This window comes from Trifolium pratense, linkage group LG6 (assembly GCF_020283565.1).
Source record: "Trifolium pratense cultivar HEN17-A07 linkage group LG6, ARS_RC_1.1, whole genome shotgun sequence".
Lineage (NCBI taxonomy): Eukaryota > Viridiplantae > Streptophyta > Magnoliopsida > Fabales > Fabaceae > Trifolium > Trifolium pratense.
Window position 1 is genome coordinate 20,858,856 of NC_060064.1, and position 72,089 is coordinate 20,930,944.

A 72,089-nucleotide genomic window follows, 5' to 3' on the forward strand; every position below is an offset into this window, starting at 1 on the left:
CTTAAAATGTCTAGCTAACATTAGGATTATGCATTAGCCTATTTTCCATCCCACTCACCAACATAAAAGGAATTAAACATGAACCCATACATATTGTTGATGTTTAGCCAATCAGATCTGAAGCAGTCAAAAGTTCTATACGCATCAGACCTGAAACAGAACGCAGTCTCTGCGCTAAATTCCAACCTTCAAGTAACTGACAAGCACAGTGTTTTACCGTAAAGGTTGAGTCTAGCACTTGTTTCCATACATTTCATAAACTCCATAGTAGACAACAAACCAGAGCAAAATTATGAACATCTAATAGTCCTAACAGTTCAAATATTATACTGTACTACCTTTGCAGTGGAACTGGAAGCAGTGCATGCAGCTGCTGTAAATACATCAAAATTGAAGCTATGTCTGTATCAAAGTGTAGTACTACTTGCACAACAAATGAATTCATATTGTAATCCACATTTTTTGTATAAAAATTCATCTCATCAGGGTCATCCAAACACAACATGCAAAGACTTGTCTTAGAATTCTTTTAGCAAATACACAATTTCTCGGGGCCCAAAAAATTAGCCTTCTTAGGCATGAAAAATCAAGATTCACCGATTTAGCACACTCCTGGATAATCAAACTTCATACAAGCGGCATTGCTAAACCTGAAAGGATTTGCAAAGTCATTGAAGGTCCAATCAAGAAGCTTAAAATTAAAGTCATTGAATTTAGGCCAATAGTTTAGGGTCATCAAGGGACATATATTCAATTTTCAAATCTAAGGTCACACAGGCACAAAACCATCATCCCAATTTACAAATATGAAAAAGCATGTATAGTCATCGCGACAAGGGTCATCTCCGCGTACATTTCAAGTTATAACTAAGCATTCACATTGAAGTTGAATTCATCTAGACCATCAACTTAGAAACATCAAGGGACATATATTCAAGTTAGGGATATCGAGGGACATATATTCAATTTAGGGACATATTTAGGGACATATTCAATTTAGGGACATCGATGGACATATAAACTATTTCGCATCTATTGCGCAAAGGGCCATCTCCACTTACATTTGAAGTTTATGAATAAGCACTCATATTGAGTCAAAAAAAATATCATGGAGACTCTGTGTTACTTCATGAAAGACAAAATTGGGTCAAATAAGTTAGAAAAAAAAAATCCAAAAGATAAAGGATAAAAACTGAAAACAAAGATATAGAAGTGATAAACTTGAAAGGATTTGCAGAAGGATGCTCTGCTCGCATGTGCTTCTTTAACTCATTATAGTTCCCGACAAGTGAGCAGCCATCCAGCATGCAGCTTCTTTTCATTTCATTGAGATAGTCTCGCACAGGTTCCACAACGGTCCAACCTTTATCCTGACCCCTACCTAGGGGGCAAGCAAGTTCAGTAACTTCATTCTTCTCATGAACCTTGCATGGGCTGTCCATTACATACGGAAATTACTTTGGTGTAAGCTTTCTTGTAATGATCAAGACAATGGGAATGACGAAGGCTAGTTCCACACATGTAGGGACGGCAACACTTGTCATGAGAAGAACAAAGAAGAACAGCATTGTGTGGATATTCCATGCACACAGAACATGTTACATCTTCGCACTCTTTCTTATCCAGGGCCTTAGAGCCTTTATTTTGACACATTCTCACAAATGTCCCTTTTGCATCGAGCCAGAGGGTATGAAGTCAGTCGGTACTGACGAGAAGCAATCCTGCATCGCCCTCTACTTCCTTTTGCCATTTTCAAAATAGCAACAGAAACTGGAATTTAAACCACAACAATGTTTAAAAGAATACTATGATTTCAGTGATCTAACTATCATGTTGTGCAACTACCATTGCATTTACATATTTGTTTTGTGTAAACTGGAATAATTCAGACACCAGACGTACAAATCAAAACTAAATTTGCAAATGTTGCACGAATGTTTTTTTAAAATATCATGATAAGAAACTTAATTTACTTAAGAACCTGGAGGTTAAATGTTGACCAATTAAAAATCCATCCTCCACAAAAAAGAAAAGATGCAGACAAAACAGGAACTTATGTTCATACAAAAGAAAAACAAGAATGAACAGAAAAACACAATTTTTTATGCACTTCAAAAAGGGAACTTCTGCGGAAATAATCGGTTCCAAAACATGTACCTTGTTCCCTTACTCAAAAAAGTGAACTGACCCTCAATCACAATCTCAGATCAATTGTCCAAACTAATCAAACAATTTAACTTCAGAAGTTTATTTATATTTCTATGAATCTACCAACAGACCAATTTAATCAGTGACAATGAACTATTGAGGCTCGATGCAAACATTCAATCAAATAGCAACTATAGCCGGAATATGAACAAAATGCAATTGTTGCACTTCAGCAATATGCAATTTAGTACAAAGTGTTAGACAATAATTTCCCCAATCCGTAATCAACAACTGCTGGTGCATTAAACGTAGGTCCCTTCTTTAGCAATAGTAGACCACTAAAAGAGTCAATGTTCTAGCAATCACATATGTAACATTGAATCTATCGTCAAAATAATCAATGTTTAAATTGTCCGGTTCTTCATATCGACAAAGTATTACACTTGTCTGAATGGCTCCCCATCACGGAAAGGATAAACATATTTTGTCCTTTGAAACTAATGCTTCCTTTCCCATATTCTTGCCAAAATTAAAACCATTGGATGGGTGATCAGTCCACAGAGTAGTAACAGAAAATGCGTGTTTGGCTTAAATGGATGAAAGCAAGTTGTTTGGTATGTAAGAGATACTGAACATCGAACAAATAAATAGTAAGAATAAAGATTTTTCAAGTATCTTCCCATAATTAATTATGCCTAAGAGGTGGTAGACATTACAAAATTTGTGATTCTCTAATGACCGCAGATCAGTTTACTCATTAACTAACACGGCATACACCTCAATTCTTAACAGAGATCGAGTTAAAAGAACTTGGACATGGAATAATACAGCAACATGAAGCTGTAAATGAATAGTATGATTTAATTCATATAGAATAAAGAAATAGCAGATGAGGAATCATATTAGAAGACAGGGAGGATACACATGTCTAATCACTTTAAATCACAGATGCAGGCATAATAGTAAACCACATTCATTTGCCTGTTTTAGAAGTATTGTTACACTTTGAAAACAAATCAAAAGTCCATGAGTGCAGAGTCATGCTAAACTTCAAAGGAAGCTTAAAATTTTCTATTTCTACATTTATAATGAAATTTCACTAAGGCCAACAATTTAGAGTCATTAAGGAACATATTTTCAATTTTCGTATCTAAGGTCACACAGACACAAAACTATCATCCCAATTTCCACTATGAAAAAGCATGTATAGTGTCAAGGGTCATCTCTAGTTACATTTCAAGTTATGACTAAGCATTCTCATCGAATTGGATTCATTCAGACCATCAATTTAGGGACATCGAATTGCATTCATTTATACCATAAATTTAGGGTATCGAGCCATCAATTTAGGGACATCGAATTGCATTCATTCGGACCATCAATTTAGGGACATCGAATTGCATTCATTCAAACCATCAATTTAGGGACATCAAATTGCATTCATTCAAACCATCAATTTAGGGACATCGAGAGACATATATTCAATTTAGGGACATCGAGGAACATATATTCAATTTAGGGACATCAAGGAACATATAATCAATTTAGGGACATCGAGGAACATATATTCAATTTAGGGACATATATACTATTTCGCATCAATGGCACCAAGGGTCGTCTCCATTGAAATTCCATTCAGCCCATCAATATAGGGACATCAAGGGACAAATATTCAATTTAGGGACATCAAGGAACATATATTCAATTTAGGGACATCGAGGGACATATATCTCATTTAATTGACATCGAGGGACATATATACTATTTCGCATCAATGACACAAAAGGTCATCTCCACTTACATTTGAAGTTATGAATAAGCATTCATATTGAAATTCCATTCAAACCATCAATTTAGGGACATTGAGGGACGTCTACTCAATTAGGCATTAGGGCACACAAACATCTACCCAATTTACCTTGATAAGAAAATCATTATCAAGTCTGGACCTGCATTTCCAATAAACATTCATATTTCAAATTGCATTTAGAGCATCAAAATTTCCATGTATACCATCCTGATTCCATATGAATAAAGAATTCATATTGGTAAAAAACATATTAAGAGCATTCAAGCATTAACTTCAACAATTTTGTATGCTTTTCAAAGAAATTATCCAAATGATTATTTTTTTTATTCTATAATGTGACCGAGAAGAACAGACATCAATTAGGCAGAGCTGTTAGTTCAGATCGTAGAAGTCACTCACTCACACAGAAGTACTAAGGGCAATAAGCTTGATTGTGTTACTTGATGCAAGCATATATAAAATTTCCTTTAACATCCTAGACCTTAGCTACATGTCTTGTCTTGTGAAAAATATAAAGATAAAAACAGATGAAGTAAAATGTAAATGACAAGCAGCATGTAATACAATTAATCCAGTTGTCATGGTAAGAAGCTTACGCCTAAAAAATCACATAAACTCTCCCTTTGTTTTTGGTCAGCCATAATTATACCTCTCGGATCTAAATCAAGAAACTTCATCTCATTGTAAAAATAACAAATTAAAAACCATAGTAAGATCTCATACCTGAGTCAAACCAAACAGGGTCATCTCCACCACCAAAAACATAAATCTGACCATTGAACTCTACAACTGAAGCATATGGTCGGAGACAGTTCATAGGCTTGAGAGATTTGATCACATTCTGATAAGTACAAAACATATCCATGTCTGCAATAGAAGATTCTCCATATGAGCCGCATATTAAAAAAATGAATCTTTGGCATCTAAATGCAGCTCAGCAGTTGGACTGATTACTTTCTGCTCAACATTTATCGGAGGAATATCACGTGTAGAGCAGGGTCATCTCCAATTATATTTCAAGTTATGACTAAGCATTCTCATCGAATTGGATTCTTTCAGACCAAACCATCAATATAGGGACATCGAATTGCATTCATTTATTTATACCATAAATTTAGGGGAATCGAGCCATCAATTTAGGGTCATCGAATTGCATTCATTAAAAAACCTTCAATTTAGGGACATCGAATTGCATTCATTTATACCATATAATTAGGGGCATCGAGCCATCAATTTAGGGACATCAAATTGCACTCATTAAGACAATCAATTTAGGGACATCGAATTGCATTCATTCAAACCATCAATTTATGGACATCGAATTGCATTCATTCAAGCGTCAATTTATTCAATTTAAAAGACATCGAGGGACATATACATATGTACTATTTCGCATCAATGGCACAAAGGGTCATCTCCACTTACATTTGAAGTTATGAATTAAGCATTCATGTTGAAATTACATTCAAACCATCAATTTAGGGACATTGAGGGACGTATACTCAATTAGGCATTAGGGCACATAAACATCTCCCCCAATTTACCTTGATAAGAAAATCATTATCATGTCTGGACTTGCATTTCCAATAAAGAATTCATATTGGTAAAAAAAAATACATCTCACTGGGTCATTAACACATTATCCCAATACTTGTATTAAGAATTCTTAGACTTGAATAATCAAGACTTACCGATTTAGCATCTTCTAAGATAAACAAGATTAACATGTTAATATTGCAAACAAAAACAAACTTCAAAACAACATTCCACTCAAACCAATTATAGAAAGATTCAAAAAGATAATAAAGAATCAAGAATTGAAAGAGTGATGAAAATTACATTGATAGCAGCGACATTGACAAACTTGAAAGGATTTGCAGAGTCATTGAAGATCCAATCAAGAAGCTTAGAATTCTTTTCCATTTCTACTCATCTCTTTCAAATCGAATCAAGAAAGGGCTACAGAAATACGAAACCCTAAAATTGCGACACCGTTCAAATTAGGGTTCGAGTAATCAAGATTCGCGGAGAACGAATCAGTTTCGTAAACAGAGAAGAAATTGCGACATTGTGGGTTTGTTACTAGGGTTGAATCGATGATCAATTAGAATGAAATTGAAATTGAATTTGGTGTTAGAAAGATCTAAAACGGTAACAAAGAAACCTTATCACAAAGCCTTATACATGATCATGAATAATGACAGCGTGTGTTTGTTCTACGATCGAGTCGTATTTATAATGTCAAATGAAAAATAAAATTGAGTTGAAGTATTTTTTTGGTACAAGCGAGTTGTCTATATAAGAGTGAAAAATATAATAACTAATCCGCATAAAATCTAATTAGTCCATAATATTTTTATATATTAATGACCAATTAGTACTTCTTTTTTTTTTTTTTTGTAAAAAATGACCAATTAGTACTCCTATTAATAAGTTTAGGACAACTTTTTATTTTTATTTAAAGAATGACCAATCAGTAGTACTTCTATTATAATAAATTTAGCACTAGTTAATTTTTGGTATGAGAATAGTTAGATACTCAATTAACTTGTTAGAAATTTGTGAAGTTTAAAATGACTCTTTACGTTTTTTTTGTTACATAGTTTAGTGGCTAAAAATTTCACTTTTAAAGTGGATAATTGGGGTATCTGGGGTTCAAATCTCAGCCCCTGCATATAAAATATGATGTCCCTTACCAACTGAATTAAGTTCATGGGGACAAATGAGTCTCTAACATCCACTCATATTTATTTCATATCAATTAATTAAATGTTTAATTAATTATCTAATTAGAAGTCTAATTAGCCGTATTACTTAATCCGGCCACTAACTTATGTCACAATATAATTTTTGTTGTCTTTCAAAATCTTTTACTTTATGTAAGTCATTTCTTGAGTTAGATGTCCATTATACACATACATCTAAAAGGACCAGAGTTGAACATGTTGGTGATCTCTAAATTACGAGATCTCCGATATCCAAGCACAAGTTCTTTTGTTCTGTATAATAATCCTTATGGTTGTCTCATTTCAACAATTCAAATTTTGAATTACTTAAGTATATGTCAAATGATCTTATTCTATATAAGCTATTTCTGAATGCCTATAAATAAGATTATACATAAGTTTCTCAAAGTTGAAGCATGTAAGAAAATATTTTATTTTCTAAATTTCCATATTTTCTTTTGGACAACGATTGAGACTAAACATTCTCTCTTTATGGTTAAGGCAATCCCCTAATTTATTGACTTTCATGTCAAATTTACTATTAACTTTATTGATATAACTCTTTTGTGATAACCTTAAGGGTGAAATTTCTAGCTATTACGCTATCTGACCACAAGTGAGATGCATTTTTATTATTGTTGTTGGAATATTATGTGCTTTTCAATAATAAATTTACTTTTAACTTTAAGGGTGAAATTTATAACCAATAATTTCTAGCCTAGTGGCTACGTGACCACTTTTAAAGTGAGATGCATTTTTAAAGTGTTTGCGGAGAATAGATTCCTCCAAAAAAAACTTCCTCATATTCCTCAATTTTTTCAATTCCCACATTTCATTTCACCTTTTTCTTCTTTTCCTCTTCTCTCTCCACCTACATCAATGGTTAAAAACAAAATTTACCTAAATTTAACATGAAAGAATCCCTTCTCTACGTAATGTGCTTCCTAATCTTATATTTATTTTATTATATTCCCTTAAAGTGAGATGAAATTTCACCCCTAAACATATTCCAACGAATATAAGATTGGGAATCACATTACAAACACTTTTAAAGTGAAATGTATTTTGGTTATTGTTGTTGAGAGTTGAGAGAAGTAGATAGAAATTAGAGATTTCTTCTTATGAACTCTTGAGTAATATTTTTGGACTCCCTCCGGCCTCATATGTAAGCAAAAGTAATATTTTTAAATTCATTGAAAAATAAATATATTTAGTCTAAAATATAGACCAAATACATCATTTTTTTAATGAATCTAAAAAAGTTACGTTTACTTACATATGATGCCGGAGGGAGTAATTCATTTAAATCTCTCTTGTAAACATTGTTCTACTGTGAAAGAAGAGTTATTCCCTAAATAGTTCATATTGACTTAACTATTATTAATTAGTTTGTTTAATATTAGTTACTTTTTTAATGACAAATTAAATTATTAGTTGTCAGTACATTACTTTTTTTTTTTATATCTGTCGGTATATTACTTTTTCTTTGCTAAAATTTGAACCTTAAATTTTAAACTTTTTAATTCTTAGTTCAACCGGCTTAAAATAACACAGACATTGAATTCAAAAAGAGAAACAGAGGGGAACAAGCAAAGAACAGACTTTCTGCATAGTGTCACACAGATAACTAATTTTGTGTAAGCCTTGGAGTAACAAAGTCTATTCATTATTTTCATGTGTCACCACCAACAAAGTACTATCTAGAAACATTGATTAAAAAATACTCCTATTTATAACATGAACTCCTTACAAGATTCTAGATTGATCGAGCACATGCACATTACATCATATGTAAATAGTATTATTTATATCCAAATTATATAACCAAACTAATATTGGTCTGAAATCATTATAGATATCTTCAAAATTTGACCAGGAGATATTTCAAAAAGTAATAAGAAAATTGTATGAAATTCTAGTTATTAGAGTATTGATTAAAAAAACATAAAGTCACTTTATGGTAATTAATATCTAAAATCTAATAGAATGATTGTGCAAGAGTATTGATTAAAAAAACAAAAAGTCACTTTATGGTAATATCTAAAATCCAATAGAATGATTGTGCAAAAAAATTTAAACCTTCAGCCTATATATTTCTTTCATTATTCTGTCGAGCTATACCAATATTTTTTTTCTTTCAATAATCGTAATTACGAGAGATCGAACTGTGGTTCTTCATATCAAGTTCAGTACTAATTACCATCGAATCAACTAATTGATATACAAGTAACTTTCAAATACGTTTAAATACACTACTAATAGTATATATTTGGTAAAGATTTCATATTATAGGGATGGATTAAAAACCTGAAATTTTTGTTTTTTATGGATGGGTATTTTTTTTATAAAAAAAAAAGCCAAAGAATTATATTAAACACTTTAAGTATAAGAAATGCTTAAAAATAAGAGTTCATACATTGTACATAACATAATAAGAATAAAATATCAATTTGACACAAGCCCTAAACAAGTTTTTGGGTTTAACAACAAATGATTTAAATTAAAAAAAAAAAAAACTTTTAACACAAATGATTTTGATGTTATAAACCAACCTTTCCGGTAGACATTTTCTTGCGGTCAATGATTCTATTATTACGTTCTTTTCAAACAGACCAAACAGTCGTTAACCATATAGCTTGAAAATAGCTTATAGTAGATTTGGCAAATGTCGTGCGCCTCACAAAATTGAGATGTCAAAGCAATAGTGTTATCAGGAAAAACACATGGAACCCCTAACCGAGAAATAATGTCACTCCAGGCCGCACCAAAGACAGGACAATTCAAAAGAATAAATGGTGAATATTCTTCACTTCAATACAACCAACTGAGCACAAGATAAAATCATTATGAAGACACCCTCAAATAAATACAAGAATTAGTTATCAAATGAATCTAAAATGTTAAAATTTACTTATAGTTAAAGGTCATAGGTAGGGAGTATATACAAAGAATTCATTCATTCAAATTCAAATGAATACAAGGATGCTCGATCCCAATTCAATTGCTTTTGAATGTGCTCTTAGGAGTTAGCATGTTCCAAGTAACAAATACTCTTTAGAAGGCATCGTAGAATAAAAGGAACCTCCCTAAAAGGAGCAAAGCTGCACTCCATTTATATGCACCTCTCACACGAGAGGAATATTTACATGGTCGTTCAATTTAGAAACTCAATTTGGTTACACACATGATTAAATTATATATTTTTAAAATAATTATGTGTGATCAAATTAATGATACTTTAGTTTGACCAAAAAAATTAAGGTTACTTTAATCTGTAAAATATAAATACCGAACAGAATAATACATAATAATATAAGAGAGAACAACATAAAATAAACATTTAAGATATTGAAAAAAGTTTATGTTGTATGATGTTTGATGAACAAAAGTAATTCGGTCTAATTCATTAGTTTTTAGCAGATTAAACGCTCGTAAATGTTCAAATATTTGTGACTAACCAATTATTTTTCCTCACACAAAGCAGATAGAAAATCTTTTTCTCAAAGCACATTTATCTCAACTTCTCTCTCTCTTACTTGGCTCCATATCTCAACTTCTCTCTCTTACTTGGCATGAAATCAATAGTGTAAACAAGGACGGCACCATGCCATTTTAGCATGTGTCAACCTCATTAATCCAATGCCAACTATATAAAATAAATCCAAACCCAAAATAAAAATATCTCAAATACCAACACAACACACACACTATCATAATTGACTACTACTACCCTTCACATGAAGAAACCAACCCCACAACTCATCAAAATCCTCAACCAACAGTTCTCATCCCATCTACCCTTAATTTCTTAACTATTAAGAATTTTTTTAAAAAAAACCACGTGCTGACAAATTTCACCGAAAACCACTCGCAAATAAGCATTTATTTTTAAGTCTACAAATTATCCTCTGTTTTTTCTTTAACTCAACACCGCTTAACTCTGTTTTCATCCAAATATGACTCTGTTTTCATTAACCTTTCTTCCTATTCACCACACCACCATTACCAATACTTTCCTTCTAAGAAAATCAACATTTTCTCATACCCTTTTGCATAAAAATCATATTTCCAATAACCCAATTGTAAACTCCACCAAAAAACACTCTCATATTCTTCTTCATTTTCCTTCTCTGTTTTGCTCTGTTTCTCATAAATCACAATACATAGATGACTGATGCAAATGTTGCTGCATTTGATGAATTTCTCCATGGATGGATTATTCGTCAAAGAAACTATCTTGATGAGCTTCTCTCAGCTCAACAACAGCAACAAGAGTTGGATGATTCTGATAGAAGGAATTTGTTAAACAGGGTACTCTATCACTATGGACAATACTATGAAGAGAAATCAAAGATAGCCCATCAAAATATTCTCCTTCTTTTCTCACCACCATGGTTTAGTTCATTGGAAAGAGCCTTTCTTTGGGTAGCAGGGTTCAAACCAGGACTTACATTTCAACTTGTGAACAAAACTTTGGAGGATTTGTCAGAGGATCAGAGGCAGAGGTTGAGTGAACTCAAACAAGAGACAAAGATGAAGGAGAGAGAACTCAATGATGAATTGGCTAAGGTTCATGAGAGTATGGCAGGTCTACCACTTGTTGACATGATTAGAAGCCATGGAAGAGTGTGTTTGAGTAGGTCATTCATGGCAGAGGAAGGTACAGTTCCAAGTACAGTGAAGGAAACATTGGAGAATCTGGTAACAAATGCTGATACTTTGAGGACTGAGACAGCTTTGAGAGTTGTGCAGATGTTGAAACCAGCTCAGGTTCTCAACTTTTTTGTTGCTGTGGCTCAGCTTCAACTCAAGATCAGGTCTTTGGGTTTGGATAAGGATGCTCAGAGTGAAAACCAAGGTTGAATTGAATCATTGGAATTTTCTGTAAGGTGGTTTTGGTTTTCATTCTCCTTCTCCTTTCCCTTTTTTCTTTCCTTCATGTCTTTCTTTATATATATATATATATATTATATTATATATACTTTTTAAAATATAGTTTGAGTTGTGTAATAGATAGGCCTAAGCAGTGATGATGGTGATGATGTGCATTGATTAGTGTGCATTCAGGTTATCTACCCCTGATGTTGTTTCCTTGATGAGCATCCTTGATGAGCAAGATCAGGTCATGCAATGCATGCTTTATCAGGAAGCTAGAATATCACTTTCCAAAGAAAGAGTGACAGGCACACCAGGATGATCTGATCTTCACTCAAACAACTGCCTCTGATTTAATTATTTATTTCTTATTATATTAATATTATAGTATCATATTTACTTAGTAGATGTTTTTTCTTTTGTGATGTTAAGACATGTTTGTGAGTGAAGAAGAACTTAGATGCATATGATGTGGGACCTTAAAAAGAATCATATTTTCAATTTCCAGTGCATTTGGACATTTGCATCATAACAGGTGTATTTTATATGCTTTCCTCAACACATGGTTCATTCTTCACACAGCAAAAGGGGGAAAGAAGGTGCAGAAATACCAAAGCAGAAGTCTCAAGCATTGAAAATGAAGCAGATATATAAAGTGGAAAAAATGTGATCAAGAAGCTTGTTCTTCATAGCATTTACCAACAAAAGAAAAAGAGATGTAGACTTCAAGAATATCTAATATCATTACTTCTTTTATTTCACTGTTTTGTGTAACCTATCCAAACATTTTACAACTGTTATTGGAATTATTGAATGCTTCTGTTTTTGGTACTAGATTACAAAATATGCTTCTGTTTTTAGAGGAACACTTATAGATTTTCACATTTTACTTCTTTGTGTAGCTGGCTTAAAGCTGGCAAAACCAGTAACTTCTCTTCCTGTGACCAAAGTATTGATTTCATACGTGCCTTCGTAGGTGTAGATAGGTTCTAAGTCACAAAATGCCTGCAAAGTTAGAGAAGTACAGTAGAAAAAATGTCAGATAACAAAATATCCAATATTAAACCTGCACAGACACTTCTGATTAAAAGCGTGTTCGAACACTGACACATGTAATTACATTTAGCACGACACTTCTGATTAAATGCGACTAAAAGCGATAACAGACACTTCTGATTAAAAGAAGTGTTCAATGTAACACATGTAATTACATAAACCTATTCTCAGTGCTAAAAAATGTGATTATCACTTCTAAAGTATAGAGGCACTAAGGATGTCTAGTGGCACTGGTAGTCATATTCTGCAAGCTTGTACTTGATCAAATCCAATTTAATTATGCAAGCTTGTTCTTGATCAAATCCAATTTAATCATACCCTACTAAAAGCCTTCACCAACAAATCAAGTAAAGCCATAAGTAGATAGCATGAGGTAGGTTCATAGGTCTTGGTGTGAAGAGGAAGTTGGGCAGTTTGAATGGATATGAGATAATCATTATGATGCAATTGGCCCACAATTCCATCCTTATCCAAAAACCTCATTTATTGTTATCATAAATTTCATGCAGGGGCTATATACTATGAGTATCCACTCAATTTGATAAAATTCATTCTTGGACCTTGGAGTTTTTACTTTTGGTGAGGGCTTTGGAATTATAATATCTTGCTAAAAACAATTATACATTACCACAATTAAATCTATAGATTAGAATGGAGGTTGAACCAAATAAACATTAAATAAGTAGGCATGATAAGAACCTTAGCCACTAGAAAATCAGACAAAATTCCATTTCCTCCAAGCAATTCTCTCCCCAAAGCAGCTGTTTCTCTTGCCCTCAAGGTGATCCATGACTGTAAAAATATTGACAATTTATTATCAGTTACCTACCACAATAAATTAAGTGAAATTAATAGTAATAACAAAGTAGACCACTTAGGACAAATTAGACTTAAGTGGTTAATGAGTTCCTCTTAGGACGAATTGTTCGAGAGAACTCGAGTTCGATTTTTGGTGGGAACAATTCTTAGTCAAGTTTTACTTACCTCACGGCCTCACTATGAATTACAGGAGCTCTATTCCTCTGAGAACCAGAGAGTTAATATCCAAAAAAAAAAAGTAGACCACTTAGAATTTTATTTTATTTTTACTAGGACCACCTAGAATTTTTATTACTAGGTGGTCATGTCTTATTTTGCAGGGGCGGGTGATTACAATGCTGGCCATTGAAGATCTTGTGGAATAGAAATTTGTTCAAATTTCGCTACCGCGCAGTACAACACTAAGTACTAAATGGCGTATCGCGGAATGAATAGCAGTTTGTTTGTCCGAATTCTACTATGCTATGACGCCGCTATATGACAACACTGGGTGAATACGGGTGTGAGTAAATTATTACTAATTACCTTCCCTAAGCTAGCATGACCAGGGGTCATTTTACCACTTTCATACAACTTGCATAGACGCCAACCAACAAGAATCATTGCTTGAACATTGCTGAGCATTTGAACAAGTTTCTGCTGGTTGATTTGGAAAGATGCTAATGGTGCTCCAAATTGTTTCCTCTCCTTTAGGTACCTTTAAATCACATACAATTCAGAATGATATGCAATGAAAGCTTTAGTTGAAGTATTATATAAGCATGCTATTTTCTTAATGACAAATATTAGTATCGTTACTTCGATTATTTCTTATCGTTCCGCTCTTTTAAGTGTGCTGTTTAACTAAGGACATACCTGTGACACATATCATAGATGCCCATTGATATACCAATAGGTTGCCAAGCAACCATCACACGTGAAACAGCAAGTACCTGTTTAAAGATAACTAAAACAAATAAGCCAGGTGTAATTTACAGAAGAAAGACAAAATTACTAGTAAAGAATGCATATAATCTCCAAGAGAAGGAAAGAAGGAAATTATGCTGTTCTTATTTTCATAAGCAAATGTGACAATATTTACAAATAAAACGTTCCACTAAGGAAAAACCAGCATTAGCATTCTAGTGCACTGTTAACCGTAGAACCAGACAAATGTTGATCTTGTTCATAGCCTAAGACTTGCAGAAGCTTACAAAGGCATGGCATTTGGCTCTAAAAGAGGACACAGGTATATGCTCTACTACTTCATCATCAAATAATAGAAATTATATGAACCAAATTTTTAATAGTCATTGGCTGTTGAAATGTTGAAACCATACAATTATTATATGAATAACAAGAGAAAAGTACCACATAAATGTTACCTTGTTTGTATCCTGAAAAGAATTTACTCCTTCTATTCTGTCCTCATCAGGGACAAAAACTTTCTTCATAACAATGTCACCATTTTGTACGATTCTAAGTCCAATTTTATTCTCTATTTTTGTGACAGTTAAACCAGGTGCATCCTTTTTTACGATATATCTGAAATAATATGTATATAAAAAAATGGAAATACATTGAGTACTTGTGAAGCAGGGCATAAACGCATCAACAAAATACAACGCTTAAAAGAAATACATAAGCAAAAAAAAATCTAGCATTGTAATGGTTACATTCATTTCATATTTTCACTAGTCATTACTCATTACTAAAAAATGTCACATTATGTCCACATCCGTTTGTAGTTTGGACCATTTTAACAGGAAACAATGAAAACAGTAAAAGCATAGTTTCATTTTATTCATTATTAGTGCAAATAGAAGAAAAAACACAAAAAAACAAACACTCTCGAGCCAAAACAGGACCTAAAATGTTTCGTGATTTGTTTTCCCAGGCTATATTCTTAATACGATACGTGCACCCAAAAGTATAGAAAGAGAGAAACTTATCTTCTAGTTGATTTGTGAAGTTCTAGCCAGGTAATGAGCATAAATAGGTAAAACTTCACTTATCAAAGACCAAACATTCACATCTATGTTAATTATGACATTCATTCTCACGTTTCTATTTTATTTTGGGTTAGGGAAGAGTACAGGAGAGTCTATGAAATTTCACGGATAGTCGGATCTCCGGCTTTAGATGAAATAGAATGCTAATAGTTCACATATAAGCATGCCTATATATATGGATATAACAATGACAGGACTAACTACACATATCACATACCCATTTATTTGATTTGTTGAGGTATTCCTGGCGAAGATAACCAACAAATCAGCAAATGTACTGTTTCCTATCCACCGCTTTTGGCCCTCAAGAATCCAACCACCTTCCACCTGATATTTTCAATGAAAAGGACTACATTATTCAACAATGGAACAATGGATCACAGTGAAGTATGTCTCATTAGAAAGACAAATAAGACACTATACCTTAGTTGCTATGGTCTTCAAAGCACTGGCATCACTTCCATAGTCAGGTTCAGTCAAAGCCTAATAAAACAAAAACTCTTTGAGAAGTTGTGACCTCAGAAAATTACAAAAAATACTCAAATCTAAGGAAGGTAATTTACCCAACAAGCTATAGTTTTTAGCTGTGCCAACGAAGGTAGATACTTTTGCTTCTGAGCTTCAGACCCACACAATGCTATACTTTGTGGTCAATCAAAGATATAACATGTCAGGAACTATGAATAATTATTAGCAAAACAATTACAATTCAAAGATTTATCATTAACAAATATAGATATTACCAATAGTGAGCATTGCCAAGGATGAATGAACTAAAATGAAAGTTGAACAACTTGCATCAACTCTAGCAACTTCTGCCGTAGCAATAGCACTTCCAGTTATTGAAAGTCCAGGACAACCATAACCCTGAGAATCAATCACAACTAGCTAAAAACTCTTTGAAATGTCTTAGACCTAAGACAAAATATAACGGAAATACGTAAATAGCGAACCTTGATTGTGCCACCAGAAATACCCAGTTCAGCAAGCTTTGGAATAGCATGAAATGGGAATTCGGCTTTCTCCCAATACTGTAAAAAAAAACACGAGATTAAGTGTAAGAGGAGAGGTAACATCATTACAGAATCTTCAATATACTATACACTATATATACTAATCTCCTTCACTCTCCATCCCAAAAGATACAAACATCAAAGAAAATATTGGTCTTTCATTTGTCAGCACACACACAGTCACAAGCAAACACACGCACACGAACACGTGAATTAATATACAATCAGGTCCCTCAAAGAAGCATCTTTGAGAGGACCATTTTAATATGCATCATAACCAAATTACCAATTGTAAATATACTCGCAAAGCACCAAAATATATACTTACTTTGAATACATTAAAACAGTAAAAACCAGAAGAAAAAGAAACAAAAGAAGCTTGCCTTGGTCATTATGGGAGCAATTTCTTTTTCCATACACGCTCTCACTTTCAACCTAATGGCCTTCTCCTCCGGTTTCAACAAGTCATCATATTGAAAATAATCTGAAGCTGCACTTACCAATAATCAACACAAATACAAAATGCAAGTCAATCCTCCAAACCCAAGCATATATCTTGTTTCGCCATATAATTTACTTTACCCCCAAAAATCATGTAAAGTTAAGCACATACTAAGGTTAAGAGTATAAAGATCAAATTGAGCTATGCTCAAAGGAACAAGAGATGGTCAAATTTTATCTGTACCAATGTATGAATGAACATAAACATGCAAGCATATGTGATGATGTTATTAGGTAGTTACCACAAGGAGGAAAAGTAGAGGCTGGAGTTGCTTGTGGAAATGCCAAAGAGACATCAAGTGGTGGCAAATTAAAATATGAAGGCATCTTTCCATTCTTATCATCTGTAACAAAATCATCACAATATACAATTATTATTAGCAACAAAACAAGATGATATAGTTTAATAATAAATAAAAGGGTGTGGAAATACAATAACAAATTATAGGATATTATATTATATATTGAAGAGATCAGAAGGAAATTGGAGTGAAAGAAAGAAACCTGGATTGGAACGAGTCATGGTGGTGGAAGAAGAGAAAGGGTGAAATGAAGCGATTTGGGTTGGTTTGTATTGGGAAAAGTGAAATTGATGATGATGATCAAGAAGAAGAAAAAGAAAACACGGACAATAAATATGACTACACGACACTGTATGTCGTATATATCTTCCACGTCTATTAATTATTTTTCCTTTTTAAAGTGACGACAAAGATAATATGTTTGTTGCTTGTGAGTATTAGGATTAGACTAATTTTGGCATAAATAAGTTCATACCATTTTTTTCCTTTTATCAAAGGATATTTATAGCATTTTATTAATAATCAGATGGATAATACATGTCAATATGTCAATAAAATATCACAGCTACTGATAGAAGTGACTATTTTTATTAGTGCATGTATTACCTCATTTTCTTTGTCTTCGATTAAATTCAATATAAGAGTTTTCAAACGACTTAAAAAATAATTATTTTGGTATATGTCATTTTCTATTTTAATTGAATTGTTGAGTAAGCAATCTCTGTTGAGTCGATGTTATTTATTGGAATGGATTCTCTGATGTGTGATTTACACTTGAGAAAATAAAATGTAATCTAACACCATCTAAATTCACTTTCTCTAAAGTTTTATATGTTTCTCTCTCTTGATCAATGGTAACAAACCACACTTTATTCTCTCAAGTGTAAATTACACTTGAGAGAATTCATTCCCGTTATTTACTATTTTATTACTTGACGATTTTAGTATAATTGCTAAAATACTCATTAACACATTACGCATTGTTATAATCTATGATCTGAACATACAACTTCTTCTCTCGGACCTTCACCTTCATGCCCTATGATAAATTAAGCTTTACTCGTGTAGCTTATGATACACCTTGTTGGAAATCTTAATCAATAAAAGTCACGATCAAGGGAGCATGCTATAAACTATTCTCCATGACACTAAGATAGAAGTGAACTACTCACACTTGGCCACGAGCAGCAACAACTCAAAGAAAAATATGATAAAACACGAGACTAAACTAAAAAGAACTTTATTGAATTTGAAAGCGTTTACAATATGGAGAGAATGACTTTTACAATGATACAAGGTCATATTTATAGAGTATCTGATTTTTGTAGCTATCCTCATTCATTGATATCTTACTACAAATGAAGGACATTTAAAAGGGAAATGAAAGACAAAAATTGAAAACCAGCTGAGTTGGTGATGACACGATAGTGTCTAACTCCCACACGGCCATGTCAGGCTTCTGCACGTAGGATGTGCTCTCTGACTTGCCTGGCACAACCATGTTGAGATTCCACATGGTCGTGTCAGGTCTTTGCTGATGCAAAACTTGACTTTTCACATTCTCTAGCATTTAGCAAACTTCACTTTATCTTCATGTAATTTTTATTTTTTTGTGATTCCAAATATGTAATGTTAAGATTTTGTCATTTTAGTCTCTCATTGAATATAGTGACTTATAACTGTTTGGATTAAATATTATTTTATCTCTGTAATATTAGTGAATTTCAGTTTATCCCCTTCATTTAGTATGACATGTCATTATTTATGTCAAATCATAATTCAATATATTAAGTGAGAGACTAAAATGATAGAATCTTCATATTATAAGGTTGGAATCGCAAAACAAATATTACAGGAGGTAAACCAAAATTCGCATTATCTTGGGTAAAACACTATTCAATCATAATATTATTGTACGTTTACCTTTTATTCGGTATAATTATCCAATATCTTTATTTAAAGTGGATTTTGAAAAAGCATGTGGAATGAAGCTATTTGGATGTAGTGATGAATAAAATGGGTTTTCAGGAAAATGGAGAAGGTGGATGATGGAATGTATTAGTACAGTGTGTCCGACATATGAGTTCCAGTTAAGGCGGGGCTTGTGACAAGGTGGTCCTTGTCACAATTTCTTTTTTTAATTATTGTTGAAGGGTTGCATGTGATGTTGAAGACTGCGTTTGATACTGGTTTATTTTCAGGTTACAAATTCGGTGCAATCTCAGAGTCTCAATACAATATTTCTTATCTTTAGTTTGCTGATGACACTTTGATTTTGGGCAAGAAGAGTTGGGCAAATGTTAGAACTTTGAAAGCAATATTGATTCTTTTTGAATTGATGTCTGACCTTAGAATTAATTTTCATAAGAGTTCCTTGATGGGGGCGAATGTGGAGGAGTCTTGGCTGGTGGATGCTGCTTTTGTGTTGAACTGTAAGATTGGTCGTATCCTTTTTTGTATTTGGGTTTGCCGATTGGTGGGAATCCTCGTTGGAGGGAGGTTCAACAAAGATTTTTGTATTTGGATGCTAATATTAGCAGAGTGGTGAGAAATGGAGAACATACTTTATTTTAGAAGGACAATTGGTTGGAGGGAGGTTCTTTTAAGGTGAGGTTTAACATGTTATTTTCGTTATCGATTAACAAGGATGTGCCGGTGGCTGAGACGAGAAGGCTAGGTTGGGGTGTAGGTAGGGAGGGTCGACAATGGCAGAGGAGACACTTTGCTTGGGAAGAGGGGAAGGTGGAGGAGTGTTCTTTTTTGTTTGTTAATATTGATTTACAGGTAAATTTAGATGATCGTTGGCGATGGAATCTAGATCCAACTAATGGCTACTCGATTAGTGGGGTGTGTTATTGGTTGACTCATTAGATTCCGGTAGAACCATTGGTGGACCAGAGATTAATTTGGAACGAGTTGGTGCCTAGTAAAACCTCTCTCTTTGTGTGGCACTTGTTTGATGATAATCGGTTGCCGACAAAGGATAATTTGTTTCGCTGTGATGTTATTAACGCGGACTCGATGACATGCTTGGGGGTCTGGAAAACCTGGAAGTGCTAAGAATTTATTTTTTGAATGTGAGTTTTTTTGGCGCTATTTGGTATGATGTGTATAATTTGTTGGGAGTGTATTTGGTCTTTCCTGACAATGCTATTATCCATCTCTTCAACTTCACGATTCTTTTTTGTTTGGGTAAGGATGATCGGCCAAGTTTTTAACGTGGTTTGTTGTTGGCTAATTAAGAAGGAAATGAATAATTGATTGTTCCAAGGAGTGTCTGTTAAATAAAATTAAAGTTTTGTCCTAGTGGTGGTTGAAAGCCTGTAAAAAAGACTTACGTTTTCATTTAAATCAATGATGGATTAATCCTTCTGCTTGCTTGAGATTAGGGGTGATCGTATCCGAACCAATCGAAAAGTAAAACAGAAAACCGAACCAAACCAAACAGAAAACCGCAAGAACTGCATTTGGTTTAGATGTATTTGGGTGACTTTCTTACTGAACCGCAAACCGTAAAAATCGCAAAAACCGCGAATACCGTAAAAACCGCATTAAGTTACTATTATATATTTATATTCTAATATACATAGCTCAATTACCAAGTCGGTCGACCAAATTAATGAAACTTCGAAGTTTTTTTTATTTTTTGTACTGTAATGTTATTTTGGTGTTGTAATGTTATTTTAGATAAACAACTTTTATCGGTATTGTGATGTTATTTTGGAAATTCAAGTATTTTTTGGATATTTAAAATTGTAAGATACTATAATGTTATTTTGAATAAACAATTTTTATTGATACTACAATGTTATTTTGGAACTTCAAGTTTCTTTTTTGGATGTTTAAAATTGTTCGGTACTGAAACGCCGTAAACTGCACCAACCGAACCAATCCACATTGGTTTGGTTTGGATGACTTTTTAAAAATCAACCGAACCGCATACATTTTTATCTCGCGATTAGGATAACTTTTATGTTCAAACCCAAACCAAACCGCACCACGATCACCCTACTCGAGACACTCTTAGTTTTCGAGTTTATATATATATTTTTTTTTCTCAGGGCTTTCTGATTGTAACTCTTTTCGTTTTGCAATTCTTTTTGACATACCTTATATTTTTTTAATATATTCATTGGTTTATTCAAAAAATTATCCTATATTTATTCAATAAAAAAACCATTTGATTGTTGATAAATCATAAGAAATATTTGTGGTGAGAACTGAGAAGCTTGACTTCCTTCAAAGCAAAAATAAAAAAGATTTTAGATCACACATGCATGTATGGAAAAAATAGTTAGTATTAATTACTGTACCATACAAGTAGCTTCTGTCAAGAAAAATTGTTATACTGTATAGCTTCCTTCAACTATGCTTCGCAAAGAGAGAGATAACAATAAAAAAACTAAAGGTGGAGATGCGGGGTATCGATCCCCGTACCTCTCGCATGCTAAGCGAGCGCTCTACCATCTGAGCTACATCCCCATATTGTTGTTTACTTCTCATTAATTAAATATAAATATAATATTTAAATTAAAATAAGAAAATGTCAAATAAATAACTACTCCATTGACTCGCAGATGAGCTACAAAATACAAAGTTTTTCATCTCTTTTAATTCAAAAATTGAATTATAATCGATTAAGCATCGAATAATCAGTCCAACAAACCATACCATATTATTATTCTTAAACACAACAACCTACGACAACAACAACATCATCATCAAAAAACCATGTTTGCCAAAAAATTGTTACACAAAGCTGTCCAACACCATTTAAACGTAAGAAAAATCCTGTTTTTCTTTCTGGGTTGTTGTTATTTTCGATTTTGATTTTCAAATTTTGATTCTTTTTGATTTTGGGTTGTTGTTATTTTTTGTTTTTCAGCACAAGTTGCTGCAGCAAGGTAGTTTACAACAAAGTGAATTGGATCCAAGAATTGTGATTCACTATGGCATTCCATCTTCTTCTTCACTTCTCGCTTTTGACCCTATTCAGAGACTTTTGGCTATTGGGACTTTGTCAGTTCATTCTCTATCTTTCTCTCATTGATTGGTTGATTCTGTTATTGTTTATGATTTTGGTGTATTAGTATTACAATGCATGTGATGTGAGCTACAATAGTTTTACTCATTTTTCCATTTATTATACAGTAGTTGCTTATAATCTTGTGTTATCCTATATCCTAATTGTTCTTGACAATTGATAAGTAATTTAAAGTTGTTGTTTTTATAATTTTGTATACTATAGTTGTTTAGTGATTGCATTCTGAAATGCTCTAATTGAATGAAACAAATGTTAGTTAGTTAGAATAGACTTAGAAATTTTGGAAAAATGGTATCTTGGGTTATTCTAATTATCCATGATGGCTTTGGTTCTGTTAGTGAGTAGAGTAGGTTTTTCTAGTTTTTGGGTGGTGCTGAGATTTTTTTGCAGTATTGAGTCATTTTCTGATTCTTTCGGTTATAAACACGTATTTGAACATTATAAGCTGCAAGAAATCTGTTAAGGGAATGTATAACTGACAACATATGTGTTTACTTTTCAATTTTTACCGGTGTTGACGTGTTTGTGTCTCTGTCAGTGCTTCATAGGTTCATGATTAGGCAGATATTGTTGTAATTTTTACCATAATGTTTGATTCTTATAATTTGGTGATGTACCGAAAACAAGGCATATATCAGGAGTTATTTATAACGATAAAATGCATGGTATAATAGGTTGTCGGTGATTTAGTTACTAATATTGCTTAGTTTAATGGTAGGGATGGAAGACTTAAGGTGATTGGCGGTGATAATATTGAAGGACTTTTGATTTCTTCTAAGCAACTTCCTTACAAATACTTGGAGGTAGGTTGCATTTGCACTTCTCATATGGATTTAGAGTTAGTTGTTCTGGAATTTTCTATCAAGCAAGTTATCAAAATATTAGCTAGCTAAGCTTGTGATAAATGTAATTGCTTCTATATGAATGTAATATTGATGTTCGGATTTGTTTGGCGCTTGCAGTTCCTACAAAACCAGGGGTATTTAGTTGGGGTCTTAAATGATAATGATATCCAGGTAAATTTCTTTTTCTAGATTTCATTTTTGTCTTTTTCCCAGTCCATCGTAAATTTTTGAAAGAATCATTATTACATTTATAATTGAATGAACAATTTGAGTACATCAAATTATGGTTGATATCACAAAAGCAATTGACTTTGATTTCCTTGCTCATTATAGTTTGTGATTTATATGGCTAAATAGAAACCATTCACCTAGTCCTTGTTATTTTTTTTTTTTGCAGGTTTGGAATCTTGAGAATCGGAGCCTTATTTGTTCGTTACAATGGGAATCCAATATTACCGCTTTCTCTGTAATTAGTGGCTCACGTTTCATGTATGTTAGTGAAATATATAATTTAGTATATCTGTATGTTTAACTCTTGTTCCTACAAGTTATTTGCAAATGGTTATGATTACATGATTATTAACATTACTACTCTATTATAATGTGCAGTTATGTTGGAGATGAGCATGGCTTGTTTTCTGTGATAAAGTTTGACGCTGAGGAAGGACAACTTTCAAAGTCATCAAATCATTTATCGGCAAAATTTCTAAGGGGTAATTTCTCGTTTTATGTTGTGACAATGATTAATAATTAATACATATCTTGCTTTCTGTAAAGTCATACATGAAATCCGTTGATCTTTTGAACTAGTCATAAATGTTCAAACAGACACTTCGATGGGAACTAAAGTTCACCGAGAACTTGGGAAAGCACAAAAACAATAGTATTGTAGATAGAAAAAGATATTCAGAGACCGCAATAATCAATTTTCTCCATGGCCAATAACCATAAACTTTTCCTGAAATGCTGTTCTCCTTTGTATGACCCTATGCACCCGCAATCTTCGTCGGCATTTTTGTGCTGCCAGCTGTCATTCAGTTATGCTTAGAGGCCACTTGTGATTTGGGCTCACAATTGAATTTTCTTTTATTACTTACTTTTTCTCCGCTCTCACTACTGATCTCTACCCCTCCCTTTATTTCTCCTTACATAGCCTTTAGTTTCAACTCCTTTTCTCGCAGTGTTGTCAAATAGTGACTATAGCATAGCAAAATTTGAACAAATAGTTATTGTTCTGCCATACACATAATGAAAAGTGTTTTTAAATAGTGGCTATAGCATTGTAGGATACAGGAGTTTGAAAATACCACTATTTTCCGCAATATATGATTGACCGCGGTTGACAACACATATCAGTAATGTTGAGACCCAATACAATATACATATTATGTAATTACTATGTCCAAATTTCTTATTCATATCTATGCTTCTATGTGTAAAAATGTTTTGTTTTCTGTGTTCAGAAATACTCATTGCCATTGTTTTGTTCCTTTTGATAGAAGCTGCCGGGTTTCCAGAGTCCAACGATCAACCAATTGTCGGAATTCTTACGCAACCTTATTCTTCTGGGAACAGGCAAGATATAAGTCATTCACTGAGATTTTTTAAGTCTACTTCTTTGCCCTTGGAAGTATGACTTGATAGTTACTTATTGATATTTACCAAAGCAATGCCAATTGAAGAGCTCGATTTCATAAAATCAGATTTCCGGATATAACTTATTTGGTTAACATTCATATTTGTAATTTTCTTGCCATGTTTATTATTTTAAATTATTTCTTAGATTTGATGAAATTGCAGAGCCAACCTTGAAAATCAATGAGTGTGTGTAGTTTGTCATTGGCATGGCTGAATATTGTTCTAAGAAACACTGATACATTATTTGATAAGCAATAAGTATATTCTGTCATATTCATATTTAAATCTTTGAACTCTGAATGAATGATGGATGAATATATTTCAAGCCGGTAAATGTTTTCATCAGCATTTGACGCGATCATATCTCTATCTCTACATGTCTCTCTTGTTTTCCCTCTTTCAACATAGTATTAGAGCCTATTGAGAGACGCAACCCTAAACTGATACTCATCACTTTCAATTTGATGACTAATGAATTCTGTATTTTTTTTTTATTTTTGCAGATTGTTGATTGCGTTTCAAGATGGACTACTAATTCTTTGGGATGTTTCTGAAGCTAAAATTGTGTTCCTTGGTGGTGGAAAGGATCTTCAATTGAAAGACGGGGATGGTAACTCTACTGAAACGAACACTAATCTTCCAGCTGATATTTTAGAACAAAATATGGGCGACAAAGAGATAAGTGCTCTTTGTTGGGCATCTTCTGATGGGTCCATTCTTGCTGTTGGATACTTAGACGGAGATATCCTTTTTTGGAACTTGTTATCTGCAGCACCTTCCAAAGGTCAACAAACCACTTCATCTAAAAATGTTGTTAGGCTACAACTGTCCAATGCAGAAAGAAGAATCCCCGTCATTGTCTTGCAGTGGTCCAATAGTCAAAAATCTCATAACGACTTCACTGGTCAGTTGTTTGTCTATGGTGGTGATGAAATTGGATCGGAAGAAGTTTTGACCGTGAGTTATTTGTTATTGATTTTTCTTAGTTTGTCTTTATTGGTCCCCCTAAACTTTAACGCGTCTCTTCATTACAGGTTTTAACTCTTGAATGGTCATCTGGGATGGAATCATTAAGATGCATCGGTCGCGCAGACCTCACACTTAATGGCACTTTTGCTGATTTGATTTTATTGCCAAGTCTAGGAGCAAGGGATTTGAGTAGCAAAGATGAGCTTTTTGTACTGACAAACCCTGGACAAATACACTATTATGATAATGCCAGCTTGTCTGCGTTAACGTCTCAGCAGAATAGGACAGCATCTGTATCTGCGCAGGAGTTTCCGGTACTAATACCTATGGCTAATCCATCTTTGACTGTTGCAAAACTTATCAAGTTGCCGAGTCAGTTAAACTCATCGAAAACTCTAGCTGAGGTGATTTTTTGTCTGCCAGTAATTTTTTCTCATCTTTGTTCGTATTGTGGTTTTTCAACTTCTTATTTTGTTTATCTTAGGTAGCCTCAGTTCTGAAAACTAGCTCAGCACCTGGTTCAGCTTCTTCTTCAAATTGGCCGTTAACTGGGGGTGTTCCTAGCCACTTGTCCACAGTTAAAGGTGCTGCGATTGAGAGAGTTTATTTTGTTGGTTATTCTAATGGATCTGTCCTCATGTGTGATGCCACACATCCCATCTTGTCTTATATTTGCTACATAGAAGGAGAGGTATGAATTCCACAATGTTTTTGATTTAATTCATATACACTGTCGGCGTAAATATTTTTTATACAGTCATTCAATCGTAATCGTTAGATCTTTAAAAACGTTTAATTTAATCATAATTACTTATAAAGTCACACATGTGATTAGTTGTGATTTATTGACGGTATAAAACCCTTTACTTTGACAGTGTATCAAAATTAAACTCTTACTTTATTTTTTCACCAACCTCCTCTGTTTTGTAGGTTATTGGTGTAAAAGTGTCTGGATCAAATGCTCCAGTGACAAAATTGGAATTTTGTTCCGCTTCCTTACTTCTGGCTGTGGGCAATGAATGTGGTCTTGTCAGAAATCTTTCTTAATTGGTTACTCTATTCTGAGGCAATGCGTTATTATCCTATACTTAATCCTTGGCTTTGATGTCTTTTGTAGGTTCGCATTTATGACCTTAAAGACTGCTCTGATGAGAAAAAAACCAAGCTTGTTACAGAAACAAAAAATGAAGGTGATGTATTCTGTCAGTCATTGTAGAACGCTACCTTCTTCATTCGAGTTCTTTTTCCCCCCCTCTATCATGATATTTCCAAAACCATGATATCTGTGTGTTAAAATGAAAATTTTACCGTGACTTATATTGATAAATTTGTATGCAGTCCATGATTCTCCACAAGCAAAAGGACCTCATTGCAGTGCTGTTTTTTCTCTTGTCGGTTTTCCAGTACAAGCATTATCTTTTGCAAATTCTGGAACCAAACTTGCTATTGGATTTTTAAGTGGTCGTGTGGGTATCATCTGACTAGTTAACTGACATTTCCTTTTTTGTTAGCAAATTCGATCATAAGTAGACATGTCAAAAAATTTCAACTGATTAATCTTGAATACATTGCTCCTTTCCAGGTTGCAGTCTGCGATATGAAATCGTTGTCGGTTTTGTTCTTGATTGACGGTGTACCTAACTCAAGCTCACCAATTACTTCAATGGTTTGGAAACAACCATGTTTTGAAAGTGCTGTAAATAGTCCAAAGAAACCAGAAACACCTTCAGGCAAATCTCTTGAAGAGATACTATTTATCTTATCCAGAAGTGGAAAAATTAATGTAGTTGACGGTGAAACTGGTAAAATGATCTCTAGCCGGCCGTTTCATATGAAGGAATCAACTGCAATTTCAATGTATGTTATAGGCAAGTACAAAACACAATATGGATTCAGTTTTATTGCTCTTGCATATCATTGAAAATTCTAAGCTATGTAGCACTAACACTTTATATTAAAGGGTTGTCAGGTGTCCGACACGTGTCGGCGACACTGACACGATACCAACACATGTGATGTGGCTATATTCACTTACTTCCATTTTCTCACATTATTACCGGTGTCAATGTGTCAATATCAGTGCCGTGTCTATGTCAGTGCTTCATAGATTCTAAGAAATTTTTGTTCTCCAGATGATAGCATCTCAACCTCCGAAGCGTCAAATGAAAAGCAGCAGGAGGAACCCTTGAAGAGTACTTCTGGTGCTCATCCTGAAGAGCCTATGCAAGAAAGTAGCTCAACTAGGTTAAATTCATCAGAGGCTGAACTTTCGTCTTCAGAAACCACACACTCCGGGGAAATCCTTTTGTATCCACTTGTCCTGCTTTGCTGTGAAAATTCATTGCACTTGTTGTCCGCAAAAACATTGATACAGGTCCTGTACTCCATTATCAGTTCATGTAATATTTATATTCACATTGCAAGTCTTATTGCAAATGAATTTGATTTATATGGTATATTCTTACAGGGAAACAAAAAATTGATTCGAAAAGTGGAACATTTGAAACCTTGCTATTGGACTACAATTTTGAAGAAAGATGATAAATTTTGTGGAATTCTATCATTGCTCCAGACTGGAACATTTGAAATAAGGTGAAATAAAACAATATGGATTCTAGAAAATTAAACTCACTTTGCAATACTAAACTTGTCAGTTTTGTCCTTTATGTACAGATCATTACCAGATTTGGAACTGGTGACAGAAAGTTCTTTATTAACGATTTTAAGGTGGAATTATAAAGTGAACATGGATAAAACCATGTGTTCTGATGATAATGGACAGATTGTGCTGGTAAAATACTCTCCAAAAACTTGCAAATTTGTGAAAAATTCCATTTCTTTATCTACATGCACTTTTTGGTGTTCGTAGCGCCTATCTTATGTTGATACCTTGCAGGCTAATGGTTCTGAATTGGCATTCATCTCATTACTAGCTAGCGAAAAGGAATTTAGGTATGTTTGTTATTCTGTAATGAAGAGTTAACAATGTAGACTACCAGTTAAAATATGGTTACAAGGAAGAAAAGATTGAGCAAACAATTTGATTTTGTTTTAGGAGTCTGGAGCGTTTGCCTTGTCTTCACGATATAGTTCTTGCAGCTGCTGCTGACGCTGCGTTTACATTCTCTTCAAATCAGAAGAAAAAACAGGTTTTAGTTTCTTTGACATGTCTTATTCTGTATCCTATTGTTTCCACAGTAGAAAACAGTTTAATTAGCGTAACTATTTTGTTACAGACAAGTGTGCCGGGGATTCTAGGGGGTATCGTCAAAGGATTGAAAGCAGGAAAAATCTCTCATGCAAATATGACTAAAATTTCAACCTCCAATTTCGGTCATTTGGAAGACATTTTTTTCAAGCCTTCCTTGCCCGAATCGCTTCCAGCAGTGTCAGTAGTGACCGATGAAAAAGAAGTGGAGCTTGATATAGGTTTACTGCTAAACTGCATTTTCATTTTTTCCGTTCTTTTTTGTATAATTTTTTATTTTTATAATAATTTAAATACTTTTGCACTTCGATTTCTCAAATGGAAACCTCAAAACATGCTCTATTTTGGTTCAGATGACATTCAAATAGATGAGCCTAAAACTACAGCATCTACTTCATCTCCCGATGTTAAAAACAAACAGAAAGGTAAATGAATTGCTTTCGAAATTTGTATCATATTTTAATTACAAAGATTAGTAATATTTTCTTCCTTTTGCTTGCAGATAAGTTGCAAAATGATAGGGATAAATTATTTCATGGTGGGACTAATGATGATGTAAAGCCAAGAGTTAGAACACCGGAAGAGATTATGGCTGCTTACAGAAAAACTGGGGTAATGCTAAGCTGTTTCTCCTTTCTCTCTTTTCATACTCTATTGATTTAAACGAGAAAAATATATAATAATATACCTATTGGTTGATTTCAGGATGCTGCTTCGGTTGCCGCTCAAACAAGAAACAAGCTTATGGAGAGGCAGGAAAAATTGGAGGTAGAAATTTATCCGATATACGCATCTATAGAAATATGCCAATTTGCTTAGTTTTTGTGAAAAAATTGTTGCACATAGTTCTTCAAAACAATCATGAAAAACACAGATAAAAAGAATATGACGCACTAAGGCGGTGTTTGGATAATACAACTTAAGAGCTTATGTTTAAACTATTTCTACAATCAAAGTGGGAATTAGGGTATCCATTGCATTTGCTGAAAACAGATTATAAAAATAAGCTATCTAGAGTAGCTTATGGAATATGTTCAAAACAACTTATAGATACATAATAAACCACTCCTTCTGGTCTCATATAAGCTAAGATTCTTTTTCAGGTCCATTGAATATGGTCAGATACATCAGTTATTCAATGGACCTGAAAAAGGAATCTTTGCTTATATATGAGATCGAAGGGAGTATTTCTATAAGATATTTCAAACACTTAAGTGTTTATGTCGTAAGATAAGTTCAAATAAATTCTTCCAAAAGTCTTAGCTACTGTTTGTTTCTTCAATTAAGTTATTGAGTGATAATCATGGATAGTACATAAGGTCATCAAATTGTTGCGTTTGAAATTATCATTACTGTGAGTCTAAATGGCGCTAAACTGCACTTTTGATGCTCAATTTGATTCAGAGAATAAGCCAACGCACGGCAGACCTGCAAAATGGAGCTGAAAATTTTGCATCATTAGCAAATGAGCTTGTCAAGACCATGGAAAGGAGAAAATGGTGGCAAATATAGACATATACAAAAATAGTGAAAATAATATACTTATGAATTGTGTGTATTTATTGTCTTGTATATTGTGTTATATATTTGTGGATGTTGGTTATGTTTTTGTTACCTTGAGTTATGAGATTTTCTCCCCTTTTGTAGCATTATCTTCTTTCTTTTTTTGGCATATAAATTTTTGAAGAAGCACTTAAAGTAATCATAATTTGAATCTTTTAAGAGTTTAATATAAACTGATGACCAGGGCTGGCAATGAACCGGACCAACTCGTGGATAGTTCGAAGTTCGATTATTGACTCGTTAAACTTGGTTCATGAACCAAATGAACCGAACTTAAGTTAAAAATAAAATTCGTTATATAAATGAGCCGAACATAAACTATATATAGTTCAACTCGTTTGGTTTATGAACTATCTCGATTGTATATATTATATTAAAGAATATTTAGCCTACAAAGAGAGAAATTATGATAAAACAAATTGAGAACTATCATCATGTATATAAAAGCAACAACATACTTAGCATTAATTATTATAAGCTTAACACTTTTCTCATCAAGTTTAGTGAAATTTTTCATTAAACATTTGTTAAAATGGAGTTTAAAATTTTTTAATTTTAAATTATGTGATTTAGATCCAATAAGTTAAATAGAGTTGTTCGCGAATTTTTGACTCAGCTCGACTAATTCAACCTAGCTAGGAAAAATTGTGTTGAATTCAAGCTGAAAATGAACTGAATTGTTCGTGAACTTTGAACGAGCCGAATTCGAGCTGAAAAAAGAGTTCGTGTCAAACTCGAGCCGAGTTTCAAGCTAAACCAATCCTTATCTTATGAAAATTAAGATAAGGATTATAATAGTCCAAGGGTTCATTCATAAATAAGTATAAATTAACAAAGTAGTTGGTAGAAAAGTTATCCACTCATAAATCCAAGCCATTGAATATTTTAACAATATATCAATGGTAGATTTGAGTTTAACAAAAATATATCAATAACAAACTTACCATAATTAACTTAAGACACATTTTTTTTTAGCAACAAAAATCTTTTATTAACAAATTCACAAAAACATAAGATATGTCTTTTTTTGGAACATAAGTTAGACACAGACAGACACCTGACCCGCTAGTATATAAAAACAAATATTAGAAATTAGTACATTTTTAATACTCTTAACTTAACGAAAAAAAAACTAATAAAATTATGAACTAATAAAATGAGTTTAAAGACTACACACCGTCAGTGTAAATTAATTTTACACTGACAACCAATAAGAAAGTTGAGTGATGTGGCGGAAAAGATGGTTGGTATTGGTTGATAGTATAAAATTATTTTACACTGTCAGTGCATATTCTTTTTTCTCTAATAAAATATAAGCGTTTTTTTTTATAAAAATGGTCAAATGTATTATGTCTAAATTATTGACTAAATACACTTGACTTTGAAGTTTTTTTTTTTTAATTCTTGACTAGTCAAATGTATTAAATGTATTATATTTATTGTTTAATTTTTTCCCTTAAATTGCCACCGTAGGTTTTATATATAGTGGTGGAAGCTCTGAAGTAAATCCATATGTCTTCTTCTTTTGCTTAAAAAAAACAAAAAATCCATATGTCTTAATTTTTTCTCGTCAATTCTTTTAAATTTTTGTTAATTTCTTGAACCCTTTCATTATTCAACACCCTTTGAAGTCAACCTCAAAGATTTTGATTGTTAGAGAGAAAGAAAGTAATTTCCTCCAATATTTTTTGGGTTCAAAAAAGGTACGTGCTATACATTGAATATAGTGACTCTAGTTTTTTTATGTTTCACACACACCTTAAGGGTTTTGCTTAAGAGAAATTGATCTTTGGAAGAGATCGATGTATAAGTTTTTGCTTTGTTTTGTTTAATTGTTATTTTAAATATGAGTTTAATTGATATGTACTGACGGGTGTAAAATAGTTTTACACAATAAATAATCATCATTTTACCATGTCCTGTCAAGAAAGTGGGGTGAAGTGGGGTGATGCGGCGAAAAACATGATTGATATTGATTGACAGTGTAAAATTATTTTACACCGTCGGTGCATATCAATTAAATCCTTTAAATATTTGTGTTTATCAGTTTTTTCAGTTGAAATGAATATCATCTCTACTCTAACAAAATTATGCACTCATAATGTGATCTAAAAACATAAGAGAATAAAAAAGTCAAATGTATATAGCTTAAATTTTCAGAACATATTATTATTATTATTATTATTAATTAGCAGTAGTAGTAATATTTGAGTTACGGGAATTAATGAGATTTTGTGTTTGTATTGATACCCAAAAATTTGATTTGGATTATCCATTGCTTTTTCTTTGATTAGATATTAAAAATGGTTTAGAGAAAATCAACCAACAAGTAAGTAAAAAAATAATTAAAACATCACACCACAAAAAAGAGAAACTTTCAAAAACTATAATTATATGCATACTGTAACGGATGCTATAAGACTTTATTTGAAAGACATTAATTGGAAAAAGACTCTAACAAGTAAGTACAAAGGTGTTCCATGTAGGCAATGTGAAAGATAATCTGTCGAAATTCAAGATCCTGCAAAAAAAGAGTGGCTTGGTAATTTTGATATCGTGTTACAAGCTACTATGGCGTATAGGAAAAAAGTTGACGAATTTGAAAGAAGGAAATTATTAGAATCTGTATCGTGGGATGATTTTATTATCAATTAATCATGTAAGGAATAAGGTAATAACTATGATCATCCTAGTTATTATCATGTTCCTTACATAATTGATTAATATTAAAATTATCCCACGTTGCAGATTCAAATAATTTCTTTCTTTCAAACTCGTCAACCTTTTTCCTATACGCCGTAGTGATTTGTCATACAATATCAAAATTACCAAGCCACTATTTTTTTTTGCAAATGAATCTTGGATTTCTACCGATTATCTTCCCCACGGTCTACATGGAACACCTTTATACTTACTTGTGAGAGTCTTTTTTCGATTAACGTCTTTCAAATAAAGCCTTATGGCATCCTTCCATTGATGTGCATAATTATAGTTTTTGGAAGTTTTTCTTTTTTTGCGTGATGCTTTATTAATCTTTTCTTTTCTGTTGGTAGATTTTCTAAAAAAACAATGGATAATCAAGATCAATTTTTTGAGTATCAAATCAATATACAAATGCAAAATCTCATTATTTTCTGTGGAAGTGTCCTTTAAGCACTATTGGATTAAGTCATAAGGTTGAAGCTTGAAGGAAGTTGTTAGTTGGGTATTGAAGAAACAAAGGATTAAGAACTGTCAGTGGAAAGAAATTATGTGATTGGAGCTCAAAACAACAAATTGAAAAGGTGGAATCCCTTGGGTTAGCCCTATGAATTTAAATGTTTAATAATTACTAACTATGAATTTTAGGTATGATTGATAATTTGGAGTAATAGGGACCATTTTATATTCCATTGTTCATCGATTACTGATTTTGGAGAACAATGACTATGCATGATAATCTAGTTTATCCTTAATTATTATGCAAAGATTAGATTAATATTCTAGTGCATTAAAGAATTCGTGTATGATGAGCTACCTCTACTCCAAAGCTCATGAATGTGTTAAATTATGATTGAAAGTCACTTAAAAATGCAGAAAAACTAGTTTTCTACTGTCATGACTCACACATCTCTTTGAATCGAGTCATGCATCAGGAATGAAAAATTGATTTTCTCCTACCACGACTCGAGTCATGACAACATTTTGGTAAAAAACTTGCTGTGAATCGAGTCACAACATCCCTGGATCTATGACTCGAGTCACTCTGTATATAACTGATAAAAATCCCATTTTTATGTCCTAATTTATTACTAACATGTTTAACAAAATTTTATGACTATTAATCGAGATAAGTTATGTTTATTCAGTTGATCTATTATGCCGTGGGTACATGTGTAAACACCACTAATCATGTTAAGACGGTGGTTGAAGTTGCACCATCGTAACTATTGATAAACTGAGTTAAGGTTAGACGAAATGTCGAAATTGCTAGTGGCGGACGTCATTTTTTTTTACATGTCTTTTATTTTTTTATTGTCATTATATTCTTAATTTAAATAAAAGACATGCTGAGATAAGCGAGTTCTTGAGTCGTGCGTGTTTTCGAATCCATCCTAAAACTCGCTACAACAACAGGAGGTGAGGATTATGATTTGGATGCGCACTTGTCCGGAAAATAAAAAGAGTAAAATTGAGTAAAAATAAAAGATGTTTGTTGTTAAAATTGAGAAAAATTTAAATAAGGATAAGTTTTTTTTCTTGTTTAGTGGAACAAAAATAGTAAATCTAAATCTAGTTGAGTTATTTTGATAAAATTATCACATATTTTGAAATAAAAAAATAATTATAACTCTATTAATTTGATGATTTGATTAAGGATATTTTTTTTTTCTTTCACCACCCATTTAATCTGGTTCAGCGGTCAGTTCTGACATCAAGTGGTTCTAACTCTCTCCCGATCGTAGTTGCGGGAATTCGAACCCTGATCATTCATACCAAGTTCAGCGTCAATCATCACTGAACCAACTAACGATCGGTTGATTAAGGATAATTTAGAAATAATCAACCTTATTATTATTATTATATTAGTAGTAGTAGATACCTTAAGCAATGCCTATTGATTCTATTAGATTTGGCAATTAAATATTTGAAGAGATTAATTTTAATGTACTATTATGTAAAAGAAAATTACATTGTCAACAAATCATAATTATTATATGGCTTTCTTTTTGAGCAAACTATTTTTGTAATTAATCTGATGGTTAAAATTCATTGACAATAGATTACATATTTTAATTTTAATAAAGTTATTTGAACATGAACTTATTTAGTACGACTAGGAGTTTACATGGTCAAGTCATGGAATAATATCCAAAATATATAGATTCCCTTCAAATATGAGTTTGACTCTTTCCTAGACAATTTGTAAAGAACAAAACGTACCTGCCTACTAGTATATAAAGTATAAACTGTTCAACAGTTCCTCTTACAAAAAACAGTTTCAATCAATTAAGTTAAGCCTGCAAATAATAAATCTTTCCACTAAACGAAGACAGTTAAAAAAATTAATTATCTTATATTCATAGGTGAAGCGTCAAACAACGATGAAATCACACATGAAATTGCAAAATCTCAAGTTTAAATTATGATGAAGGTGTCCGACTATCATTATTGGCATTGTCAATTGAGATGAAATTTACGCACGCATAACTATTAATGCACGTTCTAATTGGTTGAAATTAACATGAGTTTCTCATTTTAAAAGTAGGTTCCACATAAAGAGGTGAATTTCTCATGTGTTTTAGCATTTTCGACTTCTAGTCACTAACTTTCACAAACTTGTAATTTTGACGGATTTGGATACTATATGTTTTTTTTAATGTGTTTTACACTCTCATCATCACTTGTTTATTTTTATTTTTAATTTCCCTCTCTTCACACTCACAGAAATGAAAAAGGAGAGAGATTTGGAGAAAAAAAAAAAGAGATGATCCAAATTCGATTTTGACCTCATAACTTTTAAAATAACAATTTTAGCCAATTTTACAAATGATTGGCCATCCACTCATTTTGACCAAATCAACATTTACGTAGACATTAAGTTAAATGACCTACATGCCACATAAGCATTTTATGTCAGCTAATAAATAAAATCAATTAATATAAAAATTTAAAAAGAAAGAAAAATTAAAATCAATTTTTTTTTTTAATTATAAGTTGGCATAACATTAGTCACTACAATTAGTATTCACATATCCGTTGGTTTGATCAAAATTAGTAAGATGCTAGATATCTATATATATAATTCCTAGATAGTTCTCCTATTATCCATCTTAACCCTAATCCATATCACTCATTTACATCCAATTAAATCACACAATAATGCCACATCACTTCCTTATATTATATCATTTTCATCTCTATTTTTTTTGTTTCCACATCACTTCCTTATATTATATCATTCTCATCTCTCTATTTTTTTTTTATATTATATCAATCTCATAATAAATAATAAAGAATTATGCTTCTCCAATTATCCAAAAATTGATGTCACAAGATGTTACAATTTTCTACATTATTATTGAATTATACCTCTCCAATTATCCAAAAATTGATGTCACAAGATGTTACACTTTTCTACATTATTATAACATTTCTTAGTGACAATGAAGATGAACATAGTTGGATTCTCTTTCAACATTTATCCCATTTAAATGTCAACCGTTTTCATAGAAACAACAAAGAGTTTATAATTTAGTCACACAAAAAAATACGAAGATATACATTATTGACTTAATTACATTATAATTTTAGAGAAGAGTGAAGGTTATGCAAAAAGTTAGGTTATGGGATTGAAATATATAATAACCATTATCATTATCATATTTCATTCAATTTTAGTGTGTCGCCTATGCGTTGCACTATTGCATTGGCTGACACACCCCACAAAAAAAAAAATATTTCATTCAATTTTGATGGTCCGTACTCATTCTCTATACATATAGGTATATATATTGGTTGGAGGAAGTGATAAGTACATCACTTTTATATTATTATTATTATTATTATAATTTTCATTTTATAATACTTATTGTTACAATTTACACGAATAATTTTTCAACATTATAATATAAAATACCACATAACACCTGTGCATCGCACGGGTCTGGGACTAGTTTGTAAAAAGAGTTAAAATTAAAAGTCAAAATTGTTATTTTAAAAATTATGGCACCAAAAATACAAATTAACCTTAATATAAATATAATTTCTATTGATCAAATGATATTTTCTTTTTGAATGTGTTATTAAAAATAAATCGAACATTCAAAAATTAGGAATGGAAAGATTAATAACTAGTCCGTTTGAATTAATTTATTTTTGAGCTTATGCAATTTTTATGTATTATTATAAGTTTGTCAAAGTATAGTTTATGATAAAATAGTTTATACAAATTCGATTTTCACTACTTTGAACTTATAAAATAACATATGAACTTATAAAATAATATAAAACCTAATTTATATTATATAAATCATTTGAATAAGCTTAAAAATAAGTTAATCCAAACGTCCGCAATTTTTCACTTGTTGTGCTGTGATTCCGACCATATAGTAAGCCGGTGACAAAATGTGAATCACAACAACAAGAAGAAAATAACATAAATATATGTCAACAACCTCAAGATGACATGAGGCACACATGGGTGGCTGCGCAATTGACTTTCCAGTTCACACCCAATACAACAAAATTTTTAAGAATCTGTCACCTTTATCGGAAAATATATTTTAGTCTAAATTTTAACAGAAAATATTTTTAATATCGTACTCACTTCGATTACTATTATAAGTAAAAATTATTTTTTAGATTTTTTAGAAAGTCAACATTTAAACTATATTATAGATAAAAAATATTAATTTTCCAATCAACCGATAGATTTTTTTTTTATAATAGTGACCATATGAGAGTACAATATATCTTATTGATAGCACTTTGTCTTTCAAAAAAGCATTTATCAAGTGTTTCATGGTGCACAAATCATCAATATTATTATAATGGATAAGAATTTTATAAAATTCAGGGGAATGAATCCTCTCCAGTTAAAAAATGTGTTTAGTGAAATCTGGATAATTGGATGCAAGATTCTTTTTGTTTGCAGCCAGCCAAGTATTAAAAAAGGAATGGATGATATTGATTAACACTGGCTTTCCTTCGGTAAAATTCTCACGGGAGAGAATCCTCACCCTATTTAGAGACCAACATGACATTAACTTATTTCCATTGGTTTGTCCATGTTTTTTTTAATGGAAAATACTAACTAGTGTACTTGGAGCACTATTTTAATATCTTAAATAATAAGTTTTTAAAAGAAAATTATGAAAAAGAATGTTTAAAGAATGTCCCAGAAAAACTCATTAACAATAGCAAGACCATTTTTTCTAATGAATGAAAAACAACTAATTCCACACCGACCCATCAATGAATCAAATTTCTTCATTTTTCCCATATATCCAATCCAATTACCCCATCTTTAACTTTATGCCGCCATCAAATCAACAACAAACAACTATATAATAATGATAGAAAAAATAAAAATTAGATGCATTAAAAAAAGAAATAGTATAGTACTATATTATTAAAAAATAATCATTCCACTACCATGATAAGTCAAATACACGCCATGAATAAAGTAAAGAAATTTAAATTCCATTCCACATTTTTTTTGTTTATTTCATACTTCATAGTAAAAGTAAACACGGTTTGGTTTTGGTCATAGATAGATAATGGTGTCTCTTACTTACACGCATAATCACTAATTGCACCCCACACCAAACTTCACAAACCCCTTCACTACCAAACACTATTTAAGAGCCTCATTTACAAATCCCAAAACCCATAACTCATCAAATCCCAAACACACTCTTCTTCTCTTAAAGCTATAAACTTTCATCAACCCAACTCACACAATTCAAAAGGGTCACAATTAAGTGAAGTTGTTGGTGTTCTTGAAAGTTGAAGCAAATATAACAAACCCAATTGTTCAATTTCTCAAAATCATTTTTTTTCCCCAATTTTTTGAATATATAAACCAAGATATTTTGCTTTTGGTTCTCATATCTTTCTGTTAATCTTCTATGGCAACTTGGGTTTTATCAGAATGTGGTTTAAAGCCACTTGCTCCAATATTTCCAAAACCAAGAACAGGTTTTGTTGTTTCCAACAACTCAAAGATTCAATTTTTAGGCACAAACAAAGGAGTAAAAGATCTCAAATTACAATTTCAACCAAAAAGTTTCGATTTTAAGGAGAAAACAAAATGGGGTTTGAATGTAAGTACTCCTTTGAGAGTTGACTCAATTCAACAAGAACCAGAACAAGAACAAGAACAGGAACTTCCACAGTTTGACCCTGGTTCACCACCACCATTTACATTAGCTGATATAAGAGCAGCAATTCCAAAACATTGTTGGGTGAAAGATTCATGGAAGTCAATGAGTTATGTTTTGAGAGATGTTGTTATTGTTTTTGGATTAGCTGCTGCTGCTGCTTATCTTAACAATTGGATTGTTTGGCCTCTTTATTGGGCTGCTCAAGGAACCATGTTTTGGGCTCTTTTTGTTCTTGGTCATGATTGGTAAATATTTTTACAAGTTTTGTTTTTTAGTTCTAATTCAGTTTTTTATGCTATGGTTGACTTTTTGGTTGATTTCAAAATTGTGTCTTTGTTTGACTTTTGATTGTTGTTTTGGAATTTTCAGTGGTCATGGAAGTTTTTCAAGTGATCCTAAACTTAACAGTGTTGTTGGACATTTGTTACATTCTTCAATTCTTGTTCCTTATCATGGATGGTATGTTAATGTTCTTATGATATAAAATTATGATTCTGATTTTTTCTGGTTCATAATAGTTTCAAAATGGCCAAACATGAGAAAACATGCTCTGATAATCAACACGTTTTTATATCGTTTGTATTAGACACTTTTGTCTTTCTAGCACCAGAGGCTGTAAACCTTTTAAAAAAAGTTCAAAAGGTCATGCATAGTAAAGTTGTGTCGCCTAGGCCTATGAATGTAGTTTTTCAAAGATTGAGTTTTGCTATACAATAGGGTTTAGCGGCACGGCTTGTTACTCGTTTACCTGTTGTTCATATGTAATTATTTTATATATATTAGACATTTGAAACTAATATATTTTACCTTGATTATACAGGCGAATCAGTCATAGAACTCATCACCAACATCATGGTCATGTTGAAAATGATGAATCTTGGCATCCAGTAAGATGATAACAATGTTTTGTTCTTCAGTTTTAAGAACAATTATCAGCAAAATTCTAATATAAGAAGTTTATTTGCTAATTTTGCAGTTGACAGAAAAAATATTTAAGAGCTTGGACAACGTGACACGTTCTTTAAGATTTACATCCCCTTTTCCATTGCTTGCATATCCTGTGTACCTTGTAAGTTATTTATCGGAGAAAATGCAAAATACACCGTTTTGTGGTTATTTTTATACTGCGGTTCCAAAGTGAACTTACGTGACAACATCATAAGTTCTCGTTAGATGTCATTGTAAAATTATTTTTCGCTGATTGTGCATCTCAATTAAACTCTATTTATTTGTGCCTACAAGTTTTGACCATAATTTCTATATGAATTAGTCTTGGTAGAGGAATTGACTTAACTGTTGTTCTTTTAATTCAGTGGGCCAGGAGTCCTGGGAAGACTGGTTCTCACTTCAATCCCAACAGTGACTTGTTTGTTCCAAATGAGAAAAAGGATGTAATCACTTCTACAGCTTGTTGGTTTGCTATGGTGGGTGTACTTGTGGGATTAGGATTTGCAATGGGTCCAATTAAATTGCTCATGCTTTATGGAATTCCTTATATTGTAAGTTTCATCTCATTTTCTTTAGTTTCCATGGTTTTACTTTTTGAATCTATTATGAATGATGTTCTAATTTGACTTTGCTTTGAATTGAAGATTAATGTGATGTGGTTGGATTTGGTGACTTACTTGCACCATCATGGTCATGAAGACAAATTACCATGGTATCGTGGAAAGGTACCTTTATATTCTCCGACTTAGATCCTCTGTAGTAGTTTAGTCTATTCAGTCAAATATGTACCGTTGGATCAATATTGTATAGTGAATAGTGATCCAATAAGTGAGATATGATTGTATTGATTGCTGTGCATTTTGGTTTGTTGACGTGTCTATTCAGTCAAATCTCGATAGATGGATTGAGATTGTACATTGATCCAATGGGTGAGATATGATTGTTTTGGTTGGATGCTTGCTATTCTTTTTGGTTTCTTGACATGTCTATTTAATCAAATGATAACCGTTGGATTGAGATTGTACCTTGATCTAATAAGTTAGATATTATTGCACTGATTGGACGGCTACTATGCTTTTTGGTTTATTGATGTGTCCATTCAGTCAAATCTCGACCGTTAGATCTAAATTGTACTTTGATCCAATAGTCGAACTATGACTACACTAACTGAGCGACTGCTATGTTTTTTGACTTGTGGATGTTTTCGTAATCCGGTTTTAGCTTACATATTTAATAATCTTCCTAATATTGAATAGGAATGGAGCTATCTTAGAGGTGGGCTTACTACTCTTGATCGCGATTACGGATGGATTAACAACATTCACCACGACATTGGAACTCATGTCGTTCATCACCTTTTCCCTCAAATTCCACACTATCACTTAGTAGAAGCTGTGAGTTTCTCTCAACTTTAAGTCAAACAATGGATACATAGTACTATAATTTGTTTCTTGTTTCAAGAGTTTGAATCTTTTTTACTTTGCTTGCAGACTAAGGCAGCTAGGCCAGTGTTTGGAGATTATTACAAAGAGCCAAAGAAATCAGCTCCTCTTCCTCTTCACCTTATTGGAGAGTTTATAAGGAGCTTGAAGAAGGATCATTATGTTAGTGACACTGGAGATGTTGTTTACTACCAAACAGATCCTAAAATTAGTGGCTCTGCCAAATCAGAATGAAATTTAAGTTCTTCAATTTTGAACTTATAAAGTTAGTACACATTATTAGAATCCACTTCATTAAAAAAGGTGATTGGTGGAGATTAAAAGAGTGTTTAGGGAATAAGATTATCCTTCCTAACAAGTGATTTTTGTAAATTGATTATTCTTCATGAAGGAAGTGATATCATGAATTATGATTAAGTTAGTTATTTATTTGCTAAAATTAAAGCACTTTGGTTCAATGTGATACTAATTTTGAATATATAATTTGTCTAGTTTGGAATATAATTTGTCAATGTATTTTTAACTATTGCTTTCAAAAGTTTGTTAAAAATATGTAGTCACACTTTTTTTTTTGTCAACTGTAGTCACACTTATTAAAACACGTTTTTTAAAACTTTTTTGTTTGGTTCTTTTATGAATAGACCAAACATAAGTTTGTTGTTTATGCGTTGTTACTTTCATGTTTTCAATGATGTGTTTTTCACCGTTTGGTCACTTTGTGCTGGTGCATTCGATTTGTTAAAAAAATAAAGCACCGAATAAATAGAAGGCAAAAGACTGGACAAAAATATTGAAATTTTTGTCTCCTACTAAATCATGAGATAATTTTTTTTCTTTTATACAAGATGTCTAAAATACCAGAATATTTTTTTGTTCTCTACACAACATGTCTAAAATACTAGAATATCAGAAGATAATTTTTTGTCTTCTACACAAGATGTTTAAAATACCACGAAATAACGAATGTTTGGTTCTCGAAGAATTTGGAAACTAATGAGAATGTGTGACAGGTGGTGCAAGTTGCAATATTGTTTGGGCGACTACTTGTCATTACCTGTGTTTTTGTAGGAACAAAGGCTTTGTGAATGTAGAGTTGAGAATGGCTTCTATGTTAGTGGTTTAGTGTTTGAATGGTGAGGAGGTGGGTAGTGTTGTGTCGGTGGGTGTAAGTTGATGCGGAGAATTCGAGGGTTGCTTCATGCGAAATGGAATGTCAGAATTATTCATGTGTATCGAGAAGCTAATAAAGTTTCTAAAGTTTCTGACGCTATGGCCTCATTGTCATTGGGATGTGTTCTAACTGGGATTAATTACTACTCCCTCCGTCCCAAAAAGAATGACCCAGTTGACCGAAACACGCATGCCAATGCATAACTTTGGCGACTAATATCTTTAATTGTATAATAGTAAAAATTATAAAAAATTGATATTTTGAAAATACTCATCGAGACGAATCTAACAACATCTTATATGTTAATATTTATTTTTATTTATTAGTAGAAAAATATGGTCAAAACAATATATATGAATAGTGCATATATTCAAAATGGGTCATTCTTTTTGGGACGGAGGGAGTATGAGAAACCTTTAGTTGAGATTGAGCATTTGTACATGTTTAGTGGATGTTTTGAGAGTTTCTATTCCCTGAGTTATTTCTATATAATTTCTTTTTGGTCTCTTGCCCTCTTTTCATTGTAAAAAAAATAAAAAATCAAAGTCATCGATCACACCCAAAATGTAGGGATGTCAAAGAAGTGAGAGAAAATGCAAGGGGAAATTGAGAGAGAAATAATTGAAATAGATGACCTACTAAGCTACTAAGCTACTACCACTTCTCCTATTGGATAAAAATCATATTGGCTTAAATGCAGTTTTGGCTCCCCAAGTTTCTTAATTGCTTGATTTTGGTCCTCCTAATTTCAAATGCTTGATTTTAGCCCCTCACTTTTACCCCCTTTTGCATTTTATGGTCCTCTTCACTATTTTGACCAAATATTTGTTGACATGAATATTTTATGGAAAATGCTAAACAGTGCCCCCGGGGCACTAGTTAAGGATACAAATATAGAAGTTTTATCTCGTAAATTGTACATTCAATGTTTTAATGATGTGAAAAGTTATTCTCTCTCATCATTAACTTTATCATTTGTTTCCTTTTTTAGTATGCTTAACTAGTGCCCCAGGGGCACTGTTTAGCATGACCCATATTTTATACATGTGTCTTTATTTAATTGGATAACATAAAAAGTTTATTATTTATTTAAAAATAAATTAAAATTAGAAGAGAAGGTCACGTGAGGCTTTGTTTTTTTGCAGAAAAAATACTGAAAAGACAAAAACTCATTATTGTCTTTCCTAATTCTTCAGCCCATACAAGGTGATTCTGGAAAGGTTAAAGTGAAGGGGAAATTGGAAGATTGAAAATCTTGGTTTTGAAAATATGTGATTTAGGGATTGAGAATGGAAAAGGATTCCAAATGAGTATCTAGCATAAGTAACCATCGATTGTTACTGAAATCTTCAAACAAATTTTTCATTGGAAGGATTTTATAACTCTAACTATCTGAACTAGATATTTTATGTTTTTGAATTTAATCATTCATTTGTATAATATGTTTAAGTCATGACTCATGCATGGATAGTATTCTGAACTAGAGTTATAAATCCATCCAATAAAAGATTGAAGTGAAGGAAGGAAGAACAGACAGAAACAAAGATGTTGAATCTGAGATTTGTATTGTTGGAGTAATTGGGAAAGACAACAATGGATGCTTGTCTTTTTAATTTTTTTTTTCTGCAAATAAAAAAGAAAGCTTCACGTGACCTTCTATCCTAATTTTAATTTCATTTTAAACAAATAATAAACTTTTCATGCTAGCCAATAAAATGAAGACACATGTAAAAATAAGTGAAGAGGGACTATAAAATGCAAAAGGGGGTAAAAGTGAGGGGCTAAAATCAAGCATTTGAAACTAGGGGACCAAAATCAAGCAATTAAGAAACTTGGGGGGCCAAAACTGCATTTAAGCCAATCATATTTGTGTCCTAGTTATATCCATGCAGTGATGCAGAAGTTAATCAACAAAAATGAATATATTTAGTCCAAATCTTTAACCAAATACATCAAAAAAAATTGACTCGTTTTTACTTATATTTTGGGACGGAGGAAATATGTTATATGAAAATTTAGGGTATTTTCGTATCGGTGGAAATCTAAAGATATCCACGAATATCATAATGTATTGTAATTTTATACTTAGTTCGAAACAATGTCAACCTGACTTCACATTTATACTTCCAAACAAGAAGAAAAAACTAAAAGGAAAGAAAATAAAAACCTAATGACGGGGTGCAAAAAGTTAATCCCAAATAATAAAGTCTAACAAATAAGGCTTTAGCCCAATTAGTCCTTGGTCCATTGCTTTTTAATATGGGTTTTTCACAAAATTATTGATATTTGTACGAATCCTATACAAAACTAAATTATTTATGTTATGAACTATTTCTAAAGAATAGCAAGAATATAGAAGGAGAAGAGAAAGAGAGAAGAGAAAAGAATAGACCATTGTTATTATTCTATTCACAAGTGTGCTTTACATTGTAACAAAGGGGTCTTATTTATAGGACACAATTAGGGGACAAGAAAACCTACACAATAATGGACATTCATTACATATTATTCATAACACTCCCCCTTGAATGTATATGAAGGATATTCTTTCTCTAAAAAAACCTAGTGAAGGAAAAAGAGTACATCATCATTTGTGTGTGAACTGCCTCATTAAAAACCTTACCAGGAAAACCCAGTGGGATAAAACCATGGTGAAGGGAAAAAGAGTGCAGTGCATATTTGTGTCTCCCCCTCATAAAGACAATTATATAGAGATGAAAAACCAAATAATCTTCAGTACTAGTTGATCAAAAGTTTTACTTGAAGTTGACTTGTAGAAAGATCTGTCATATCTTCTTTATTATGTTCTTCTCCAAATTAGCAGTGTGTCCGATATTATCTTCATATTGAATTGTTGCATGAACCACTCTTTTGTAATAAAAACAACAAGTTTCTTGTATGTGTTGAATTACAGACCTCGACAAAAATGCCTTCTCAACTTGCTTGATGTAGTACTGAAAACTTCACATGATTGAATGATATTGGTGTTTCTTTAAGGTATAAATATTATGCTTGACTTTGTTCCAATATCTGTGTTAGTTGAATAAAATATCACGACATGTATAACTATATATAGTAAAATATATCAGTGTCCTTAATTGAATTAAGATATGATACTTCAGGACCAATTCAAATTGTTCATCATTTTTCTTAATGCATTACACTATCTTTGCTCAGATCAAATGACATCGCAACCATTTTAGTACACAACAGATTTGTCCATGTCAAACTGTTTTAATACTTTTGCTATATAATTTTATTATAAATTTGCGATTCCAAATAAACTTTGCGCATCCAACATATTTCTTTAATCTACAAATTTCAGAAGCTCTTCAGGAGTTCTGATAATATTTATAGCAAATGATATTTCTCAACAAATATATTAACATTTGATATATGGTACTTCAGGACCAATTAGTAGTTCACTATTGATGAACTTTCAACAATTTCATATAGAATCATGTTTTATATAAGGTTCATGATTCACGAAGCATTCTTCAATTACTTATTTTGTAAGAAAAATAACAATATCTCATAATCTCTTCAGGAGATTTTCATATTACAATTTATCTTTATAGTGTTTAAGAGTAATTAATTCCTTGAGCAATCCTTATGGGATGCGCAACTCTTTAGTTCTCCAAGAACTATGTCCCAAATCTTCAAAACAATAATATAAAATTTCATATTTTTTGAGCAATCCTTCAGGGATGCTTCAATATCAAGGTCTGCTTTTTCTTCTTTAGTTCTTCGGGAACTATATCAAAATTGATATTTACTAACAACAAAAATCCTATTATTTGAGCAATCCTTCGAGGATGCTTTAATGTTAAATTCTTCTGAAATTCAACAAGATTACCATAATCTCATCAACATGTAACAATATAAATAAAAAAAACGTGATCATGAACATGAATTAACAACAACAACAACAATAATAATAATAATAATCATAATAATAATAAAATAATAATGAATACAAAGAAATAAATTTAATTTTAAAGTTCTTCAGGAACTATATAACATATTTATAATGTACAAATAATCATTTGTACAATCCTTTAGGATGCATATATATTGAATCATTCATAAGTTCTTCAAAACCTCTATAATAGATCTTATCAATATATATATTTTTTTTTACATCCTTCAGGGATGTGTCACAATTGAATTCATCAAGATTTCATGGAGGACAAAATTTGAATTTTTAAGTTCTTTGAGAACTATATAATAGATCTAATTGTACGATCCTTCATAGATGTATCCGTAATGAATTCTTTAGAATTATGGAGAATAAAAATTGATTCTTAAATTGTTCAAGAACTGTATAACAAATCAAATCAGTTATTTATCCAATCCTTCAGGGATTGATGTTTTTGAATTCTTCTAAAAGATTAACAAGATATTGATTTTACTTATATCTATGAATCTTCGGGATTCATATTTTAAAAGATATTTTACGGTACTTTTATAAGTGTATGCTTATGAATCTTCAGGATTCATATTTTAAAATTTCATCATACTATGAATCTTCAGGATTCATATTTTAAAGTTTCATCACACTATGAATCTACAGGATTCATATCACCACGATACTTCTGGATCGTAGGTTTGTGAATTAATATAAAAAACGAGAAGAATAAAAATCTGAAAAAATAGAATAAAAAAAATCATACATAAAATAAAATTGTCACTTCCCATTGTTGTCATACCTTTCTTGAAAGGGGAGAGACTATCGTGCTGATAACGTGTTATCAACTATTTCTAAAGAATAGCAAGAATATAGAAGGAGAAGAGAAAGAGAGAAGAGAAAAGAATAGACCATTGTTATTATTCTATTCACAAGTGTGTTTTTACATTGTAACAAAGGGGTCTTATTTATAGGACACAATTAGGGGACAAGAAAACCTACACAATAATGGACATTCATTACATATTATTCATAACAATTTCCCAATTATAACATTATTTGATTTAAAAATAAAACACAGAAAAATAATGATTTACTGCTACCATGAAAATGAGAGTTGAAATAGAATGACAATTAGACCTCTATATATATATAGGCTTAATTAATAAAATGGTCCCTTAAAGATATTTTTGGTTTCATATTGGTCCCTTAAAGAAAAAAAGGTCTAAATAGGTCCCTTAAAGAAAAAAAGGTCCGAATAGGTCCCTTAAAGACATATCCGTTAATCAGTTTGGTCCTATTTAGACCTCTTTTTAGGGACCAAACTGATTAACGGAGATGTCTTTAAGGGACCTATTCGGACTTTTTTTTCTTTAAGGGACCTATTTGGACTTTTTTTTCTTTAAGGGACCAATCTGAAACCAAAAATGTCTTTAAGGGACCATTTTATTAATTAAGCCATATATATATTTAATTAGTAATAAATTTCAATATTAAATTAAACTAATCTTATTTTTAATAGATTAATTTATACATAATGTCGATATAAAACCTCTTAACATTATCATCTAATAATGTTTTATCTTTTGTCGCATAGTCTAAAAATAAAAACTTAAAAGAATAAATTTAATTCTCAACTTTCCCTCTCATTGCCATCCGTGTGAATTTTTCTTCTCTATTCGTAGACTTTCTAATCCGGTTCAAGTCTGTGTTAAACACATTTGCTACGCGTAGTTGGTTACATGTTCTATTTAAATGGCTGTGGTTGATCGCCTATGTCACTGATTTATTCAAATTCATTATTCTGATTGGACACTGAATTGTTAGCTCGAAACGACATTTCAATGGTCGTGCAGGTAGTTGATGGCTTATGGCTTATGGATATAATTTCGTGTTGGCAGTAAGTCGATTTGTCAATAATGAACTCTAGTTGATGTTTATAAATGTTCATTCATCGCATTTTTATATGCAACTTCATTTTGCACCCATACACACATAACCAAGGTTCGCGGGATTGTGCTCGTAATTAGTGCTTGTTTGTTAGAATTGATTAGGACTAGTTCGTAGTGTTGTTTTGTTACTTTGTATTGTCCATTTGGGTGGATTACACTTTTGTATTCTCACTAGTGTTATTTTTATTTTATCTATACTTAAAGAAAATAAAAACCATTCATTATAAAACAACTTTTTTCATAAATGAGTCAGATAGATGAAATATATAAACACAAAGTGGATGCTTTATTTTTAATTTGGAACCGGCATGTGCTTGTCTTGTAATATAAATTTGTAGGTGACGGTCTGAATCATTAACAAGCATTAAATAAACTAATTACCATCTACTAACCATTCCTTATTTAAAATACTTCCTCCAATAGGATTGATTCAAGTGATAAGTGATAAGGGCCTTAATTAGTCATCTTAAGCATGTGGACAGAGGTTCAATTCATAACTCATGTGTATTGAGAAAATTTCATTGGGAGGGGATGATCCACCTTGTGTGCCTCACAAGTTTCCTGACAAAGATTGGTCATCGTCAACGGCGATGGAAATTTCGTACCAATATCATGATAACCAAAAAAATACACTTCCTCCATTTTTTTTTCCCAATGATTTATTTAGGGGTGGTAAAATTGTTCATACTAGTAGGACCGAACCGTTTAATTGGTGATTTTTGGCGGATCAAGCCGAGGTTTTCGGTTCGGTACTTAAATCGGTCCATTCCGCCTAACCCTCTAAAAAAGCAGTTGCAGGTCAAGTTGGCCGGTGGACAATTTATTTTTCGTTTTTCTAAGGAATTTAGATGAAAATTGGAGGAAATGGTTAAAACTTACAGATGATATCAATCAAACTATTTAGTTTATTTTAACACTTATTGAGGTGATTAAATTTATTTTGAGACTTGTTTAATATTGTTGGGTTTTTATTTTTGCTTTATTTTATTAAGACTTCTTTATCTTGAAAAATAATATTAATGTTATGAGGATGTAGTAAATTAAAATTAAATAAACTATTAATAATTTAATAGTTTGCATGAGGCAATTTTGTTCCATGTTGAATTATTAATTATTACATGTTTGTACTTATCAAACAAAAAAATTATTACACAATTGTTTTGCCACAAAATTATTAGTTATTACTATTTACTACATAATTTACGTTTGTTAATTTTTCAAGTTATATTCTTTGTGTTGTTGAAAAATATTATGTTTTTCATAAAAAAATAGTAAATTATATAGTAAATCTATAAATAAATAAAAAAATTAAAAAAGTTGTTTATCGGACCTGCCTGCTCGTTACCAAATAGGGCAGACTTGACTTTTGAGCTCAGATGCCTAAATTGATCTGCTCCATTTGTTTTCGATTTTTTTATTTGATTTTCGATTTTTTTGATTGGATTGGATTTGAGCTCTCCTAGTTAAGAGAATAACATGTATCAAATTTAAATGAAGTTATATATATATAAGATCAACGAGACACATAAATATATTTTACTAAGTTATCTTTATATCATAAATAAATGAAAAAGAAAAAAAAAACAAGATTATAAATTTGAAAGTCTATAATTTTTTTTTCTGAACGACAAATATATTTATTATTAATAATTCGATCTCAGCACAAGATAAATAGAGACCTGTAAATTAAAGAGGGGACTACGATATAAATGCAAATCCCAAAAGATTTCAACAGAGGTCAACCAGATACAAAGAAACATGCAAACTCAACAGATTTGGAAATCATCAAAGACTCAAAAAGAATCCTATAAATCTCAACAAATTTGAAAAACAGTCATAGAATCAAGTATCGTAGAAAATCAATCACAAGCGACATCAACCACACCCAACACCAGATCCAAACACCAGCACGTCAGCACCGCAACACCTCACCACCAAAGTCTATAATTGAATTTGGTTCGTTTGGATTTGCTTATATTTTTAGTTTATGTAAAATAGTTTATGCAAATAAAAACTCACTTGGGTTGGTGCATTGGTATTGACTTAGGACCTGAGAGTGTGCTCCTCTTGAGGTCTGAGGTTCGATTCTCTCTTGCGCCAATTTGAGTGGACTAATTTAGTTTCTTCAAAAAAAAAGTTTATGCAAATAAATAAACTTTTATGTTAATTCATAAATTTTAACTAATAAAAATTATATTTTTATGAGTTGTTTTCTCGTAAACTACGTTAAAAAGTTGTAATAATACATAAAAACTTATTTATATTCATAAGTTATTTTAAATAAGCTTAAAATAAGTCAATTGAAACGGGTCAAGTACCAAATTTAATTTCTATCAAATGGAAAATAAATATAAATATAAGGTTTTGTGGTGTTTAATATTGACTCCAGATTTTGACGGGTGGTAAAACTCTCCTGACACAGTAAATGTTAAATCAGTCTAATATTCTCTATAAATATGTAATAATCCTTAGTTAGGCATCATATCACAATCATCAACTCCACACTCACTCAGCTCACTAACAAACTCAAAGTACATTTCATTTCCAAAATCATCATGGCTAGTTCAATCCTCATCAAGGTCACTTACTTAACAATGATATGCTTGGTTTTGAGCATTCCATTAGCCAATGCAACCGTTTCATGTGGTAATATACAAACAACTTTAATACCATGTATTGGGTACATTAGGAACCCAGGTCCATCTGTTCCTGCACCATGTTGCGATGCGGTTAAGGCTGTAATTGACGCGGATCAAACACGCATTGATCGTCAAGATACTTGCAGGTGTCTCATGTCCCTCGCCAAGAGACCTGGAACAAATTTTCAAGTCGCCGCTTCCATCCCAAACAAATGTGGCCTCAACCCGCCCTTCGTACTTACACCTGACCTTGACTGCAACACGTATAACTCTCATCAAACCTTTCTATTTCATATACACACACACACACACACACACTTACTGTTTGTTTTTTTGGTAAATACCCGAAATATTCCAACAAAGAATATGAATTTCATCTCTAAAAATCGAAAATTTTAATTTGATTCTTCAAATCTTAAGTAAAATTTATATAACTTATGGGAATATTTTAGTCCACATATTTGACATTTTTAAGGATCTCAAATTAGTGTTTGCATTTCTTAGAGACTAAATTGATCACTCAATTTTATGTTATCTATGGTTTTAGTCTTTGTAGATTTTTTTTAGAAAAAAAAAAAAATTAGTTTGTGCTAACATTTGAGAGACCAAAAGTTGCTAAAATTTTTTATAGGGACTAAAAACAAAAATTTTAGATATTTATAAGACAACAAACTTATTTAACGTAAATCTTAATTTAACTTCTGAAGTATTTTTTTCTGCATAAAAAAAAGCATTTTTTTTTTCTTTTCGGATGAGGCTCCTCTAAAGTGAGCAGCTTAAACTAGAAAATAAAGTATGTAATATCAATTTTCAGTTTATTCATTTTTAAACTACTCATTTTAGAATAGGAGTCAAAATCTCGCTCTTTGATATATAGCCTATCAGGTATATGAAAATAATATATATTTTCTAACGTTTTATATGTAATCCATAATTTATGTGATGTTCTATATAAAAAATAAATAAAAATTATGTGATGTTGTTACATACTTTTACGATATGATAGAGAATAACCGTGACAAATATCATATGTTTTATGGACTACTAATAAAATATTATGAATTACAGATATTTTTAAGTTTTAGTAACTACAAGATGTTAAAAATTTAAGGATATTTTTAAGTTAATGCTAAGATGTTGATTCGAACTTTTTCATGCATTGTTATAGATTTCTAATGAAAACTAATGCTAATTTCACTTTACTCATTGCAGCGTTAATTAATATTGATCGGCTTGCAAGGCTTGTGCTTAATAAATTACTTGGATTGTGGTAATAAACAAGACAAAATAAAGAGGATGGCATAATTCTTTCTCAAAAAAGAAAAGAAAAGAGGATGACATAATTTCTCTAGTTGTAACTGAATCCCCACTAGGGGTCACTATATATAATGTATGCATTTCAATAGTAAATAATAAATCATCCACCACGTGCCATTTTGATACACGGTCATTTCTCTTGATTCTTACTCTTAATTTATTATTACTAGGGGTAAACCCGTGCGTTGCACGGATTCAATTAAAATACATATTTAAAATATTTTTATAAATTAAAAATAATAATTGGGATAAGTATAATCACATAAAGATTAACGGCATTTAAAAAAATACAAAAACCGTTAATTTTGATGTATCTCAATAACATATCAAATGATTTTGGATTTATTTGAAATTTTACACAAATGATCTATATGATGTAAACTTTCAATCCAACGGTGGATTTTATAAAATTTATATCGGTTAAAACGTTATTGAGAGGTGTAACATTTGGTGTCAAACTAGTTGGTGTCAACGGATCCTGACTCATATATATATATATATACATACTAAGAATATGTTTTTGGGCCTAAATACCTTTGAAACAAATTATTATTTTTGGGCCTAAAGCTAGGGCTTTGGCCGCTTTACCTTTGGGCCGGCCCTGATTATACTTTAAATCATTTTTTTGCTGAATATATTTTTTTGCTGACATTAAATTTGTGTATATAGTTTTTTTTTGACAGAATTTGTGTGTGTAGTTTTTTTGACAATAATTTCTGTGTATAGTTAAAACAGAAATATTAATGTTGTGACAGAATTATATATGACATGACATATATTATATTTAAAGTGGAAATTTTAGTTATTAGACTACTTAGACTTGTGATATGTATTGTGAATTTGTGTAATCTTGGAAACAGATGTTAGGTTTGAGAATGAGGTTACTCTCAATCTCAATTGTGTAATTGATTGGATGAGTGTCTTGATATTTAGTTCCAAGACAATAGAAGTGTTGGCTTAGTCCTACTTCAATCAAGTTTGTTTTATTTTGTACCAAGATGTTATGTAATGTTGGCACTTGGCATAACTTATGCCTATTCTATGATAAATTTTTCTTACATAAATTGTAGAAAGTTAGACATTATAGTGTGGTTAGCACGGATATGGATACTTGTAAAGTTTAATGTGAGGAAATAAAATGTGGTTGTGATTGTAACGATCCGTGATTTGTTAATTAACGATTGATATTATTCATTTTATCCTTTAAAGTGAATCAGTCACTCTCTTAGGACGAATCATTTGGAAGAATCAGGGTTTAATTTCAAGAATTGAGTTCGATTTTTAAAATGAACAATTACTCCCTACGTCCGAAAATAAATGATCTATTTTTAATTTTGTTTACTATTCATATGATCTCTTTTGATTGTATTTTTATACTAATATGTATACGTATATGCAAATATTTTCTACTCCCTCTGTCCCAAAATCTAATGTTGTTTGATTTGTTTCGATGAGTTTTCAGAATATATAATTTTTATAATTTTTAATAATAGATAATTTAAGATATTAATGATTAAAGTTGTGTATTAGCAGCTCCCACATGTTTCTATTTATGGCGGCAGTTTGGTGGATTTGGAGGGCCAGAAATGCTCTTTGCTCGGATAGTGAATTGATTACGCATTTTTCTCTCAAAATGCGCATAGTGGACTATGCTCTTTTGCTTAAGAATTACCACTTTAATCAGCATGAGATGACGCTACCGAAGCTTGTGAGGTGGAATGCTCTTGCTGGCACCGGCATGATCTTGAACGTGGACGGAAAGCGGTATTAGAAATCCTGGTATTTCTGGATATGGAGGGTTGATACGTAATGCTGATGGAGCTTGGATCCATACACATAACCAAGGTTCGCGAGATTGTGCTCGTAATTAGTGCTTGTTTGTTAGAATTGATTAGGACTAGTTCGTAGTGTTGTTTTGTTACTTTGTAGTTTGTATTGGGTGGATTACACTTTTGTATTCTCCCTAGTGTTATTTTTATTTTATCTATACTTAAAGAAAATAAAAACCATTCATTTAAAACAACTTTTTTCACAAATGAGTCAGATAGATGAAATATATAAGGAAAATGTGGATGCTTTATTTTTAATTTGGAACCGGCAGGTGCTTGTCTTGTAGTATAAATTTGTAGGTGACGGTCTGAATCATTAACAAGCATTAAATAAACTAATTACCATCTACTAACCATTCCTTATTTAAAATACTTCCTCCAATCGGATTGATTCAAGTGATAAGACCTTAATTAGTCATCTTAAGTATGTAGACAGAGGTTCAATTCATGACTCATGTGTATTGAGAAAATTTCATTGGGAGGGGATGATCCACCATGTGTGCCTCACAAGTTTCCTGACGGAGATTTTTTATCGTCAATGGCGGTGAAAATTTCGTACTAATATCATGATAACCCAAAAAAAATACACTTCCTCCATTTTTTTCCCAATGATTTATTTTTAGGGGTGGTAAAATGGTTCATACTAGTAGGACCGAACCGTTTAATCGGTGATTTTTGGCGGATCAAGCCGAGGTTTTCGGTTCGGTACCTTAAATCGGTCCATTCCGCCTAACCCGCTAAAAAAGCAGCTGCTGGTCAAGTTGGCCGGTGGGCAATTTATATTTCGTTTTTCTAAGGAATTTAGATGAAAATTGGAGGAAATGGTTAAAACTTACGGATGATATCAATCAAACTATTTAATTTATTTTAACACTTATTTAGGTGATTAAATTTATTTTGAGACTTGTTTAATATTGTTGGGTTTTTATTGTTGCTTTATTTTATTAAGACTTCTTTATCTTGAAGAATAATATTGATGTTGTGAGGATGTAGCGAATTAAAATTAAACAAACTATTAATAATTTAATAGTTTGCATGAGGCAATTTTGTTCCATGTTGAATTATTAATTATTACACGTTTGTACTTATCAAACAAAAAAATTATTACACAATTGTTTTGCCACAAAATTATCAATTATTACTATTTACTACATAATTTACGTTTGTTAATTTTTCAAGTTATATTCTATGTGTTGTTGAAAAATATTACTTTTTTCATAAAAAAATAGTAAATTATATAGTAAATCTATAAATAAATAAAAAATTTTAAAAAGCTGCTTATCGGACCGGCCTGCTCGTTAGCAAATAGGGCGGACTTGACTTTTGAGCTCAGATGCCTAAATTGATCTGCTCCATTTGTTTTAGATTTATTTGTTTGATTTTTTGATTTTTTACTAAGTTATCTTTATATCATAAATAAATGAAAAAAAAAACAAGATTATAAATTTGAAAGTCTATAATTTTTTTTTCTGAACGACAAATATATTTATTATTAATAATCTGATCTCAGCACAATATGAACATATACAAAGAAACATGCAAATCTCAACAGATTTGGAAACCATCAGAGACTCAAAAAGAATCTTATTAATCTCAACAGATTTGAAAAACAGTCATAGAATCAAGTATCGTAGAAAATCAATCACAAGCGACATCAACCACACCCAACACCCGATCCAAACACCAGCACGTCAGCACCGCAACACCTCACCACCAAAGTCTATAATTGAATTTGGTTCGTTTGGATTTGCTTATTTTTTTAGTTTATGTAAAATAGTTTATGCAAATAAATAAACTTTTATGTTAATTCATAAATTTTCATTAATAAAAATTATATTTTTATGAGTTGTTTTCTCGTAAACTACGTTAAAAAAATTATAATAATACATAAAAATTTATTTATTTTCATAAGTTATTTTACATAAGCTTAAAAAATAAGCCTATTCAAACGGGTCAAGTACCAAATTTAATTTCTATCAAATGGAAAATAAATATAAATATGAGGTTTTGTGGTGTTTAATATTGACTCCAGATTTTGACGGGTGGTAAAACTCTCCTGACACAATAAATGTTAAATCAGTCTAATATTCTCTATAAATATGTAATAATCCTTAGTTAGGCATCATATCACAATCATCAACTCCACACTCACTCAGCTCACTAACAAACTCAAAGTACATTTCATTTCCAAAATCATCATGGCTAGTTCAATCCTCATCAAGGTCACTTACTTAACAATGATATGCTTGGTTTTGAGCATTCCATTAGCCAATGCAACCGTTTCATGTTGTAATATAGAAACAACTTTAATACCATGTATTGGGTACATTAGGAACCCAGGTCCATCTGTTCATGCACCATGTTGCGATGCGGTTAAGGCTGTAAGTGACGCGGCTCAAACACCCATTGATCGTCAAGATACTTGCAAGTGTCTCATGTCCCTCATCAAAAGTCCTGGAATAGAATTTCAAGACGTTGCTTCCATCCCAGACAAATGTGGCCTCGACCCGCCCTTCGTACTTACACCTGACCTTGACTGCAACACGTATAACTCTCACCAAACCTTTCTATTTCATATATACACACACACACTTACTGTTTGTTTTTTTGGTAAATACCCGAAATATTCCAACAAAGAATATGAATTTCATCTCTAAAAATCGAAAATTTTAATTTGATTCTTCAAATCTTAAGTAAAATTTATATAACTTATGGGAATATTTTAGTCCACATATTTGACATTTTTAAGGATCTCAAATTAGTGTTTACATTTCTTAGAGACTAAATTGATCACTCAATTTTATGTTATCTATGGTTTTAGTCTTTGTAGATTTTTTTCAGAAAAAAAAAATTAGTTTGTGCTAACATTTGAGAGACCAAAAGTTGCTAAAATTTTTTATAGGGACTAAAAACAAAAATTTTAGATATTTATAAGACAACAAACTTATTTAACGTAATTTAGTAGTTAAAGCTAAGATGTTGATTCGAACTTTTTCATGCATTGTTATAGATTTCTAATGAAAACTAATGCTAATTTCACTTTACTCATTGCAGCGTTAATTAATATTGATCGGCTTGCAAGGCTTGTGCTTAATAAATTACTTGGATTGTGGTAATAAACAAGACAAAATAAAGAGGATGGCATAATTCTTTCTCAAAAAAGAAAAGAAAAGAGGATGACATAATTTCTCTAGTTGTAACTGAATCCCCACTAGGGGTCACTATATATAATGTATGCATTTCAATAGTAAATAATAAATCATCCACCACGTGCCATTTTGATACACGGTCATTTCTCTTGATTCTTACTCTTAATTTATTATTACTAGGGGTAAACCCGTGCGTTGCACGGATTCGATTAAAATACATATTTAAAATATTTTTATAAATTAAAAATAATAATTGGGATAAGTATAATCACATATTCGATTATATTTAATATTAAAAATATATTGTTAAATACTTTTTACGATACGGTTATATTTAATATTATATATGTGTAAAAACAAAAAAAGTTGTTCAGAATTAAAATAATTTTTATTGAAATGATGTATCATATTTTATTTTAATTGTGTCATCGTATAAAATCTTAGTTTTCATTATATGAGTTGCAATTTTAGTCACAAATCACTTTGCTTTTTTATTTTTAATGTATCACTTATTTATTTATTTTCAATAAGAGTTTGAGGTCATACATACTTATACTTGGTGAAAATATTGTTCATGAGTAATGTTGAACTAAGAAGTATGGTGGTTTTGACATTTTTTATCACGTGATCTCGTATTCTGAAATTACCTATCAAATAACAATGTTATTGCTTACTCCTTTCTATACAATTTAAGATGCCAAATAACTTATCAACTTACCTCCCTCTCGTTCTCTTGAAGTTTCTTATCAATTATTCACTTGGTGAAATTTTATCCAGATTTTATTAGTCTCGATTTTTTTTGTCTATTGTTTGTTTTTTTTTTCTATTGGGTTTTTCTCCGCTCATTTTGCTTTCAATTTTTTTATTTAATAATTTTTATTCGGATTTTCAATTTAATTTAGTAGTGCTTATTAGAATGCAGTACTCTTTTTTTATAGATGATTTGTTTTTTTTCTTTCATTTCATGGGTTTGATTAAAACACACATTTAAAATACTTTTTATCAATAAAAATAATAATTATGATAAGTATAATCATATATAATTAAATGATTGTTAATATTTTAAATATAGTAACATGGTTATATTTAATATAAATCTATATTAAAAATAAGAAGGTTATTTAAAAAGAAAAAGATTTTGTTTAATATTAACCTACATAGTAGATTTGTGTATATTAAGGACAACTAATATAATTTTTAGTGAATATCTGTTAATATTCATAAGTTTGAAGAGGTGAATTATATTTTATTCTAATAGTGTAATAGTATGAGAACTTAATTTTCTTTTTATGCATCGTGGTAGTATAGTCGCAACTTGCTTTGCTTTTTTACTTTTTTTTTTTCTTACCGTTGTTTTTTTACTTTTGTATGTTAGAGGTAGTCATGCTTGCCTTGTGCTGATATATTGACTTTGTTGAGCTGAGTTTTATTTATTATTATTCATTATATATATATATATATATATTTATATTGTGTTTACTACAAAAGGAATCACATATTGAGTTTTTGTTAATTAGTTTTGCTCGATGTGTGTGAAAATTGGCAATATAATTTTTTGAGTTTGTTTTCTTCCAGCTTTTATCGAAAAAATAAAAAGGTGCGTAATTTTATAATATTCTTTTGAATCTTTCTTTCCATTTCTCTTATTTACTATATCACATAAATAATTTGAAACAATGATGCAAATACTCCGTATGGACATGTGAAAGTTGTTTTCTCTTGATCTATCGGGTCAGCTATTTGATTGTAGAAAGAGTAGTCGTCTAAGAAGCAATAAAAGGCTTGACCAGCCAGCCTCTCTAACATTTGATCCATATAAGGTAAATGAAAGTGATCCTTCCTTGTTGCTTGATTCAACCTGATGTAGTCTATGCATATGCGCCACCCAGTAACTGTAATTTACAAATTTTTTAATAATTTATTATCGTTATAAGAAACTTGATTTTCTCGTACATTTATTTTTCTTATTGTAACTAGTTTACAAATGAAGGTGGATTTGTGGTTTTATTTTCACGATTACTTAAAAAGACAAATTTAATTGAATATAATAATTGCTTTATCACAAAGAATAAGTAATATCAAAATTAAAATGATGTTTTATTTTTTTTTTTTATAATAAATGATGTTTTTTTTGTTACAATTAAAATGATGGTTTTGTTGTTTTAATAATTTTAGTGATATTTTCCATGAAAAAATAAGCAATATTGTTGTAGGGTAGTAAGTAAAAATATGGTATTATGAATAATAACATATATAGTGAAAATGCACTCAAAGATATATACTTACATAAATTGTCACTTTTCATAGACTTCTTGAGCATCAAAGATGCAACAATGACAAAAATAGATGTCTCTCTTTTATTCTCTTATCCTAATTCACATGAAAAAATTGTCAAATCTACGTTAAGAAATAGAAAAAATTAAGAAAAAAGTTAGAAAAGTAGGCTAACAAACATTATACTATATCAATAAAAATAAGGATTTCTAAAATTTTCACACAAAGTAAGAGTAACATAATTAATAAGTTGTTATATATATAGAAACTAATAAATTGTGAAAAAGATGAAGAACCTATTGAAGAGCATCTATCCAAAAGTTGGTTGGAGAAAAATGATGATGAAAACTCAAATTTGCACTACAAACATTTAGCATTTGTGCACAAAATCATATATTTATACACACAATGGTTAGGAATGGGAAAAGATGAAGGTTCAAAGGATTGAATGATAAATTTATTTGTCATAGTTAAGGAATAAGAGTTAAGGAATATGAAAGAATGGTAGTTTAAAAGTTGGTATGACAAATTTTTTTTTTTTTTTAAATAATAGCACAATAATAATTAATTAATAAACAATATAACTAAAGTATTTTCTTCATAAAATTTATTTATTTTGTCAAGTATGAAAAATTTTTGAGTAGTAATTTTTTTTATTTGGTTTATTTATTTAAAGTAAATTTTTGCAAAGTGCAAATTATATTTATGCATGCGTAGTTTATATTTTATGTTTGGTAGTGTAAAATATGAAAGAACATATATCTATTCATTTTTTCTTTATAATTTGATTTTTTTTTTATCTTTTTTTCATTATTACTATTATTTATGTTATATGTTACACTTGCTACTAATTTAAATTACTTGTCACTTGAACTTCACATGTATAATTATCAACATCAATATAGCATTTTTTTGTGTTCTTTGCAAAAAAAATATTGGGAGCCATTATTATTGTAACATATAGATAATTACTTTGGAGGATGAATGAACATACAAAATAAATTATGGGACAAATTTTAAATAGATATGAGAGCTCTCTAAAGCATGCCACATCATCACAATGAAGGCCTAGGAGCAATTCAACCTTCCTTTTACTAGTAAAAGATAAAAGATACTCACTCAGGGCTGGCTCAACATGATGTGAGGCCTAAAGCTAATTTTAAAAGGAGGCATAACGAAAAAAATAAATTTTGTTTAGTAAAAAAATGTAAGAAAGATTGTAAAAATTAGTGTATTTTTTTTCTTACATATAGGCAAAATAACAAAATTATTGTAAACTCATACACACAAGTGGAGGATCTGGAGTACGAACCTCGATCATGATGTCCGCCCTAACAATTTTGACATTTTTTACCCGTTGAACTAGGACTTGTGGATACAACATAAAAATTATATTTTATTAAAATATAAACTAAAAAAAATTTGCTAAACAAGTTAAAAATGTATCATGTCTATATGTATTGAAATTTAAAACTAAAATAGATTATTTATAGAAAATAATTAACATAATATTTGTTTTATCCATTTTAGTTTAATTTACTTGTTTCAGTTTCATAATATCTATAATATTTAAAATCATCTAAATTTCGATTTCAATATTCGTGTTGTATGTTATTAAATTTAAATAAAATTTGGGGAAAAATACTTTATAGAACAAATTTAGATGAAAAAAAATCCAATCAAAATTTATAGGTATTTTTGCATTTCCTATTTATATCATAGTATAGATAATAATTTTTGTTTGAAATAACTAATACTCTCTAAATAATTAAAACAATATTATTTTGTCCAACAAAAAAAAACATATGAAATATAAATAGCCACTTCTACTGGTAAAAGTAAAAAGTAAACAAGCACTTATGAATGAATATAAAGAAAAGAAGAAAAAAAAACTTTATATACTATCTATAAATATAAATGTCGTTTGCAAAGTTAAATAAAAAGAGAAAAAAAATAAAATAATTTATTGAAACTGCAACTTTGAGGAAATTGAACCTGTTCCCACACAATAAATGAGATGGTGGGCTACTACCAGCTAGGCTACAACAATTTCTTGTTTCTAAGAAGAGGCCTAGCATATATATATATATATATATATATATACTAAGAATATGTTTTTGAGCCTAGATACCTTAAAAAAATTATTATTTTTGGGCCTAAAGCTAGGGCTTTGGCCGCTTTACCTTTGGGCCGGCCCTGATTATACTTTACATCATTTTATAACTTGAGCGTATCTATGTGCACGAGGTTAATTACATTGAGAGTAATATTCTATTGATTTATAGTCAAAATATTACCATTAAAATACAAAATATTTTACGAAAATGTATATAAAATAGTGGCTTCTAATTATATTTTATGTTTAATTATAAGTTATTGCATAGTTTTATTGCGTTAATATGAGTTTATTTTATGGTTAAATTGTCACTACATTAGAAAAAGGTTATTATAACACTTTTTTTTAAACTTTAATAGTACTTTTAAGGGCTATTGAAGCTGACGCTATTATAGGTCACCTACCTACTATAGCGCTTTTTAAAATGCTATCGTATGTCCTATCTTTAATAGCATTTGTACAATAAAGTGTTATTGTAGGCTAAAATTGTAGTAGTGTACAGATAATTGTGTATTGAGAAAATATAAAGAAAGTGTTATGAATAATATAGTGGATGTCCATTACTAGTCTTGGCCCATATTCATTGGCCCATATATTTAGGGGTGGGCATGGTTCGGTTTTGGAAGAAAACCGAACCGAACTGAACCAAACTGTTTTCAAAATTCATAGTAACCAAACTGAAGTGAACTGTTTGTCTTTCGAACCAAACTTATGCACTTATGTTAGCCACATGACAATTTAGACCGAAATTTAACAAAAAAGACTAATTGCTTATCAAAAAAAAAAAACTAAAAAGACTAATTTAGTGAATAATGGTAACATCAGTTTAAAATATTTTAAACTTAAAATAAAATAAAAAGTAAGGTGAAATATGCTATTAAAACTATTATTGTTTACCATCCAAAAGCTGAAACTATTAAACTTTATTGGACGAATAATTAAGGTCAGCATGTTAAGATCCTCCTCCAAAGTCCAAAATTGGAGAATCAATAAAATATTTTATTAGAAAAGTTAATTATAGTTTAATTGAACAATTGAAAAAAAGAATAAAAAAATATTGGAAAGAAAAGTAAAATTGAAAATGTGGGTCAGATACTGTGGCAATCTACCAAGTTGATCTCAGCCTATAGGCTATAGCTTTATTTTAAAGAATTTTCTTGAATATGTCAGGATCAGTTATGAACTTCGTTGACTATTTGGAATATTCCAGAAGAAAAAATTTACATAATTATTTTTGAGAAGAACAAATTTTACTTTTCATTTTTTTTTTTTTTTTGACTAATCTTTTCATTTGTTATTTAACAGAGTTGGTGTGTTGTTGGTAAATCAAAATGCTCTCTGACGGAAACGCGTTTGCAGTTGAATTTTTGAGCTTTTATATGAGTTTTTTTCTTTTCTTCTATCAGGTACAAATTTGTACTACTACATAAACTAAGTGCTTATTTTGACTCCAACAATTCTTTAGGATACAACTCACATAAACCATTTTATATTAATAAAAAAGACATATTATAAAATCTATACTTATATATAAATTATATATAAAGAGGATACAAAAAAATTTTGTGTAGATTTTTCATAATACCAATAATATCTTTTTTTTTTAACAATAAAAATTTTTTATTAACAAATTCACCATAATATAAGACATGTCTTTTTTTAAAAAAAAATTGTACATAAATTTACATAATACACACAGACAGGCGCCCCACACTCTGTCTGACCGCTAGTTATAAATAACGAGAAGAGTATAATAATAATTTTAGAAATTATTTCTATTCATTATTGATGTTAATTTTTTTTAAGTAGCTTAGTGGCTAGAAATTTCACCCTTAAGGTGGATAAGTGGGATGACCGGGGTTCAAACATCGACCCTTTGTATATACAACGCACTGTCTCTATCAACTGCACTAAGCTCACGGGACATTATTGGTATTAATATTTGTTTTGTATAAATTGACTATGATCTTTGCAAGTTTCACTTAGACATTTTTTTTTATTTAATTATAGGACTACAATGAATACTAAAATTCTCTCAATAATTCATTTTTAGATAGATAAAATGACAAAATCATTATAAACTCACACATAATTGCGACGTTTGAACCCCAATCATAATGTTCGGGCTAACAATTTCAAAAATTTTCCAAATAAACTATAATTTTTTATGACTAGGTTGGTAATACAAAACATTTGATTGAGCCAAAAGAGATGATTATCATCTCGTTCAAGTACTTTGGGTTAGAGTATTAAATATTGTGATAAATACATATAAGTAAAAAGTATACTAACAATTTTAGTAATGCACATATATATACTACACATTATAAGTGTAAAACAACATTAAAAGAATCCTTTAACTTATTAAGAAAAGCAAATGGATGATCACGAGTGTTGTCGTAAATGTAATTAAGTTAAACGTAAACGCGTTGGAATGGATTCATGTTTTTTATGTTATGTCGGTGAGCATGTAGCACATATCCCATTGTCATTTGGGGTCCAACACATATGATTCTTAACCATTCACAATAATGGAATCACAATTGGAACCAACTGTTTTCTTAGTACCATACACAATTCCATAATTGTAACCAATTGTTTTATTTTTTTCAATAGGAAACAAATTGTTTATTTTATCGTGTAATGTGTCTCATCATATTTATGTGGGGATAACCAATATAAGGTTGAGGATATATGTTGAAGTGTTGATCTAAAACCTAAGATAATTATGATTGAATCTCACACATATGGAAGAAAGTATAGAGGCTTCATTAAACTTTACCTCCTCAATTTTGTATTGATCGAAAGATTTATAGGCCAAAACACTTAACACGTGTGGGTTAGTCTTGGTGTGGTCTATATATCTACTATTAAGATTTTGTTTAATTTAAATAGTATAACCTACTTGCGTAATACTAGTTGTGCTTTAATTTGATGTTGTGGAATATAAGAGATGTACTCCCTCCGTCCCAAATTATAAGGAAAAAAAGGCCATTTTTTTTGTCCCAAATTATAAGAGAAAAAATCATTTTCAAGAATGTTTTTTCCTTATTTTCATAAAATTAAATGCAAATTACATTTAATTTCTTCTCTCTCTCATTTTCTCAATAAACAACAACCAATAAAAATTATTTTTACATCTTCCTATGCAACTTATTTCAAGGAAAACCCACAAAATCATACTTCAAATTCTCATGTTTTACTTTTTCTTAATAAGTGTGATTTTTTTATTTTCCCTTATAATTTGGGACGGAGGGAGTAAAACTTTATGGTTGAAATCTTGGATATTAAAACCTAAGACAATTGATTTATATCATTCATGCACCTATCCATTTTTTAAGGTTTTAATCATTTTTGTACTTGAGGACTTTAATTTCATGCATGTGTAGGACCAAATGAGGAAAAGGGTTCTTCTTTGCAATTCTCAAAATGGATTTTGCTAATTCAATGGTTTTTTTTTAGAATTTTTACTTTTACAATTTGTTACGTGTTTGAATATTCTTTATACTCTATTAATAAACTTGGATTATAAAAAAGTAGAAGTGTAGACCACAAACAAAAACGCTTATCCCCACTTTTTTTGTAGAAGCTAAAAATTCATTAAAAATTAAATACCTACCAAAAACAAATAAAGAAATACAAAGAATTTAAGAGTACAAACAAAAACCAATGATACAACAAATCACCGGCATTCTAAGCAATTACTAAAATTAAAACCAAAGAACTCAAAATTTGTTTTAATCCACCACCAAGTGTGAATTTTCAGTCTAACAATAATATCCCCAATAGAAACAGTCTTTTGATGAAATAAATAGTAATTACGTTCTTTTCAAATGAACCAAATGCAAGCCAACCATGGTGCACTTTAGTGTCTTTTAAAAAGTAATTAGCGAGGGAGCATATGTAAAAATAAGATTGCAACTTGCAAGGATACTCAAAATTCATACAAAAAAGGAAAAATCAAAGAGATAAGAAATTGTAAAAGCAAACCAAACACCTGTCATAAACATTGAGAAAAATTTCGAAACCATTCGTAAAAGTGGCAAGGTCCTTAAACCTAGCCGTATAAATCATTTCCACGACCTAACCTTAATAAGATCCAAAATCGAAGCAAGTATGAGGACAAATATAGAATTTATATCGGTAAATTAGGATGTAAATTAGATGACAATAAAACCTTATATATTCACAAATTATAAAGTAATAAATTTTATAAATATAATATTAATTATTAATTAATATATACCTACACGGCTAAAAAAATGAATTGAACGCCAAAATTATAGTATTGCACAAAGTAAGAACGGGATAACTGAACACAAACAAACAAGAGATCAGAACTCCACATCTTCTTCTTAAATTTGAAGACATTCATGTACATGAGTTGCTTCAAATATTTAGAACGCGATTTATCTTCATTTTTTTATCACGAAATTAATTTACTAAGTTAAAGATATATATCAATTTAATTATTAAGACATGACTTAAATAATAGTATATATGTCAATATTATAGACTCACAAGTTCATACCTAAGGATGGATGAAAAAAGAAATCCTAATTAATATATATGATAGCTAGCTCTCTCACATGACATGCACATATTATATCAATGTAATGTCAACAATCATTTAGGATATGAACGTTTGCATTGCATGCCAAAATGATCAGCAAATTCTTATAAATCTATGTTCCCTAGATTATACATACTATAATATAACAAATTCTTTTCCATTTTCTTTTGTAAGTTTATAATAAATAAAAGTGAAAATAACAACACTTTGTGTGTAGTGAGTCATTTGAGTAAATGCTCCATTAACCTTAAAATTGTGCATCTCTATATATGGATAGTGTTGGGATAGACATTATGATTAGCATTATCTTGTGGACAAAAATTTGTGGATTATTTTGCCTGATTATGGTTGTTGGTTTGGCACTGCAAATTGTGCTCTTTTCTATATTTTTGATCTCTCTCTATCATACCTACTACTAGCTATAAACCTATGAAATCATTTAAGCACAACAGGGAAAAGGATTTATTGTAGTAAGTGTGTTTACACAGTTATTGCATCAGCCGTCAATAAACAAAAATGATTGAAATCATAAATATAGTTAAATTTATTATTTTAGAATTTGAATCGACCGGTCTCTTTTTAAAGACTTAAATACAAAATAGTGTGAAACTGCGTGCCAAATACACTGCAGTCAATCCTGATCTCAATATTATCAATATTGGGACATATTTCAAAAATACAAGCTGAGTGTAAAAAAAAATAGATATAAAAAAAAGTAAGGCCGGTTATCTTCTATATTTTTTTATTGCTTATTGGCTAAACAAACCTTTTTGGTTTGTAAAAAACAATAAATCACAGCGTTTTGTAACTACATACAATACATCTATTGCAAAGTCGTTAGATCAACGAAATAGAAATTTCAAACTCGAATCTAACTTAAAAATCAACAGTGTTGTAAGATTGTAGCGACCGCATATGATTCAAAATCCATAACAAAATGTCTAAACTACTATATAATTGATCATAAAGTTATCTCCAAGTAATAAATTGAGAGTTCATAGAACAAACCTCAAAAACCTAAGTCTTGCTTGATGAGAAGAAGAGAAACAATACAAAAGTTAGCTAGCAACTAACCAAAAAACATCTACATGTCTTCTCTTGTGAGCTTATCAAGAAGAATAGTGATTAATGCATCTCTTTTTTCAGCCCTAGCTTCTTCTCTAACCCTTCTTTGTTCTTCCCTTTCTCTCCATCTTTGTTCCATCATTATCCTCTCATTCTCCAATGCTTCCATTGTTTGCCTCCATTCCATTTCCTTCAACCTTCTCTCATTCTCTCTTGCCTCAAATGCTTCCATCCATTGAGCTTCCATTTGCATTTGTTGCTTCATAAACTCCTCAAGAATCTCCTTCAAATTATTGCTAGTACTACCACTATCATTTCCTCCACCAATTACCATTTTACCCTTTTTCTTCTTTTTCTTAATGTTGCCTTTGTGGTCTCCCTCACTCTCTTCATTTCCCAACTCTTCCTCATCCTCAGAAGACACATGCATCCCTTTCTTCTTTGACCCTCCTTCTGCTTCAGCCCAAAGCATTCTTTGCATCCTTGCACTAAATATAGCTTGAAGCTCATTGTAATATGGAAATTGTTGTCTCATAGCTTCTAGCTCCATTGTTTCACATCCCTTTATATCTCAAAAACAATACTCTTACCATATATATAACAAACAACCATGAAAAGCTAACAATATAAAAATGACAAAATATACTTAGATATATATCATGTATTTTTTAATAAAGTGTGATATATATAATATTCATATATAAAACAAAGCTTGTACTTTTAATTTTTGATGAATCATGAGAGAGAAAATTTTACCCCTTAACAAATAGAAAAGGCAAAAAAAGCATATGTATATATGTGTATGTGATTACCAAATTAAAACATGGTTTGCTTAATTATAATAATTTATTTAGGTTTTTTATAAGAAAATTTATTGAAACAAGAGTATAAGGGGAGCTCTATTTTTGTTTAGGTTGTTGATATATTATATGAAAGATTTAATTGGTATATATGCACATAAAATTATTTATCTTTGATAGATATATTTTTTTATCTTTGATAGATAGTGTAAAACATTTCACACTGAAAGCGCGTCAAAATAAAAATGTTTTTTTCATACGAATAACCTTGCGCGTTAAGAATCAAATATATATGGATAGATCTCAGTTAGGATTTGAACATTTTTTTTTAATTGGTAAAAATAAAATATATTAACACCAACAGAGTCGTCTCCTTAGTTAGGATTCGAACATTAACCCATGATATTATGGGAAATTAGTCTATTCTGCTAGGCTCAATCTTCATTCTTTGAAATTAATTATTAATATGAACATATGAGTATAGAGTAAAGAATTTATGAATAGAAGTACCTTATAGCGAGTAACAAGGTTTTTCCATTTGCACTTACACTGTTCAGCACTTCTATGATAACCCTTTTCCTTCATTTTGTTAGAGATAACTTCCCAAAGTTGCTTATTCCTCTTTGTCTCCATGAAAGTTTGATCAAGATCAGAACGGATCATAAGAAACTCTTTTGTTTCTTGGATGCTCCATTGAGGAAATCTATCTGTGACATCAACGTTAACACTACTAGTACCTATGATGTTATGAGCATGTTGTTGATGTTGTTGTTGTTGTTGTCTTTGTTGTTGTTGATGATGTTGTTGTTGTTGTTGTTGATGTTGTTGTTGATGATGATGGAGATGATGACCCTCCATTCAAATTGAATAAAAAAACAAAAGCAAAAGATAAGTTCTAGTGTGATTCAATATATAATATATGTTGCAAAGTCGTGTAAGAAGAGAAGAAGATGGTATGAATGATATGTTGAAAAAGTTATGTTTTTGGCTATGGAGAGGGAGAGAGAGAGAGAGAGAGAGAGAGAGAGAGAGAGAGAGAGAGAGAGAGAGAGAGAGAGAGAGAGAGGGTGAAAAGATGAGAGAGAAAAAGATAGGAAGAATATATATGTAGGTGAAGGGTATAGTGTGAACATAAGGTGTGAATAGCTTAGCATACAAGAGAAAGGAAAACAAATTGATAGTGAGATTTTTCTTTTGCTTACATAGGAGAAATTAAATTATTTGCTGAATTTTCTAATATTTATCATTCTTTTTCATTTTTATAATATTCATGCAACTATCATTCTTTTTTTTATTATTCACTTGCTTTTTAACGGTTTCCTTTAATGTTCTTAAAAAAACCAATCTCCTTTTATAGGATAAATAGTTATTTTTTATTTTAAAAGTTCAATATAATATTATTTTTATTAATTGAAAGATAAATAATAAGTGAAATAAAATGATAAATAGTAGGTACTATAGAGAAAATTCAAAAATAAATATATATAAAAAAATATACTACTTAAAATAATAGCATTATTGACTTCTTAGTATGGGTAAATAATCTTAAAACAAAATTAAATTATTTTTTGAAGTTTCTTTTTTTTTTGGTTACATATTTTTTGAAGTTTCTAATATTTATCATTCTTTTTTTTTTACATAATGTTTATCATTCTTTTTGTACACATTCATTCACTTGCTTTTTAACGGGTTCTTTAACATTCTTTAAAAAAAAACCTAGTTTCCTTTTATTAATAATTAGTTATTATTTACGTCATTCAATCTTAAATATAACTAACAATTTACTTTTTAGATTCATCGATGAACTAATGTATTTAATCTATAATATAGATCAGATACGGCGATTGTTCAATGAATTTATTTTTTTGATACATATTGTTCAATGAATTTAAAACGTGAATTGTTATTTAAAAATGAGAAACGATGGAGTTTTTTTTATTTTAAAAATTTAATATAATATTTATTTATTTTTAGGTTATTAACTATCATTATTGTGAGAATAAAATGATAAATAGTGAGTATTATAGAGAAAAGACAAAATTAATTATATATAAATAATTCTACTATACAAATAATCAAATTATTGATTTCTTAATATGGTAAATAATCTTTAAAAAAAATAAAAATGAATTTGCTTTTGTTACCGTTCACCTCACCATTTCGATTTTGATCTATGTTTATCCCATATTTGTTTAGATCTATTATTTTCTAGATCTTTTATTCGCCACCATCGCGCCGGTGGGATATGTTGGGAAGTGATCTTGGCTTGTGGGTTGCTTTAGGTTGGGCTGTTGTTTGTTTAATTCCGGACTCATGATCGTCATTATGCTTTAAATCCAGTTCAGTGCTTCAAGATTGAATCTGGACTGCTTAACTAGAAATAGTTGCGAATTTGCTGCATGTTTTGGCAGTATAAATTGTTGGTGCATGTGGAGTCGTTACTGTGTGTTGGCGGTGAGGTCCATTCTCCGCTTTAAAAGATCTTTATTTGATGTCTATCTATTTACACACATTTCTTTTGCAATTCAATTTTGCGCCTGTACGCGGGTTTGCTGAATTGTGCATATGTTGTGGTGAGATTTGCATTGAGTGATTTGAAGGTGATGTATACCATGTAGGGATGTTTCATATACCTTTATTTTTTATTTTTTTGATATTGAGTTTTTTTTATGTCCTCCAATTTTTGTAAATTTCCTTTTTATTTTAATCTATGCAAATCCTTCTGGTTTACTTTAAAAAAGAAAAAAAGCTAGCTAGTGTATGTTTCACCCAATTTAGCATATAAAATAAACAAAATTTAAAAGGTTTCAAGCAAACTAGGTTCCTTTTAGATAATCTTAATGATTAATTTGGCTAGTACAAAATAATTAATTTAAATTTTGTAATTTCAAAGATTGTTATAATAATGTTTCGAAGATATCTGTTATTTCATCTAGAAACGAAAAAAAAAAATAACATCATTTTACAATAAATAAATTGGTGTTATGATTTTTTTTGTAATCTGAGTTGAGATCCTCTCCATCTTATATTTTATTAGAAATATAAATACAAAAGTGTGATTTGTCGTGAGATTTTTTTTATAAGCTTGTCATCATGAGCTTAATTAATAGTCTATGATTTGCCATCGTGAGCTTAATTAACTCCATTGACAAAAACATCACATTTTCTTTTTTGATCAAATAATATGGTTAGAAAATTTACTTTAAGGTGAATAAGAGTGATCGATGTTCGATGACTCTGTCAATTGAACTAATTAACATCATATGAATAAAACACATCATATATTTTAACACACAACCTTCTTTGTAACAAAATAAAATTATTAAATTAATTGACAAGAAAAATAGTCTATGGACATGCTACGCAATGACATAATTGCTCTTTCTTTTTAGGAAAAGAACAAATCTATCGTTAAGTAATGTTTAAAAAAATATTTTTTTGAAAAACTAGCGAGACCCATAGTCTCATCTTTCTACGCGGAAACTCTCTCGCTCTCTCACTTTCAAATTATTTATTTATTGCGTTCCCATTG

At 30.8% G+C, this 72,089-nt stretch overlaps 5 protein-coding genes, 1 non-coding gene and 1 pseudogene across 8 annotated transcripts; 3 read left to right on the top strand and 4 right to left on the bottom strand.

Annotated features, from left to right (window-relative positions):
- Positions 1-665: 665 nt before the first annotated feature.
- On the bottom strand, positions 666-6,189 carry LOC123892643 (annotated as a pseudogene).
- Positions 6,190-10,610: 4,421 nt separating this feature from the next.
- Positions 10,611-12,403, top strand: LOC123892644 (protein ZW2-like). 2 transcript variants are annotated; one of them, XM_045942491.1, is made up of 2 exons: positions 10,611-11,573; positions 12,142-12,403. In XM_045942491.1, exon 1 carries the CDS (start codon positions 10,852-10,854, stop codon positions 11,545-11,547), a length of 696 nt encoding a protein of 231 aa, XP_045798447.1. In that variant the 5' UTR covers positions 10,611-10,851; the 3' UTR covers positions 11,548-11,573; positions 12,142-12,403. The 2 variants fall into 2 exon arrangements, with proteins under 2 accessions (XP_045798447.1, XP_045798446.1); XM_045942490.1 differs by lacking the exon at positions 12,142-12,403 and adding an exon at positions 11,752-11,931 and having other exon boundaries at positions 10,623-11,573.
- LOC123892642 (acyl-coenzyme A oxidase 4, peroxisomal-like) lies at positions 12,191-17,644 on the bottom strand. Its single transcript, XM_045942489.1, has 13 exons — positions 17,444-17,644; positions 17,182-17,283; positions 16,822-16,928; positions 16,379-16,456; positions 16,169-16,292; positions 15,989-16,062; positions 15,849-15,908; positions 15,643-15,752; positions 14,799-14,958; positions 14,290-14,366; positions 13,960-14,131; positions 13,315-13,407; positions 12,191-12,564 (listed from the first exon to the last, which is right to left on the bottom strand). The coding sequence occupies exons 1-13, from the start codon at positions 17,460-17,462 to the stop codon at positions 12,439-12,441; spliced, it is 1,302 nt and encodes a 433-aa protein (XP_045798445.1). The 5' UTR covers positions 17,463-17,644; the 3' UTR covers positions 12,191-12,438.
- A 4,006-nt stretch (positions 17,645-21,650) lies between these two features.
- On the bottom strand, positions 21,651-21,723 carry TRNAA-AGC. Its single transcript has one exon. It is a non-coding gene; the product is annotated as a tRNA-Ala (tRNA).
- A 55-nt stretch (positions 21,724-21,778) lies between these two features.
- On the top strand, positions 21,779-30,594 carry LOC123892640. 2 transcript variants are annotated; one of them, XM_045942484.1, is made up of 24 exons: positions 21,779-22,020; positions 22,127-22,260; positions 23,004-23,088; positions 23,248-23,301; positions 23,528-23,619; positions 23,740-23,843; positions 24,630-24,705; positions 25,272-25,725; positions 25,803-26,141; positions 26,222-26,428; positions 26,668-26,766; positions 26,855-26,927; positions 27,076-27,203; positions 27,320-27,605; positions 27,870-28,111; positions 28,205-28,329; positions 28,411-28,528; positions 28,634-28,689; positions 28,793-28,886; positions 28,974-29,166; positions 29,299-29,370; positions 29,448-29,557; positions 29,651-29,713; positions 30,350-30,594. In XM_045942484.1, the coding sequence occupies exons 1-24, from the start codon at positions 21,973-21,975 to the stop codon at positions 30,455-30,457; spliced, it is 3,360 nt and encodes a 1,119-aa protein (XP_045798440.1). In that variant the 5' UTR covers positions 21,779-21,972; the 3' UTR covers positions 30,458-30,594. The 2 variants fall into 2 exon arrangements, 1 of the variants encoding a protein (XP_045798440.1); XR_006803233.1 differs by lacking the exons at positions 29,448-29,557; positions 29,651-29,713; positions 30,350-30,594 and having other exon boundaries at positions 21,841-22,020; positions 28,793-28,883; positions 28,970-29,166.
- Positions 30,595-38,645: 8,051 nt separating this feature from the next.
- Positions 38,646-42,241, top strand: LOC123889397 (omega-3 fatty acid desaturase, chloroplastic-like). Its single transcript, XM_045938717.1, has 8 exons — positions 38,646-39,620; positions 39,745-39,834; positions 40,196-40,262; positions 40,352-40,444; positions 40,689-40,874; positions 40,968-41,048; positions 41,580-41,717; positions 41,814-42,241. The coding sequence occupies exons 1-8, from the start codon at positions 39,121-39,123 to the stop codon at positions 41,997-41,999; spliced, it is 1,341 nt and encodes a 446-aa protein (XP_045794673.1). The 5' UTR covers positions 38,646-39,120; the 3' UTR covers positions 42,000-42,241.
- Positions 42,242-67,398: 25,157 nt separating this feature from the next.
- On the bottom strand, positions 67,399-69,629 carry LOC123892994 (trihelix transcription factor GT-3b-like). The gene is made up of 2 exons (XM_045942904.1): positions 69,068-69,629; positions 67,399-68,319 (listed from the first exon to the last, which is right to left on the bottom strand). The coding sequence occupies exons 1-2, from the start codon at positions 69,413-69,415 to the stop codon at positions 67,777-67,779; spliced, it is 891 nt and encodes a 296-aa protein (XP_045798860.1). The 5' UTR covers positions 69,416-69,629; the 3' UTR covers positions 67,399-67,776.
- Positions 69,630-72,089: the final 2,460 nt, after the last annotated feature.

Bases quoted from the DNA above. Each gene is read 5' to 3' on its own strand.
- LOC123892640 (XM_045942484.1), top strand. From the start codon at position 21,973: ATGTTTGCCAAAAAATTGTTACACAAAGCTGTCCAACACCATTTAAAC. The intron at 26,429-26,667 runs GTATGAATTCCA...TCTGTTTTGTAG, and splicing joins TTTGCTACATAGAAGGAGAG to GTTATTGGTGTAAAAGTGTC. The intron at 26,767-26,854 runs GTCAGAAATCTT...TGTCTTTTGTAG, and splicing joins TGGGCAATGAATGTGGTCTT to GTTCGCATTTATGACCTTAA.
- LOC123892994 (XM_045942904.1), bottom strand. From the start codon at position 69,415: ATGGAGGGTCATCATCTCCATCATCATCAACAACAACATCAACAACAA. The intron at 68,320-69,067 runs GTACTTCTATTC...TGAGATATAAAG, and splicing joins ACCTTGTTACTCGCTATAAG to GGATGTGAAACAATGGAGCT.
- LOC123889397 (XM_045938717.1), top strand. From the start codon at position 39,121: ATGGCAACTTGGGTTTTATCAGAATGTGGTTTAAAGCCACTTGCTCCA. The intron at 39,835-40,195 runs GTATGTTAATGT...TTGATTATACAG, and splicing joins CTTGTTCCTTATCATGGATG to GCGAATCAGTCATAGAACTC. The intron at 40,875-40,967 runs GTAAGTTTCATC...TTTGAATTGAAG, and splicing joins TTTATGGAATTCCTTATATT to ATTAATGTGATGTGGTTGGA.
- LOC123892642 (XM_045942489.1), bottom strand. The intron at 16,293-16,378 runs GTTCGCTATTTA...ATTGATTCTCAG, and splicing joins TTTCTGGTGGCACAATCAAG to GGTTATGGTTGTCCTGGACT. The intron at 14,132-14,289 runs GTATGTCCTTAG...TGTGATTTAAAG, and splicing joins ATCTATGATATGTGTCACAG to GTACCTAAAGGAGAGGAAAC.
- LOC123892644 (XM_045942491.1), top strand. From the start codon at position 10,852: ATGACTGATGCAAATGTTGCTGCATTTGATGAATTTCTCCATGGATGG.